This window comes from Chenopodium album, chromosome 10, assembly GCF_948465745.1.
Source record: "Chenopodium album chromosome 10, dcCheAlbu1.1, whole genome shotgun sequence".
In the NCBI taxonomy this organism is placed as follows: domain Eukaryota; kingdom Viridiplantae; phylum Streptophyta; class Magnoliopsida; order Caryophyllales; family Amaranthaceae; genus Chenopodium; species Chenopodium album.
Genome location: NC_137843.1, coordinates 9,350,692 through 9,413,594, shown reverse-complemented (window position 1 = coordinate 9,413,594; position 62,903 = coordinate 9,350,692). Strand labels below are relative to the sequence as shown.

General features: G+C 34.5%; 4 protein-coding genes, 1 long non-coding RNA gene and 1 pseudogene across 5 annotated transcripts; 3 read left to right on the top strand and 3 right to left on the bottom strand.

Annotated features, from left to right (window-relative positions):
- Positions 1-3,699: 3,699 nt before the first annotated feature.
- On the bottom strand, positions 3,700-8,009 carry LOC145563457 (uncharacterized). Its single transcript, XM_081623905.1, has 6 exons — positions 7,660-8,009; positions 6,273-6,544; positions 5,494-5,691; positions 5,245-5,335; positions 4,624-4,843; positions 3,700-4,515 (listed from the first exon to the last, which is right to left on the bottom strand). Exons 1-6 carry the CDS (start codon positions 7,944-7,946, stop codon positions 4,180-4,182), a joined length of 1,404 nt encoding a protein of 467 aa, XP_081480031.1. The 5' UTR covers positions 7,947-8,009; the 3' UTR covers positions 3,700-4,179.
- Positions 8,010-10,630: 2,621 nt separating this feature from the next.
- LOC145563456 (uncharacterized) lies at positions 10,631-13,588 on the top strand. Its single transcript, XM_081623904.1, has 8 exons — positions 10,631-10,679; positions 10,772-11,056; positions 11,283-11,394; positions 11,519-11,588; positions 12,146-12,262; positions 12,339-12,435; positions 12,616-12,659; positions 12,739-13,588. Exons 3-8 carry the CDS (start codon positions 11,324-11,326, stop codon positions 13,297-13,299), a joined length of 960 nt encoding a protein of 319 aa, XP_081480030.1. The 5' UTR covers positions 10,631-10,679; positions 10,772-11,056; positions 11,283-11,323; the 3' UTR covers positions 13,300-13,588.
- A 2,427-nt stretch (positions 13,589-16,015) lies between these two features.
- On the top strand, positions 16,016-16,736 carry LOC145563455 (uncharacterized). Its single transcript, XM_081623903.1, has one exon. It carries the CDS (start codon positions 16,133-16,135, stop codon positions 16,601-16,603), a length of 471 nt encoding a protein of 156 aa, XP_081480029.1. The 5' UTR covers positions 16,016-16,132; the 3' UTR covers positions 16,604-16,736.
- A 1,612-nt stretch (positions 16,737-18,348) lies between these two features.
- LOC145562182 (wall-associated receptor kinase-like 14) lies at positions 18,349-24,260 on the bottom strand. The gene is made up of 3 exons (XM_081622370.1): positions 23,099-24,260; positions 20,765-20,812; positions 18,349-19,970 (listed from the first exon to the last, which is right to left on the bottom strand). The coding sequence occupies exons 1-3, from the start codon at positions 23,817-23,819 to the stop codon at positions 18,679-18,681; spliced, it is 2,061 nt and encodes a 686-aa protein (XP_081478496.1). The 5' UTR covers positions 23,820-24,260; the 3' UTR covers positions 18,349-18,678.
- A 3,559-nt stretch (positions 24,261-27,819) lies between these two features.
- On the bottom strand, positions 27,820-27,934 carry LOC145565852 (small nucleolar RNA R71; annotated as a pseudogene).
- A 3,395-nt stretch (positions 27,935-31,329) lies between these two features.
- LOC145563454 (uncharacterized) lies at positions 31,330-33,485 on the top strand. The gene is made up of 2 exons (XR_014094542.1): positions 31,330-31,523; positions 32,779-33,485. It is a non-coding gene; the product is annotated as an uncharacterized LOC145563454 (long non-coding RNA).
- The last annotated feature ends 29,418 nt before the right edge of the window (positions 33,486-62,903 follow it).

Genomic DNA, 62,903 nt, shown 5'->3' with positions numbered 1-62,903 from the left:
GCTCTATCAAATCGGTTTATGATTTAATCCTTTGATCCAGAAATCCTACCAACATGGCCTACTACTCAAAATTCAAAAGAATAGTACCCTAAGAAAACCAATGGTATGAAATTGGTGTTGTTGGCAATTCGTATATGATCATAAATAAGATCGTATCTACCCCTGCAAGTGCAACAACCCCCTCTGTGGTAAGACATAAAGAGTTAGGTCGTACAATTGAGTGAGCTGAGTAATGTTTATGTGACATTTTTTTTGCATTTATTTCATTCTTAAATGAGCCGATTGAAACTGCTATGTCCATATTTGAATTCTTCCACTTTTCCCACGGCTATCTTATTTTGTCCAACTTTATTTCATGTCTCTTTCTTTGGTCCACCCTCTCCTTTGCTTATTTATGTTAATGCTTTGCCTTCTACCCACCACAATGTATGATGCTATTCTTTTCATGTAACGTAAATACCAAGTACTGTACTTTATTTATTTTTTTTTTTTTTAATACTTATACCAAGTTTTATGTATTTATAATAATACATTTATCCGTTCAAAATACTAACTAAGCTTGCTTGGTGAAAACTTTGTGGTCACGAGTTTAAACCCGAGTGTGACTTAACTTGGCTGACAAACTCGTGTAAGGTGTTGACACAGAATATATATATATATATATATATATATATATAATTGAAAAATATTTTTTACAATGTGACTCGGCTCTATATATATTGCAAAAATGAAGTAGAATAAATGATCAAACTCTATGTATCAATACTAAGTGAATAAAGCCCCGTTCACTTCACCTTATTTTTGCTGAACTGAAATTATTTTTACTGGAACAAACTTATATTTGTTGAACTTAAATTATTTTTACTGAACTAAAATTATTATTGCTAAACTGAAATTATTTTTATTGGTATTTTATTATAATTCTTCTTTAAGAAAACTGAATTTTATTAAACTGAACTTATTTTTACTGAACTGAAATTAATTTTACTGAACTGAAATTATTTTTACTTAATATTATTTTTTTAAGGTGAAGTGAACAGGGCCTAAAAGGTACAAGTATTATACATGGGTGTTTAAATTCAAACAATAAGGTAAAAGGGTAAATATAGGTTGAATTAGGCTCATGGAGTGATTTCTAAAATCCGAAATCAAGTTCTATTCACGTCTATGGTTGCTAACCAATTAACCATACATAAAAAATAGTGATACTAGTAAAATACAATGTGGGGTAGAAAATCTCAATCATATCATATATATCAATATATGTACTGATTATGTACATCTGATACCTAAAATCTTAATTGCACTGGTCTTGTTTTAGGAGCATTAATGCATTATATTGTTAGCACGAAAATAAAATAAAATAATAAAATAAAATAAAAAATAAAAAAAAAATCATATTAATTACTAATAACAGAACCCTAAACTAAACTATACTGCCGTAATGCCTAATCCTATTCCTATATATTGGTGAAAAAGGAATATGTTGTTGATTGTTTGGTAGCACAAAGAAATCATCAAAGACTAACAATATAGAAAAATTAAACTTGAATATTTGAGGACAATAAGCTTAGTTATTCACCTAATCATTGGACAAAGTGCAAAAGCCAATTAGGTAGAAAACAGATTAATTAGAATCCAAAACTTTCATTAGTTAATTGTTGGTCAATTAACTTGAGGTCTCAGGTCTATGACTATTAGATCATACACTCGTGAACTTTGATCAGTTACAAGTTGACATTATTTTTAACCCTTTAACCAATAATTTTATCCATAAATTTAAGTCACTAATCTAACCTGTCATGCATTACTCACGGAGGATTAAAAATATTACTCATCTTTAAGGCAAATCTCTATCTCTAATAAATATTGTATTGTGCAAAGAATCTCTGGAATATATAGCTTATGTTTTTGTAATTTTATGAAAAATATTCACTTGGATATTATTGACTTTTGTTGTCTTTACCGTTAGATAGTAATGCCTTTTTTTAATAAATAAAAATAATGTAATTTATTGAAATTTTAATTAACCTGATTTTTACCTATCTGAACTTATTAAATCTTATTAAAACTTATTTTAGTTGTAATGTGAAATTAGGCAACCTTTATCAAAACTTATTTTTCCTCAAATGAACTTATTTGAACTTATTATACCTGAAATAAGTGAAAATAAGGTGAACAAAACATTGTTCATCTTATTTTCAATTACTTTAGGCTATATAAATGCGAAAAGTTAATACAAGGTTAATAAGCTTAGACAAAGAAGTTCTAGATAATTAAGTTATTTCCTCTGTTCTTTTTTACTTGACCCGCTTTGACTTTTACACTATTCACCACCTCTCCTTTGACCGTCTTTTGTGAAAAATAGGTAAGGAAAAACATATTCATGTTGGATATTTTTGAATTCGTTTCAATAAATACTATCATAATATATAGCTTTTATATTTTTAATTATAGAAAATTAAAGTTATTGATCGTTAAAGTTTTGCATTGGCAAGCGTGATAAAAGAAACAGATCAAGTAAAAAAAACAGAGGAAGTATGATTCTGGTGATTATCAAGAATTTCATTTTGCAACTAAAATAAGCTCTAAAGTATTCGAAGTTTATATATATGGTAATTTAGTATATAGAACACAAATTTAATAAGGACCAGCTGGATCCATCCTCCTAAAATGATGTAGGCCGGATCCATCCTCCTAAAATGATGTACCAAGTATGAAGCACTAGACAGTTGAACATTTTATTTCTACTAGTTCTTGGTTGAACAAATGTACATATACTGAAGATAAGATGACTTTTCTAAGCAACAATTTTGGAGTTGAATAAATAGAAATAAATATATACGAAGTAAATAAAAGAAATAAGGAGAGTTCCAATTAGAATAAACCTCGTTATCACGAGTATTTGTCAAGATCATCGAGACAAAAGAAAGAATTAGTATATAGGAAAGTGATCCAATTTTATTTAAGATTTCAATATCAATGGAGATTTTTAAGATAAGATTTCTTAATTAGTGGCAAATGGAATTCGCTTTTGAGTAGGATGCCTCACTGTAATTATCAAATAGTGGAGCCACTTACAGTGTAATAAGAACAAAATTCGACATACCTCAACATTTATTTCCTATTATTTTATGGTATTAGACAAAAGTAGTCAAAATTCGTTTAATTATTGCCTATTGAGTTATTGTACTTGACAATATGATTTGATGATTCATTTTTTTTTTCAGGATGTCCATCCGATTCACCGGAGCTTAACTCCGACTATATCCGGATCCGACTCGGGTATCACACCTGGTTTATGGTGGGTGAGTCTCCCAACAAGAGTTTCTACATATGGTGAGACTTGAACCCGAAATCTTCTTTAAGCGACATCAAGTTGCTCACCACTTAAGCCAACACTTGTTGGTGATTTGAAGATTCAATGCATTGATTTGATTTTATTTCACTGTTATACACCTTTGTCCCACTTCCTTGCAATCTACATTCACATATTTGTAATTCTTTAGATAAATGTAATTTTCAACATAAATGTTACATTTTGAGGTCTACGCTTGATAAAGTATTATTTTGTCATCTAATCAAATATGGGTAAAGATTATTACGAGTAAAAAAATGACATTTAAAAGACATGTATTAAGGCTAATTTACATAATCACAATTGCTATAGTTTAGACATTTCACATTGCTAATTGTTGAGGTTAATAAATTGGTGCAAATGCTATAGACCATCATCCACTGATATAGATATAGTGATATCAAGTTACGAGAAAAGAAAAAGGCCATGACAGAAGAATAAGAAGATCTATAGGCCATAATTTGAGAAGACCAGGCCGGCCTACTAGACAACATACGATGTATGAATCTAAGATAGGTCTAATTTGATTATGAAAATAGTCAACCATGATCACAACTCTACAAGAGACGGTGTCTATCAATAAGAGGAAGCAGGATGAACCATGGACAAGCGCCCCAGCAGGCTTCTACAGCATACATAACCAGCACTCAGAAGGATATCGTTTTGAGGAATCAAAGCCAGACTAATACTTGGTACAATCCAAGTCATACATGCATAAAATAGTACAAGAAGAATAAAGGAGGAATATTATGCCACTCAATCAGAATCTAAATGCTCAGAAATGTCTCACATCCGGTTGTTAGAATTTCTGATATTCTTCTTCAAGCAGCACTGCTATCAGCTGTATCAGGTTTAGGATCAATGGCAGGTCTTTTACTGGAGTCTGATTCCACATTCACAGAATTCATGTTCACACGCTTTACTCCCCTGCCCACAACACCAAGATGTGTGACTCCGCTGGCAGCTCCATTAGTGTGAGCACTGGATACAGTGGAGGAATCAAATTCTCCATTGCTTGTGGCAACACCAACACGTGAAGAACTTGCTGGTGCAGATGCAGAAGCCTGCTCATTGGCCCTTGCTTTGGCAGCTGCCAATCCCAGGATATCAGATAGGATAGAGGTCGGGTTGGATACCAGTTGCTGCAGATCTTCAAGCTGGTGACAGATGCACAGTTAGCCTAGCAGTCCCAGAGCAGGAAAAGGTAATCATAGGAAGGTTGGGGAAGGGGAGGTACAAAAAGAGAGCGATAGCGGGAGACTTGCCTTTTTCTCCAGGTCACTGGAGAGACTCTTCAATGTTCCAATCTCTGCTTTTTTTGCTTGTTTATCAGCGGCAGCATCCTCAGAAGCATCTGGTGTCCTCGTCAATTCATCCAATAAACGCTGCATCCTTGATTTACATACAGATATTGCCTTCTCACAATACGGAATAGCTTCTTGGGACCTGGAGCCAACCTCTAGACAAAGGCAGATGCGGAAGTTTCTGACATATACTGTGAAGGTTACAAATGAGCAAAGCAATGAAATAGATAATGATTTTTAACGACGGCAAGCCTGGAACCAATAACTCAAGAAGCATTCTATTAACATAGAATCAACACTTGGAATAAGAAGCTACCAAGAAGACTAATAACTAGAACCTTGTCCAAAGAATATAGAATGATCCATATAACCATGACTATTGCAGCCTGTATGTAAATTATGAATGTTCTAGTTAAGCTATGCATGGATTAGCTTACGAAGCAATCATAAAACATATAAAGAAATGTCTAGCATGCACTATGCAAGGGAAGTCAACTCAAGAGTCAACAAACATAGTCCCAATCCTGGGGGAAACTTGATACCACCTAAGATTTTCAGAATACAGCAAAGCTTGAAGGATACAATTCAGCGATATAGCGATTATCAGGTTCAACCAAACTCTCCAAGATGGCAAGTGCTTTCTGATAATCACTGAGAGATGTCTCGATATCCTCTGCAAAGAAGCAATCAAAACATCAAACATGATTTAGAGAAAATGAGTACCAGCATGATATATTAGGCCAGCAAGAAAACTTGAACAGGCAGTCAATAATTGGGGTAATGATCAACAGACTGATTCATAGCCAATTAAAAGAAATTATTATATGATACCTCTTTCAAGGGAAACTTCAGCAAGAGCCGACAAGATATCAACCATGTCCATTGTCTCCTTGGACTGCTTTTCTGAAATTGCTCTAGCAAGATCAAGCATTTTCCACGCCAGATCTAAGTCAGACTCATCCTCCTCAGCTTCATTAACTTCATCTGTATCACTTTCCTCATCTTCATCTCCCTCATCCTTGCTTGGAACTATCTCGAAAGAAAGTAAACGATCAAAGTAAGAAATGCGAGGAAATCAAACACAGTACATAATGTTTCTGAAGAAAAATTTGGATTGAACTTCTGGCCATTGCAACTGTCTACTGTTTTGCCAGACTAACAAACATGGGCTTAGGCCAAGCACAAATCTGAGATGTTTATGATTTATCTATTCAATGGTGTTAAAACATAATATACCAACATCCAATTGAAACTCCTACCTCCATCTTGACCATCTATCACTAGTTGCATCATATTTATTTTTTACACAATTCCTATACTAACTTTGACCACATTCCCAAAATGATTTGGGGCCAGCTAACATGCCTAACATGCATTGTCATAAGGAACCGTCCGCAAACTAATTTTTTTAAATTGTTGTTGAGTTAATTTCATTATATACTTTCAAAATAAGATTATCTATAAAAGCATAATGAAAGATAATACTTTGTAACAATCAAAGTACTATGTTGGCACACATGTCTAGTCAGAATGATGCAACTATAAAGAAACAGAGGTGGTAGTCTTTACGCGTCTTTAAACATCAAACACAGACATGCTAATAGAGTTACCATCATCAGCGCCTTGCTGCTGACTTGAACTCGCAGGTTGACTTGAACTTGCACATTGCTCAGCATTACTTGAAACGGAAGCTAGGGATGATTCATGCTCAACAGGTTTCTTTGAAGATTCAATCTTAGCAGAACCTTCCTGGGATTCAGCATCTTTCTTTGGCATAGATCCCAAGGGATCAGCCTCCTCCTGTGCCTTGTACAACAATGCAAGGCCGAATTTATAGTATGATTTAATGCATTCAGGTGCAAGCTCACCATAATGAGCAACCCTGCAAAACAACACAAGATGGCCATACTAAGATTGCTAACCATTTATATAATTATATAGATGTACAGCAATTTTATATTTTATAAGCAAATACATAAATTCAGAGCACCCCAAGTAATGCAGCTAAGTAAATGCTACACCATATAAGTACAAGAATATCACTACAACTGGAGACAAACACATTCTTAAGCAAGTTAAACCATTGCCTGTTGTAGTAAAAGAAAAGGCAACCCAATGTCAAGGTATATAATCATCAAAAAACAAACATACAAGACGATAAGGCTTCTAAACTATTTATTTTAAAAGAGTTACAGTTCATTTAAAGGCTTCTCCATAGACCAAAATGAAAACAGCAAACATCTATCACATTGTTTACAGGGTCTAGGAGGCTAGCACATATGCAATCTTCAATTATTTGGTACTACAAAGAGATTTTGTTCCACCTATACGGCATATCCGGAAATTTAAATGTTGTTTTTGAATGAATTTTAGAGGTAAATACTACCAAAAACATGAAGGATATCCCAGGTTTATTTTCAAGTTTCAATCATAAGAAAGAGATCATAGGAGAGGGAGGATTCACCATTGGGTATGCTTCGTTTCATAATTTCGATAACCCCCTCCAACACCCCCCCCCCCCAACAAACCCCGGCATTGCCTAACAACTATATTTCCATGAGAAATCCTAATGCAGATACTAAAGCAGTGAATCATCATTATAAACCAAACACATTGAAGGTTTATAACTAATCTGAGCTTCTTATCCTAATAAGTTGCTTAATCTGCAAATTCTGCATCAAAAGGGGCATAACCTCAAAATCAAATGCACATATTTTTCTGGAATTACATTTGTAACAAAAGGGCAATGGGGCAGCCTTTTACAAACATTAAACCCCCAATTATTGTCCAAAATCATCAGTCATTTTCTACTTGCTTCAATCCAGAATAAATCCCCTAAATTCGCTAAAACCCTAAATTCGAAGCATTCAATTTCATCACTATAATCAGATATCTAAAGCACAATAATTTCAAGCAACATCTTGATAAAGAACAATCACCAATCACATTCCAATTTAAATTAATTAAATTAAAAAAAGAGAGAATTAAAACCCTAACCTGATTTCTAGGGCACGACTAAAGAGTTCAGCAGCATCAGGGAAGTCACCTTCTTTAAAAGTCAAGCTTCCTTTCTCCATTAACTCATCGGCAAACTCCAGACTCTTCTCGTGGTCATTTACAGCAGAGATTTCAGAAGATTCAAGGTTTTTGAGAGATGATTCAGAGTGTTCCCCTTGCGCATTCGACTGAATTGTTCCCTCGTTTGTAGTTACAGACTGATTAGGCGTTGGTTCATCTTCCGCCATTTTTGATGTAGAAGTTATGGTTGAAGCTTCATCTGCCATGGAAATTGGCAAGAAATTTAGGAGAGAGAAGGAAAGAAAAAATTAGGGGGAAAATGCAAAACCCTTTGGTTTGTGTTGTGGCGGAAAAACTGTACGGAAAATTATTTCAATCAGCGCATATTTCTTTTTCTTTTTCTTTTTCTTTTTTTCTTTTTGGATAAATGGACTGTTTTGTATGAATTGGTTTCTAAATTGTTGGGCTGTTCTGTATGAAATGGTTTCTAAATTGCTGGGCTGGTTTAGTCTGGCTAAGATACGAACTAGGCTATTTCTCAGTTTGACATACCAATTACTCAATCAGTATGCTATGGACCTGCGTCTAAGAAGCAAAATATTCATTAGGTTCAAAACAACGCATGGTTTATTAACAATGAGTTGTTGACTTGTTGCCTACATCCACAGACAAGAGAGAAGATCTTATAATGTTCTCCTTATTATGAGTTACTTTCTCTGTTCTTTTTTACTTGATTTGTTTTGTTTTTTACACTATTTACTACTCTTTCTTTGACCGTCTTTTGTGAATTATTGATGAGGAAAAACATGCTCATGTGGGATCTTGTTAGAATCGTCTAAATAAATATTATCTCAATATATAACTTTTATAATTAATACTTATAGAGAGTAAAAGTTATTGATGGCTAAAGTTGCGCATCGACAAGCGTGATAAAGGAAACAAGTCCAAGTAAAAAAAACGGAGGAAGTATTTCATAAGGATTTTTTTTAATAAGGTCAAACAAGCTCAAATAAGGATAATATTGAAGTTTATTTTAGCATTGGGCAAGGTCTTACAATATTATTTTGATCATAAATTAACCTTATATTAAGGAAGTGTTATGATCTAGTCTAGTTTCTAAAAAAAGGGAAGTGTTATGATCAAATTTTATAATCTTAGACCTTTTTTATTTCAGACATGGGCGAAGCCAGGGGTGGGCTGGCAAGGCCCCGACCCCCCTACGATCCAAAAATTTCATTGGAGATTACAAAGACTAGGTATGAGTATAGTGGATTATATAATGATACATACAAGAAAGTAATAACCCCAGCCCCAATTATTTTTTAATACTAGCTTAGTCATATTTCCAAATTGATGAAAATCAAGTAAACAAAATGAATTTCAATGAAAAGTAAATTTTAATAAAGTATTTAGATAACTTTAACAAGATTTCATATGGCTATATAACGAAATAAAATTAAAGTGGTGTATGTGACTCGTGCACACGGACCACACGTAATAATATGTTAGGGAGTAAAAGTTAATAAATAAATACTGTAAATAAATAAACTCGAACATTCCCTTCCCCAATTTTCCCGCGATCTTATATATAGCCCAATTCACCATTTTTCCTGTACAGTGTACACTCTCCTTCAACTTCAAACTTCCCTTCCCCTTTCTTTCTAATCTTGCAGTGCAAGTTTCTCTCTCCAAGCTCACAAACATGGCGGTTCATCTCCCATTCTCTCTCCAAAAATCCTCATTCATACTCGTTACTTCTCTGTTTTCGGATCATTCTTACACCTCTAAGTTCAATTCTCTGCTTCTCCTTTCGTTTCAGGTTGTCGCACAGCTGGTGAAGGAAGAGGAATTGGCTCAGAAACAATCTGCTCTTCTGGTAAATTTCTTTCAAATTGAAAATTTAATTGTCAGTTTCTTAGCTTAATCGTAGATGAAATTTGCTATCGTTTGTTCGATGATTGAATTTCCGTTGATTTTGAGCTTCTTTACTTCATCGCTTGAATTTCTACTTAGCTTAGGGTTTAATTTTGTATTATTACAATGTGATCATCAAAGTCTATCTTCATCCTTGATTCCTTGTGTTAAACGTGTTGCCGATTGAATTTCCGTTGATTTTGAGCTTCTGATAATTCGTTGCTTGAATTTCTACTTAGCTTATGGTTTAACTTTGTATTATTATTACAATGTGATCATCAAAATCTATCTTCGTCCTTGTGTTGATTGTGTTGTCAATTGAATTTCTGTTGGTTTTGAACTTCTGATAATTCGTCGCGTGAATTTCTACTTAGCTTAGGGTTTAATTTTGTATTATTAAAATGTTATCATCAAAATCAATCTTCATCCTTGTGTGAATTGCGTCATCGATTGAATTTCCGTTGTTTGTGAGCTTCTGATTATTCGTTGCTTGAATTAGGGTTTAATTTTGTATTATTACTTAGTGATCATCAAATTCTACCTCCATTCTTGTGTTAATTGTTTCATCGGCTAATATCACTGTTATTGTTGAGTTTGTGAGCTGTGGTTTATGCGAAGTGTTTCCAAAAATGTCTGAGAAAGTAGTTGTAATTGAATGTTAATTGATAGATTTGTGAGCATAAAGTTTAATTTCAGTTGTAATTTGATTTTGTATCTATCATATGGATTTATTGTTTGCGATGAGCATTTGTGCTGAATATTTGGAGATCATACTTCGTATTTTAGTGGAAGTTGAACTACTGAATTCTGGAGAATTAATTATACATTGATAAAATGTGAGCTTAATATCTTATTTTCAAACCTCTTTAATTTCAATCTTCTGCTAGTTTAATTGTTCTACGAGAATTATGTTTTAATCAAATGATCAATTGATGACGTCGATTAGGTGGACATTTGGAGGTGTAACCAGTATTTGGCTATTTGCTGATTAAAGATACTTTTATTTCAGATTATGAATTTGCTTCATTACATAGGATGCCAATTTCCAGAGAAATCTTTCAATGATAAGAATGTTCCTGCTTCAGGTATCTTATGTTGGTTTCATTTTTTGTGTCTAAAGATGATAACCTGGCATTGTAACATAATCTTTGTTTTGAAAATTCGTGTTAATCAACAGACATGAAGATAAAGATGCTGATACCAGAGGATGCTGAGACAGCTGAGTCCCATCGACTGATAGATTGGACGGAGAAAGGAGAGTACACTCTGATTTTAACATATAACTTATTTAACTGCTATGTTTTGTTATGAATTGGCTATATTACTACTTGCGTACCGGTAGCTAATAAACTTGGTTGTGTTGTCTCTGCAGGCTTATATGAAGCACTGCAGAAGTACCTATGGACATTATTGTTAAGCATATGCGAGGCTACTAATGATCTGACAGTTGAGGAAAATGCAAGTAAGATCCTTCAGCAACTCTAAAAAAGTAACTAACATATAGCTGCATTTTTTGGAGTCAATCAGAGAGTCAATTACATTGACATTGTCATTTTACTCATTATAATGCCACCCATAAACATGTTTACATTTCAATTATGATGTTAAGGAACTCATTGATGCTACTCATACTAGACTACAATGTCTAGCTATGCAAATCAATTGTTGATATATGATACATGTTGCAGTTTCTTTTAGCTACCCAAATGCTCAGAGTACCAAAGTCTGCATGATTTTCAATTGCATCGGAAACAAAAGGCAGGGAGGAACTTTCAAAAGCAACTCTACTAATGAAATGAAGTAATTCCTACTATTATAAACTTGTGTTTATTGATATTCTTCCTTTTGATTAAATGCACAGAGTAGTTCACTTACTTTGATGTTGACATGGACTTATTAGTTTCATGTATTATAAATATTGTAGGAGTTCAATCTGCCAAATGATTCATACTTCAGTTCAGCTGGTGAGAACTCTTGACAAAATGCCAGAAAAGGTAAAAAAATAAAAATAAAAAAATAGCAAAGTAGTGGTATACTAGTATGAAATTTGGTATGCTTATACTTTTTTATTATATTCTCTCTCATTAAAGTGCACAATTGTGATGAAGCTTCTGTACTTTGATCATGTGATATGTTTGCATGTATGATCTATTGTATTTGTGCTTGTCATTATGCATACTGAGTATGTAGTAATTTAAGTTATTTTAGAGGAAATCCTTAAGCTCATAAGATGATACGAGTATATTTTTTTAAAAGTTGACAAGATCCATAACCTTATGCAGTAACATTTTAGTTTTAGAAGTTCACAACTATTGGAGTCACACATCTGCAAACTAACTACATTCTTCGGGTGACATTATTGAATCTTGCAATAACATATCAAGAACAAAAGTAATAACATGTAAAATAATTGATTCTTAGTTTTACTGTGGTAACAAGAGCTTTGATATGTATGCATTTTTGTTGTCCCTGCTCCAACATGCCTTTCCTATGTTTAAGATTATTCATGGCATATATCTTCATTTTGAAAGTCCACGAACTTAAATTGCAGCTAACAGATCTTGAATCACCATTCATCAGAGGACCCACAAACAAGGTTGGAAACATGAGTAGTAAGCATTTTGTATTACAACACGAAGGTGTGCTGGATCCAAAGTTCCCTAAGATGGTAATTATCTTGACTTAGGAGAAAGAAAGCCACTTCCATGTTAGGTTGTACTGCTAATTAAAACCACTTGCTGCAGACTAGGAAGTTGCTTTGTTACACTAAATTCAATGCTTGCAACGTGAGAAGCCTACTTTTGGAGACTTTTTTCAATGTTAAGAAAGTTCTTACTAGAGGTAATTTTCTTGTTGAGTTCACTTAAGTGTCTGAAGACAAAATTCTGTTATTAGCACAACTAATAAGTATATGTATGTTTTGGATGCTGAGTCCTTTTGACTTATAAAATGGATGGAGAGAGGCAGTAAACTTTTGATTGTTTCAAAATCTACTTGTTTAGCTGATGTACTGTATTTCAGGAGTGCATGATGCATTGCGAAAGAAGAATCTGCTGCAAAAAGAGGTAGATTTGTTAATTATGATATGGTTGGATTAGAAATGTACAGTTGTAAGAGCCTTCCTTTTGATCGTGATCTTTGCAGGTCAAGAAGAGTGTGCTGAGTCCTTGTTCTGTTGACAATGAAGAAAAAGACCTGATGGAAGGCAGTGACATGCTAGTCGACTCAAGCTCATCGGATAATGATTCTGGAATTGGGGACTTTCTAAGTAAGGCTGATGAGTATGATCCTGCAGGAGTGTGGACAGCTGATAATGATGGCGGGTGTTTGCTGAATGAATATGAACGTGACTTCTTTTACATTGCACCTCTAGATGTGGCCTTCAAAACAATTGGTATCTTTGTTGAGATTCCATCGGGAATTTCAAGCAGTGTGGGAACATCTGATGAATTTGAGTATTATTGGATTGCTGAAACCACTAAACAAGACTGCTTACATTCAGGAAGTATCTTAAACCTCAAAGCACATATTCGGCGTATTGTTGATAGTGTGGGCAGCTCCCTTGTGCCAGAGACATATGGTATGACTTTACAGCGCAAAATTCCACCAAACACTACCTATGTGACGATTCCCATAAAATTTGATCAGATTGTTAAGGTGATAGATCGAATAGTGATACATCACGAGACTAACAACTATCTGTGAGACGGACTACCCTCCTAAGTTCAGAATCCTACATGATGGTAGACTGAGTATCTTTTACCTCAAGGTACAAAATTGACTTTTAGAAATGCAATTGCTAGGAATAAATTTTTGGGACTTCTTATAGAATTTCAGCATTATATGTACGTACATGATTGTGATTTTGTGAACTGTCCTATGTCATGAGAAGTGGGTTCGTTTTTGATGAATAAATTTGTAACATCAAGTGACGTACTAGTTGAAATTTTTTTGCCTTGAAAATAATGGCACGGGAAAGACATTTCTAGTTTTTTTTTTTTTTTTTTTTTTTTTTTTTTTGCCAATATAATTTAGACTTCAAATTGGACTTTTAAGAGTTGAAATGACTCCAAAACCTTATCCGGACAATTTTTTTGGCTTGAAAATAAAAAATTATACATTGAAAACATCAAGTGCCTCCCACACGTCAGTCAACATCGGATTCCGGTGATCAACTCCCACTTTCCGACCATAAGGTCTCTTCTTACAAAAAAATTGCTTATAAAGTTCTTTCATGTCACTTTTAACATAAGATTCTTTCTCACAAGTGAACTTAAAAATTCTTTTTTGACAAAATTTTCATCTATTAATGTTGGTTACATACATCCATTAGAGCATCAACATTTATGGATAATTTTCTCTTCTCACCTAGTGCATGATTAGTGGGTTTTGGCATCCAATTGTGCAAATTAATCTCCCAAAATATATTCTTATTAAATGAGAAAGTAGTAACATTGGTGAGAAGGTCCGATTCTCATTTTTTGTCCAATGACTAAGTGAGGATCCTATTCCAACCATAATATATTCCACCCCTACCATGAAGAAGTAACAATAGGTCAATAGCAAAACTCACCCACCCCAACATACTTGGGACAGTTTTCAAATGGCCACGATAAAATTGTGGCCATTATATTAAATCAAATCACAACCATTTAATTATAATGACTAATGTGAACCGTTGATATGATTTATTTTTATTTTATTATTTTTTTAAAAAATTGGCCCAAAAAAAAAAAACTACTCGTTCTTATCAGTTATGCTTCAGTTTCTTCTTTATTTACTCAAAAAATTTCTCCATCACTTCTCTTCAATCTGTATTCATGATCCATGTATAGTGATTATAACGTACGATTGACCCCAAGTTCAACCATTATTGTCAACTTGTCTTCTTCACTGTAATTTTTCTTGAATCCACTTTTTTGCTTTAATTTACTCAGTATTATTTCCCCACTACACTAGCGAAATGGCCACTAAGTGCTATGGATCCTTCGGTGTGAGAATTAAATTAATTAAGTGGAAATCATTGACAATAAGTTTAACGATAGGAATAATAGGACCGTATCTATTTTCGAATTTTGTGCACAGTACTATTGTATGGTATTTGATATTTTGATCGACTCTATGTTAGCCTCTGAATCTGGCATTCAAATAGAGTTGATTGAATTAAAGAGCGCTACTGTACAAATTATTCTTGATTACAAGTATTAAATATCACAGGAGTTACTCTTTAATACTTTTAAATTAACCGCTAGTATTTCTTATTGTTTGGTCAAATTTTTTTTTTTTTTTTTAGAAAAAGAGCATATCAATGGTTCACACTAGTCAATAAAAATAAACGGCTAAGATTTGATCTAATACAATGGCCACAATTTTATTGTGGCTATTCATTGTAGATTTAGAAACAAGAAACAATAATTCATACTCCGTAAAGAGTTTGATTACGATATGTACCAAATGTTTCCTCCAAAAAAATACTTCAAATATAATAGGATCAACATAATAAACTGACAGAGAGTACGATAATTGAACATGAAAAATAACAACCATTTGCATTCATGTATATGAGATCGATTAGAGGATTGTAAGAACTGGCGTAGGCCAGTATTGGAGCTCAAGCTTTGGCGTAGGCCAGCAGGATGACTCTAAAAAACTCGGAAGCAATGTACCCAAAGACTTCAAGCACTTTGACCCCATATCGCACAAAAGCACCTCATCCTCACCAGTTACCAAATAAAGCAAACACTTATTACTTGGGTGCATCCCTATCACACGACTTGACGACCTCTACATCTATAATGGCACTGCACGTATATTGGGTTGGAAGAAGAATATCGAGAATTTTGGCTTGGCGTAAATTTATTGTTTTGTAAGTATTTATAGATGCAGATCAAAAGAAAAGTATGGTTTTCTTCCCTTTTTTTTTTTTTTTTTTTACTCAAGTAAGGTAAGGTTCTTCACCCAAAAAAAAAATCTTTAAAAAAAAATAAGGTAAGTTTAATGGGAAAGATTCTGGGAAGATAAAATTGTTTAATTTTATTTTGGAAATTTTGAAAAAAAAAAAAAATTCAAAAAATCACCTAATAAAATTGAGTTTTATGAAATTTTTAAAGTAACGCCTTTTAAGAGATAGTATAGATATAGATTTTTCATGATAAAGAGTTTTGTACTACGACCCTGGTCACTTCACCTTAAAAAAATATTTAGTAAAAATAAGTTCATTTCAGTAATTAAAAATAATTTCAATTCAGTAAAATTCATTATCTTAAAAGCAGAAATATAATAGAAAATCAGTAAAAAATAATTTATTAATTTTAATTTAGTAAAAATAATTTAATTTTAGCAAAAATAATTTCAATTCAGCAAAAAAATAAAGTGAAGTGAACGGAACCAACGAGTAGTAGACTAGTAGACATGGGCAAATGATATCCTCAACTTGAGGCAACTCAATACACACTTTTAAACCACAAAAATTATTAGCCATTTCACTTTCCTTTCCACCAACACAACACCACCAGAAGAAAATAAGGCAGGGAAAACTATGGCGTCCACAGCCTCATTCGTTCATCCCCATCAGCTAGTCCGCAACTCTCTCACCTCCACCACCACCACCACCACCCCACCACGCGCAACGGCGCATATACCATCAGCTACCCGTAGAGGCTGCCTCATCTTCACAGCAACAACGGTGCTGACAGCAGTTAACTTACCATCAGCCAATGCCAAGGACATTCCATTGTTCGGGCTGCGAAAGAAGCTGGAGCAGGCAGAGGAGATAGTCAAGGAAGGCTTCGAAACAGTCGAGAAAGGGATCGACACTGTCGAGTCAGGTATCGAATCAGCTGAGAAGGGAGTTGTTGCTGCAGAGAAAGGGATTGAAAGTGCAGCTGAGAGTGTGAGTTTTAGTGGGTTAGCTCAAGCTGGAGTAGTTGCTGGAGCTGAATTTTTAGGGGTACTAATTGCTACTTCTATTGTTAATAGCATTTTGGGTTCTCAGCCTCAAAAAACCTGATTTTTGTCAGTGTTGGTAAAATTATGTACAGTAATACTTACTGTATGAGAGTTGTAATGTTACTGCCAACATATTACAAACGGTATATCATAAACTTATTTCAGCTACTTAAGTGGTTGAATTTATTTTTGTATTTATTTGGATTCCAATTGATTTACTTTGATCATATTCGCTTGTAGTTGATAATGTGACAGATACCAAACATCCCCATCAGATTAGCTGATTTGATTAAAGATTTTTTTTCAAACTGAAACTTCAAGATTTCTTGTATATTCTGTATGAATTATGAAATATTTTGCTGACACTTTACAAGCTGTTATGAGCTTAACTAAGTTTAGCCGGCCTGTTAAAACAGACCAAACCGACCAGAAACTTGGTTTCACGACTAAAAGCCGGCTAAAGGATATAGCTGACCCAAACAATAACAAAAACTAGACCAAAGGTTGACAATTTTGGTATATGATCTTATAATCCGAAAGTAATTTGCAACAGACCTAATAACTACCTTATTGGCAGGCATAGATTGCCCTGAGTTCCAAAAGTTTATGATTCAAGCCCTGCACCTGCGCTTAGATCTTAGCATTGTAAAATTGGCTTTGTTTAGTAGAGACTTTTAACTAATGCCCCAGATAAATAGTCCCCTGTTCTGCAGTATTGTAAGAGTTTTCACCCTTTAGAAAGAATCAGATATGGAAATCATTTATCCCATCATTAAAACACAACTCGGGAACTTAAATTCCATAAAAAAGAGAGTTAAGCATACATGAAGGATCTAAAGTTTTTGGTTTTTCACCATTAAGGACCTCATAATTTTTTTTTCACCTTTAAAGACATCATTAGTCAAAAGTTAACTACACTAGTTAGATTAGTGAATTCTTTAGTTTAAAAAATAATTATAAGAAAGAACAAAAGGTAAACTTCTATAATTTTTAGTTATAAGGACTTAACCATTTAAGTTTCATAGTACATCGATTTCTTGGATGAATAAACTAAAGGGGTTGGTATTTTTTGAATTAAAAAAGATACGGAGTAATGGTCAAGAGTTCTTTTGTTATTACTTCATACACTATGGATAAAAGCAAAAAAATTTCATGGAGATATATAACTTGCTACTCCGTATTAAGTATTGAGTATTCGTACAAATATTGATTTTAAATTTATAAGAGTCCATTTTAACATTGATACAAGTGTTAGGTTGATTTTAAAATTGTATGCTAAAATATATTTTTATCAATCTCAAAAAGCCCCCCTTTCTCTAACTTCCTTTATTGAAATAGTGAGTTAAAATTAATTATTAATCGATGTAATTATATAATTAAAGAAGTTTTAAAATTTTATTATATATACTTCAATAAATAAGTCAAATTATTTAACTAGAAATATATTTAATTACCAATAATTCAAGAGGGGCTCCTTATTAGAATAACATAATAATTTGTCAAAAAAAAAAAAATGCAAGAGATAGAGTACATTTGTAGGTAATTTATATTTTTTTTCTTTTAAGTAAAATAGCTAAATTATTAATATTATAATAGCTTAAAATTATACTTCGATGCAATATTTACTTTTGAATTTAATGTGTTTTCTTTTTCCTTTTCTTAATAAAAAAAAAATTACAAATATTACTATACATTAACATTTGAAAAGTCAACCCATGGTTAAAGGTGAGTTAAGTGACCAAAAACATTAACTCGGGTCCTTAAAGGTGAAAAAAAAAAAAACATAAGGTCCTTAAAGGTGAAAAATGCAAAAATTTAGGTCCTTTTTATTAGCTTAACTCATAAAAAAGATAACTTTAGGGCCAAAAATTGTGGTAGGATCATAAGAGTGTGAGGGGACATAGTCGCACATAAATGATTCCTTGACATATACAGCACTAACAGCAGACATCCTAAACTATAATGTGTACACTTTGTTTCAATTGCTTCACAGTTCTACATATGTACCACCGCCTTGTGTGGACTGTGGACAATATAAGAAGGAAAACAACAAGGGCTATTAATATAAGCAACAAAATTTACTAGTTTATGCACATTGTACGACGACAGAGTCAAGATTACTTATTTTAGTCAGGCTTACTGAATTACATTACCCAACAAACTGTTTGTTGAAGGTGAGCTTTGTTCACTAAACCAACCATCATGAACCGATACTGGTGAACTATCTTTTCCCTCCTCCAATGAAGCCAGATGATCAATCCCTTTATGTGGAACGACAAGTCTCTGGCTTCCTACTACCCTCTTCATTGATAAACCACCAAATGATCTCTCACTCCCATTAAATGGCGAGGAGCAAGAAGATGCAACCGATGATGCCATGCACACATTTTCCTCCATAGAGGCCCACCCACTTTGCCTAATTTGCTCTAGTTCATGAGCAACTTCCATCATTGTTGGTCTCATGTCTCTGTGATAGGCTAAACATCTAAATGCAAGCTCTGCCACCTTGTGAACAGATGCAAGAGTCCAAGCATCCCTGTGCAGCTCAAGATATGGATCAATTATCTCATCAATGCGTCCTTTTCCTATCCTATCAACAGCAAGGGCAGCCAAATTGATCTCAGTATGAGGCCGACTAAAATCCACCACTTTCATTGCAGTTATAATCTCCACTAAAACTACCCCAAAACTGTAAACATCACTTTTGTCAGAAAGATGGTAGTTCTGATGGTATTGAGGATCAACATATCCTGGAGTCCCTTGAGGAGCAGTTGAAATATGTGATAATTCCATCATCCCCAGTCTAGAAAGACCAAAATCTGCGACCTTTGATTGATACTTGAAATCTAGGAGTATGTTGCTTGATTTTATGTCTCTGTGGTATATCGGAGGATGAATGGCAGAGTGAAGATAGGAAATTGCCTGGGCAGTTTCTGAAGCAATGGTTAGGCGTACTGTCCAAGGAAGGGCCTTTCCACTTTCTCTCTCTCTCTGCAAATGCTCAGAAAGAGTTCCATTGGGCATATATTCATACACAAGTATCTGTTCGCCGCCCTCTATGCAACAACCAAGAAGACGGACAAGGTTTGGATGACTGACAGAGGATAGGAGTTTAATCTCATTCATGACTTGCTCTATACTATCAGGGTCCCGATGTTTGATCTTTTTGATAGCCACATAGTCATTGTCATGAAGTCTTCCAGCATAAACTGTACCATATGCACCAGTGCCTAACCTTTGCTTTTCAGAAAAGCCATTTGTGGCTCTCTCAATCTCCTTGTAAGGGTACAGAGGAACAGGAGTGTTGCCAGCAGCATCTGAAAGAAGATGCCTTGCACTCATCCGACTTTTCTGATGAGCAGAACGATGACGACAAAGGTAGCAAATACCAGCCAAGATTGCCATGGAAGCAGCACCAGCAGCAATGCCTTTTCAACATTGAAAAGATGCAACAAAATCAGGAATTCAGTTGTACATGATATATTTCATTGACACAAAAAAAAAAAAAAAAAAAAAAAAAAAAAATGCTATCACTTTGTATGCCACTTTAAAGTGAATATGGAGAGACATTACATGGACACAATGTAATCACTATTACTATACTACCGCTGTAGACTACAAGAATTCAGACCTGTAAAAGGTTTCCCAGAGAACAATACCTCCAAAGTAAACCAGATCCCCATAGCATTAGTTGGTTTCTTATTTACTATAGATGAACATTGTTCAAGACGTTGAAATCAGCAGTAGCTTTCAAAACATGAACAACCCCTTTACTACTCCCACCCACTTCTTATGAAAAGATCAGAATGAATGTAAACAAGCTCAATAAGAACTACAAATAAACTGACAAATCAAGAGTTTTCCAACAGGTAGAGGTGTGTTTATGTGTATAACACTGTATTGTGTATTATGCCAAAGATATGTTGTAGTAAAGCCACACTGTGAATACGAAGTCCACAAAGTGACCAATAGTATAATTTGTCTAAAGATTTTCTCTGATTAAGCTAAAAGACATACTAGTGCCGTAGTACTTAAGCCTAAAGAGTATGTACTATGTAGATATTGGCAAAAAGTACAAATATGTCTGTACAAGAAAGATCAAGATTGTAGCAGATGCCCACAAATTTAACTATTCACCGTCAATGAAGCTGGAAAGATAGAAAGAAAGAGGGAAAAACATGATAACATAGACTATGTAAATGCCAATGTGTAGATGGAATACCTCCAATAAGAACAGGAATTTTAATTCCATCTTTGTGAAGGACTGAATCTGTTCAGAGGCCAAAGAAAAGAAGGTCAGATAACAACCAATTGAACGCACACATAATAAGACGTAACACACACAGACATAAAAGATATAAACCCAGCATCAACAATCTCAAGTCCAACTAATTATAGACATAAAATTTCCCCTTCGGACAAGATAGAGTTTGATTTTACAAATGAATTACAAGTAAGAAAATGCCATGAATAAGAACAATGGCAGCATGTATTTAATTTTTTTTTTTTTTTTTTTTTTAAATTTCCATAAATTAGAATCGCCCGGGTCCGGGGAAGTGTCCTCCAAATTAAACCACTTTTCAATCCAGGAGCCACTCCATCCTGATGAGGTTGAGGTTTCAGAAGCATTCATCGAATCCAATAATGACAGCATGGATGTAGTGGGAAAAAAGATACATTATAAGTATCTTGTTATTCACTAGGAATCCCATACAGCAACAAATTTGTTCACGGTATCTTGCTGCTCAAGTCCCCATGAGTTAAATAACAAAACTTATTCTATTCAAACTGGATTGAGTTTTCTATTCCTTTTTCCTTGCCAATATCCATAAGACCAGCCCCCTGCACTATCCTATGTTCACATGAAAAAAACTTTGTCTCTCAGATAAAATGGGTGTGCATTTTTTGTTTCCTTATTTCTCCACTATCTCAATAAATATTTTTACTTGAACAAGAAAGAGCCAGTCTAAAAGACAAGCTGCAAAGTGCTAACAGCTAATACAACCGAAAACGGTTGGAGCAATTGCAACAATTTTTCTAGAATTACAAACATGGACTATCTCATTTAGTTACAAATGGTTGAAGGAACAAAATTGCGTGTGTAGTTTTATCTGCCATGTCCCATTTGAATGTCTGACGCATTTTATATCTCATGTACTTTTTTTCCATCATGGCTAATTACATAGGTTGGTTTAATTGAACATGGAAGTCAAGGAAAGAAAACACGTGCATTACTGATGCATTATTCTATACACCAACAGTTTCAGGCATTCTATGTAAATTACATACGAATGAATAATTCTACCTTATATATGATCTTGTTCTAGTCATAAGTGACACAGTTACAAAATAACTCTACATTACCCCTCAGTAACTAGATTCCGAAGTTTAGCTTTAAATGTTGTAAGCTAAATTTAAGGAGCCATTATCAGCTCAAGTGATATTAACCAGAGTCCACAGTCAAACCCAAATAAATCTCTTATCCAATGATATTGAATTTTGGCATTTTCCTCACTAAATAGTCCAAAAAATAACCCCTAAAAATTTGAAGGTAACATATAAGAAATCTCTTGGGTCCCTAGTCCAAACAAATATGCCATGGACCTTTATTTGATTGCACCAGGGCTTTTATTGCCACTACAAGACAACACAATTAAAAGTAAACAGAAATTTGCACAAAGACTTCATGAGCTAGTATACATTGTTTAAAGTTCAAAACCCATCCTCTTCATCCTAAACAAACCAAACTGGCACTTAATTCATTTTCTATTATCCTATCTCATTTTTTTCTCTTAGATATGGGTGGAATACATTACACATCCGATGAAAAGTCAATAGAGGTTTCGAAGTAGCCCACGGAACATAACTATAATAATAAGTAATAACGATATCAAAATGTTTTCATACCTTAGGTTATAGTCAATGATAAAAGTACATGAATGAATCCCCACAATTTTGAACACTCAAGGCTCTCTTTGACTATTCAAAATAAATCATTTGCTAATGTCAATCCCCAACAATATATTACAACGTATTAATCAATTAATTAAACAACTAGACACCAAACACGGTCCATGTGCTTTTAGTAACCCATCAACTTCGTAGAAATCTCCATCAAAGAAACTTTTCAATGGTTTCATTTTACAACAATATCTTATGCATCCACTAGTACTAATTATCATATCCTATTAGGCGGTCGACGCAAAATCTTCATTTTATTAATCTAACCTAATCTTCATTTTATTAATCTAACCTTAGTCAATTTTGTCCAATCCCTTCCTATGACTATAGCAACTTAGCTGCTCATTACTACTCAAAAAACACCAAATCTCATCAACTCGCAACACATAAAACAAAAGCAATGGATAACCGAATTATACTTTCTCCCGTTCTTAATACTCGCAAAACTTCAACAACTACTCTTCACGCTTGTCAATACATAATCTCAATCATTAACATCAAAACAGATCATACGAAAAACAATATAAATAACAATATTTAACAATAACCATGAAATGCAAATATAATATAAAGTTTAATAATATAACCCACTAACCATTGCGGCAACCATCGCCGTTGACAAACCCATCACCGGAAAAACCAGGATTACACTGGCACCGGTAACCGGAAGCTCCAACAGTACTACAATTAGCGTTCTGATCACATTGGCACGTGCCGGTAAGCCACCAACTGACCTGAACAGCTTGAAACTCCAGAAAAGCATCGGCATTACTATCTCCGGCGACAGAATTTTCGATAACAATCGACGAAAACAACGATTGACAACCAGTATTACTAACATCCTCGTACCTTAAAATCCCACCTCCTCCAATCGGATGTTCAGCAGCATAACAACTCATATTCTCTCTCCTCTTTTCACACTGATTAAATCTACCCTCAATCAAACTCGCCGGAATTACACACCCATTTAACGGCGTACTACAGTTTTGTAAAAGCAGCCCATTTTGAGCAGTTAAAGCGTAGTTTCTTCCAAATAATTTCTGGGTTTCATTCATCGGACGACTGCAATTTGGAGAGAGATTAAGTAGAATAGAATTCCATGTTAAATTTCTGATATCAAAACCCTTGAACTCCATTTTTCCGTCGGATTTACAATCCAATTGAAACTCGCAATCATGGGAGAATCCAAATGGGTAATTTACTGCTTTACCATGGCATGATCTGCTGCAATTTGACGAATTTTCGATCGATTTTGCAAAATGAAAACAAAAACCCAGAAAAATTAACAGTCTATAAAGCAACAACATCATCTTCATCTTTGTCTTCAACTCTATATTGTTCAAATTTTGGGTTCTTCAGAGAAATTTGGAATGATAAATATTCGATTCTTTCGAGTGACGGAGGAGTAAAAGCGCATGTAAGAAGCCGTTGAGAAGATCAACTACAACATTAAATTCAGCTCCGTAGAAATTTCTGTGAGTGTATTTAATGGAAAGAGGGAATTAAAAGCAATTGAATCAATGGCTGCAACTACCAATTTTTTGCAGAGTAAGAATCAACGAAGTTGTAGAAGTGAGAATATTGTTTTATTAAAGTATTAAATAAAATTATAACTGGGATTTTTCAGTAATTTGTGGATGATTATTGGGGGAAACTGGAAACGATATTGATGATAGAAAGGAAAAGAGAAAGAGAAAGAGAAAGAGAAAGAGAAAGAAAAAGAGGAGAGAGAAGAAAAGTAAGACCGTCTGTTTGACGCAGAGTGGGGACGCGGGATTAAGGGTGATTGTCATTGGGTACGTAATAAAGGAATAGAGAAATCAGAAATGTGGTTTTGGTTGGCTATGTCTTCATTTACAATTTTGCCCCTATAACATTTTTTTTCAAATAAATTCAAAGATATTTTTATAAGGTTATTTTGACTTTTACCACAAAAAAATCAAAAAAATGTTTTTTACCATCAAAACTTCTAAAACTTTTATTTTACCACCAAATAAAAAATTAAAAATTGTTTTTTACCACCTGTCGTCAAAAACCTAACGGAATTTTTAAAATATTTCGAATTTCATGTCAAGCACATGCTCTTTAAAGGTTTTGGGGGATATTTTGGACCTATGGAACCAATTTGAAGTCAGAATTGACAAAAAATGATCGAAAATGCCTCGTTTTGCGTGTTTAAAAATACCTCGATTTGCGTGAATATGCAAAACGAGGCATTTGCGATCATTTTTTGTCAATTTTGACCTCAAATTGGCTCCGTAGAACCAAAATGCCCTCTAAACCTATGAAGAGCATGTTTTGCGCACAAAATTCGAAGAATTTTTTTTTAAACCGTTAGATTTAACGGTTTTCTTGACGTTAGGTGGTAAAAAACAATTTTTTGAATTTTTTTTTGGTGATAAAATAAAAGTTTTAGAAGTTTTGGTGGTAAAAAATATTTTTTTGATTTTTTTTGGTGGTAAAAGTCAAAATTTTCTTTTTGTAAATTACTACCAGTAATTACTCCATCCATTTTGCATTAGTTGCAAGACTTGACTCATAATTTTAAAAAAATATTATAGACTACGCTTATAGGGATATAATATAAAGTATTGTTCGTAAGAGATAAAAATAATAATAAAAAAAAATAGTATGGGTGGAGTTGGTAGGAAAGAAAAATAATAAAATGTTTGTGAAAGTGGGGTTAATGAGAGAGAGAAATTATAAAATAATGGTGGGTCTTTTCCAAATATAGTAGTGTTGCAACTTATATGAAACAGCCGAAAATGGAAAGTGTTGCAACTAATGCAAAACCAAAAGGAGTACCTATAGAATCACCTTAAGGGTCTGTTTTGATTGATTGAAAATAGCTAAATTGAAATGATTGGAATTGAACTGATAGGGGTTGAACCGAACTGAACTGATGAAGTGATTGGAACTGAAATGAATTGTTTATGAGATAAGGAAACTAGGAACTGAACTGAACTGAACTGAACTAAAATTAAGATGAACATAATAGGCCCTAATTTGAATTTACCACCCATTTTTTTTTAAATTAAAAAAATACCATCTCTTTAAGTCAAAACCAGTAGATATCACCACCTTACTCTTATTCTGGCCAGTTTTCCGACTTAAGAGGCCTACATAATGTTCTGAATTAAAAATAAAAAAACCCAAACCTATCTTTGCCATCTCCAATAGGCGGCAACCTGATATGTCTATTTTATATAGTGTTTTACCCCGTCTCTTGGTCATATTTAGGAGTATTTTGGCTCTATGAAGCCACTTTTATTACTAATATGTGTTTTCTAGTGTCTTCGTAGTTTTGGTATTATTTTATTGGGAATTGCGGATTTGGAGCATTTTTACGGACTTATTGGAGCCACTACGACATTAGAGTAGGATCGCATGCATATGCCCATATTCTGTAGCCCAAGGCCGAGTTGGAGCAATCAAATTGGTGATTAAGGACTCGGTGAAGAAGAAGAGTTCGAGGCGTTGGATCGAGTTATAAAGACCCAAGGAGGAAATCCAGATTTGGCCCAAGAAATTAGCCCAATCGAAGTGACCTTAATGCCCGAGAGCTCGCCCGACTCGGGAAGCCCTCGCCCTGAGGCGCGTCCGACCGGGCAAGGCAGATAAGAGAAGAAGTGCTCTCCACCCGGAGGCGGGCCCGATCGGGAACGAATTGAGGACTCCTCCAATCGAAGGCGGGCTCGACCGGACGAGATAGCGCCCGACCGAACGCGTGTTTTTAAGGAGTGTTTTGCGATTTAAACTTTGTTTTAATTTAGGATTTTCTAGCTTAAGTATAAATACGTTTTTCTAAGCGAGATACAATTACGTCTTTCATTAGTTGATTTTCCAGATTTTAGTTTTAAGCTTTTGGTTAATACTCTTGTTCTCTCAGCACCTTTGGTTTATGCAATTCATTATTTTCGTTTATTTTGGTAACGATTTCTTTCCCTTTTATTTTCAGTAATTTAATTGCTTTGATTAATCATGCCTTGTTTATTTGTTTTGCTTAGCTTAGATTTAAATATGTGTGAGTAGTTTTATTTCTAGGGTTCGTGGGGATCCATAAATAATATGAAGGGGTAATTTATTATTGTTAATTGTCAATGCTTGATTGATCTCCTATTGATTAATTTAATGCTATGCAATTTGATTTGGCCAGTTTTAATTGTATGAGTTATGCAATATTGATTTGAGATTCGAGAGATGAGGATTGATGTTTAGGCTCACTATCAATAAGCTGGTTAATTTATAAATGGTTAAGTCAAAATTCGAGAGATGCGATTTAATACCTGCAGATTTATTTTATGATTGTAATACGTAGCGAAAGCCCTTTATGATCTGATTAATTGATGCATTGATGATTGATAATTGTTTTTTACCCTGAAATATTATTTATTAGTGAACATATACCCTAGGCTTTGATTTATTGATTTCTCCATAGTTTAATTTGTTTTTGTTTATTTATTCTCCTTAGTTTAATTCCCCTAAAAATAGTTACTTAATAGTTTAGATTTTATTAATTATTTAGAAATAGAAAGACTTGTTTTCCTGTGGATTCGACCCTACTTCCCTATTTACTTTAGTTAGAGGAGTTAGATAATTCTTTTTATTAGGATATACGACTTTATCATGTCAAAATTTGACGTCGTTGCCGGGGAAACGGTATTATTTTATTTTCTAATTGTATTTGTAGTCTAGATTATTTTCCTTCGTCTCAGAGAACGTAAGTTCTTTGGGACAGTTCTCATATTTGTTGTTTAGTTTTTTGTTTATGCCCAGGTGTTCTAGATCAGGTTACATCCTATTCGATTATGAGATCAAGCACTCTTTTCATAGACAAAAGAATCTTTACTAGCAAATATTGGTAGGTTCCGGGAGCAATACTCCTAGGGACCCTCCATCTGATTTTAGCGTCACAAAAGTTTCTTTAGACTCAGAATCAGACATGGCGCATCCACCACCACCTCCACCTCGCAAGCTCAGCGATCATTCGCAGCCCACCCTGGATGATTTTCCACACCTTGCTCCTACACCAATTTTCAAGGGAGTACAATTCGAGATTAAACCCCAGTTTATTACTATGATCGAAAGGAAGCAATTCAGTGGAGCTAAGGGTGAGGATCCAATCCTTCATATTTTAGATTTTTGCCAATATTGCAACACTATTAGACAAGTTGGGGTCACGCAGAACTAAATTAAGGAGATTCTTTTTCCCTTTTTTACGTGGTAAAGCTAAATTGTGGTATAATGAATTGAATAGGACCGCCCTTGGTAACACTGACTGGAATACTCTTGCTTTGAATTTTTATAATAAATATTACCCTACAGAGAGGACAATTTTGTTAAGGAGTTCGATCCAAAATTTTGATGAAAGTTTATATGAAGCTTGGGAAAGATTTAAGGATTTGCAGAGAGAATGTCCCCATCATGGATTAGCACAGTGGCAGATAATCGAAGCCTTCTACAATGGGCTTGGAAATTCATCCAGATCAATCCTAGATTCAACAGCTAATGGAAGATTTATGAATGTTTAAGAAGATGTAGCAGGAACAGTTATTGAAGAGATGACAATTCACAATTCCCAATATGGGAATCTTAGAGGTTTTGCAAACAAAGGGAAATATAATGTCAATTCTGTATCCTTTGCGCAAGCTCAATTAACCTTTATTTGTCAGAAATAAGATAATATTAGTACTGCTATTCCTTCTTCCGTAACTAGTATTTATGCTGTTAATAATAATACTAATGATGCTATTTGTGAAAATTGCGGAATTGTAGGTCATTAGGCACAAGATTGTAGGAGTTTCATGGAGCAAATTAATGTCTTCCAAGCTAATAAGCAAAATAACCCATACTCCAGCACTTATAATCCTGGTCTTCGGAACCACCTATACATTTCCTATCGAAGTACCAATGTGTAAAATCCTTCACCTCCACAACAACCACGATAACAAGCACCACAGCAAACACATCAAAAATATTACCAAACCTCCTAACCAAAGGACCTAACCAAAAACTCCACCTCCATCTACAGACCCTGCCTTATCAGAAATTAAAACGATTTATCTAGTATGAAAAAGCAGATGCTGAGTAGGGATGCACAAATTGATTCAATCTTAGCACATAATAAAATCATTGAGAAGGGTTTCTAGAGAAAGGGGTATAAATATTAAACACTTGGGCAAATTAAACTTTGCATAGAGTGGAGAAAACCCAAGGTAAACTTTCTCTCCCTTCTCCTTTATTTTTTTCTCTTTTTCTTTCTTTTCCCCCTTCCCCTTTTCGGTTCACCACCGCCGGCCACCACCACCCACGGTGGGCCGCCGGCCACCACCACCCACGGTGGGCCGCCGGCCACCACCAGCACCAGCCTGCAGCGACGGCGACCACCAGCAGGCTGGCAGCAGCTGGCAGTGGCGCCATCTGCTGTCCGGCCACCCCTATTCTTGAAAAAAAAACAAAATTTAACCTTTTGTTTTTATTTTTGTTTAAAACTTAGATCTAATTATAAATTATGGGTTTTATGTTAATTTTATGATGATTGATATTAAGTATGGTGCTAGTTAATTTTCAGATTTTAATTCTAATTAAAAAGCCCTAATTTTGAAACCCTGTATTCATAAATAATTGATTATTGAAGGATTATGATTTAGGGTGGTTTAAACCTTTAATTTAAGGGTTTTTAAAGCATAATTACAGCAAGTTTTTATTAATATATATTGCTGGAATTTTTAGTAGTATGCTAAAAATCAAGTTTCTTTAAAGGATTTTAATTACCCATTAATTGGGATTAAAGTATGAGGTTTTAAATAAAATTTTAGCTTGTTTTAATTAAATTATGAGTATTTTAATAAGAGTATATATTGCTGGAAATTTGTGTAGAGTGGATTTTAATGCTCTATTATGATTTTGATTTGTAGGAGATTTTGAAGTGAGTGATTTCTATTAGTCGTGGCGATATTAAGATTGTATATAAGCTAGGTACGTTTGCGTACTTAGCATATTTTTGATGATATAGTGGCATGCTAGAGGTGATTAATTAATTCCAAGTAGTGTCATGCTAGATTATGATTGGAAATTGTGGTTTGGTTGTTATTGGTGATTGGATTATGAAGCATGATTTATTTGTGATGGATTATTGATTTGGAAATAATCGTTTGGCATATTGAATATGAACCATGCTTTTATTTATGGCGTGATAAAAGGCATGTTTAATTAAACTAAATGTTTAATTTGGTTTGGAATATTAAAAGAGAATTTTATTATGGTTCATATAATTTTTATTAATGATATACTCATGGGAAAGGAGCTATGTAAGTGTATATGTACACGAGGAATAAATTGTATGTTGGTGCCTTAGTGCACTTAAGGTGTTTTTAACACCGATGGATAGGATTTTTAGCGCATTAAGCGTTTAAGTTGTCTTTGACACTGAGGTAGATTTAAAAAGGGTTCAACATTAGATATTATGTGGTCACTAATTATTCAAGAATTAAATTGGAGTGATTAATTGTTTGAATAATTATTATGATTGTATGATTATGGTTTGAGAGTCATCACCAAGTTTAGTAATATGTAAATAACGTAAAGTGAAAGAGATTACGCACCAAAACTCTTGGAACGTATATACCTTGAGTATGAACATATGGGGGGAGTTATGGGGTTTTATATTTAATTATAACTTCTACTGGGAGTACAGGACGCTGTATTTTCCTTTTATTATTATGCGTAGGAATCGCCACTTACGAATGGTTCTTTTATACTGGCACGGTTAGCTCCCGTGTTAGTACCCCTTTATTGGGGCAGGTTAGGGGGGGAACCCGTTCGATGCGTAATCAAAACTAAATAAATTATTTAGTTACTTAGTTGAGAACTTTTGATGTATGTTGTGTGCTTGAAAACAGGTGCAACAAGGTAAGTTGTGTATTGATAGGTAAAAGCATGTTAATGTGTTTAACTACGCTTATGTACTCAGCTTTGCTGATTGTGTGTTTGTCGGCCTTGTCTTTACCTTGGCCCTATGATGACCCTATTTTAATGGAGAGTGGTGGAAACAAGTAGAGAGAAGCTTTTCAGGTGATGAAGCATATTCATGATGGGCATGAGTAAAGAGCGAATCATGCTAGTTTCCATAAGTTTATGATGTGTTATTGCTTTAATTATTTTATGATGTTATTGTTTGCGAGACTAACGCAAAGGTTTTGAATTTGGTTTGGTTTTTTTAAGGGCCTTCAATGGTTCCAAGTTGTTAGTTTGACCTTGTTTTACTTTGGTTGACTTTACTTTCGTTGGTTGACTTTTTAAGTTGAGTCGTTTTAAATATTTTAAAGGAGAGTCTTCCGCTGTGTGTCTTTGATAGTTGCCTTAGCCGTTTTCACGGTGGCGGTAATGTCTTATATTTTCCTATTCTATGTTTTAAACAGGGCAATACAGGTATTTTAAAAGAAAGGAATTTCTAGGGTGTTACAAAGTAGTATCCGGGAGCTTTGGTTGAGACACTAGTAGAAAAAATGCTATCTGTAACGCCCTATTAGTAACTGGCGTTAAAAACGCTAGTTACTAAAACACCACTAGTAACTGGCTAAGATAATGTCAGTTACAAATAATATGACATTAGTAACTGGCCTTGTAGACGAAGGTTACTAATTTGAAATTTGTCAAGGTTGGAAATTCTATTAGTAACCGACCCAATAAATGTTGGTTACAAATATTGAGTCAAATAAAATTTGACCAAATATTTAGTAACTGGCTTACAAACGCAAGTTAGTACTTTGTGTCAAAATAATTTTAATTTATTTATTTTCTAACAAACCTAAGTACAGAGTAGCTTTTTTTCATCTTTCTACTTGCGTTTTCGAATTCATGAGTATTCCTATATACTCATTTCTCTTACAATAACTTCGATCTCCTTTTTCCTTGATAAAAATAAACGGTTATAGAAATTTTCAATTAAAAATTGCTTCTTGTTCATGAAGAATGATCTGAAATTCAGCAAAAGAGGGCTATATGGAGGTTAAAAAGAGGTATGTAAAATTTGGAATTAGGGTTCATGAATTAGGGTTGATGTAATGAACTGAATTACCTCTTATATTGAATAAAAACCCTAATTAGTTATGGATTATATCTCTTTTAATTTTTCGTTCTATCTGCTCTATGTTACTTTGGGTCTTGCTTAGTTGCCATATGCTCAATTATGTCTTGATGATTTACCAACCATTGGTGATTGATTACAGTAGTTCCGGCTAAATTGTTTACTCTTTTGCTCTTAGATTCGTTCATTTCCCGAGTGAAGCCTAACATCTCCCTATTTTTTCACAAATTCATCCATATTCTGCTTCTTTTCTACCATTTTTGCTGAAATCAGCTTGTAAAGTTCACATTTTTTGAGCTTGGAACCTTCAATTTCAACTTCTGGATAACTGGATTTGGGTAACTTTCATAATCCCTTCATCTTTTATTTTTCCGTGTCTTTTTTTAACAAAAAAATTCAAATTTTAGCTTCTAGGTACCTCGGTTTTGTAGTTTCTAATTTGTTTTGAGTTGTTTCTTTTAAGTTTATGCTTAAAATGTGGCAATTTGCTGTTTCCATTTTCTGTAGATTTTGGGTTATTTCATATGTTTTGATTTAGTAGTTTTCTTTTATTAATATTTGCTGCTTTTTGTGGATTTAATTTTGTGGGATTTCTAATATGTATATGCAAGTTTAAAGGGTTGTTTGAAAATTGTTAGTTGCATGTGTACCTCCCCTTTTCAATTAGTACAAATTGGTTCAGTTAGGTTTCTTATTTATTTGTTGCTATGAACATGAATGATTCTTTGTATTGCTTAGGATTTGGGTGTTAGTTGACCTTTTTTTTTATTATCTTGGCTTTATTAGTTGTTGATTCCTTTAGGAATTCTATCATCTTGACATCCATTTTTAGTATATGGGGGAAATTTTAGTGGTACGGAGGAGTAATTAAGCTAGTGTGTAGAGAATGTTAGAGTCCATTGTTGCTTGAAATGTTGGTTTTATCTATAAAGGGTGAATATTGTTGTAGTTAGAGGTATATTCGCACAATCGGTTTCTGTATCTTAGACTGTTTTCAACCAAGTTGATGTTAGTTTCCCATTGAAATCCTTCTTTCAAGGGTTTTCTTGAGATAAAGTTATGTAGAATGAGTAGGGTGTTTTGTGTAGCTTCCTGACTGTTTGATAGCTGTATTCAGTTGAGTAATTGTGTTTCATTTCTGAAAAGAAGGTTTAACCTTGTTTGGTTTTTGTCTACCCTGTTGCTAGGTGCTATTGTTTCCTGCCTGCAACATCGATGATTGACGCGTAGAACTCCGCTTTCAGCATAACTTCAAGTTTCGGATTTAGCTGTTTCCTCTTGTTAAGTAGTGGTTTGTTAGATTGAAGATGGGGACATTTTGCTCAAACTACCCCATTATACCTGAAGGAAACAGAAGCAGATCTGTCCCGCACTTTTCATGGTTTCACCCGGGAAATTATCTAACTGCGACAAGAAATGGATTTTGATTTGTTTAATCCAATTCCGTTTGCTCAAAGGATGTGGATTCGACGAATTATCATGTCAATAGGAAGAAAGGAAGGGGTTTTTTCTCACTGAGGTTGAGTTGTCACTGTCCATGTTTAATTCGGGCTGGCTTCATTCTACAAGTTTGATTGCCAATTGTGATTTAACATGCTCTAAAAACTTGGTTTGGTTGCTTGTCACCTTATGATTAGCTGCCGATCATGTTGCCACAAGTAGTTCCAGTGATGCTATATAAGAAAGTTCTTGTCCCTGCACATGTTTTCTTATTGTTTATAAACTAATATTTTTGAGGATATGTTACTTTTAGAAGTAGAAATCATTTTCGAATGGTGGCAGTTGATAATTGATGTCATTGACTTGCTTTAGGGACCCTAAGTATTTGTTAATCATGGTAGTGGAATTTGTAATCAATTTCTATCAATTTCTTACTGTGATTTTTCTTTGAACATGGGAATTACTTTAATTTCTTCGACCATGTGTATTGAAGACACTAATTATTTGAATATGAATTTGCATTTTTTTGTAGTTATTTATTTTGTTTCTTGGCTATATTTAGGTTAGGACAGGTAGATGTTGCTAGGAAACACCTATTGTGGGAAGGAGATGCTGCGATTGCGGCTGGAGCTGACTATTCTCCTCAGATGAACTTTTTTTTAATTGTCAGTAGGTTGCTGGAATATAGTATACTTTCTATTTTCGGAGAAGTCCATAAATTTCTATTTGGTACTCAAGCTAAGTGATTCAATGAATGTCCAGCTTTTCTTTTGTAGAGCAGAATCCCTTTTAAAGCTCCAGCAACTAGATGACATAGATAGCATTCTTTCACACATACCGAAAGTTGAACCATCTCCGAATTGCTGCTCACAGAGTAAGTTTTTTGGGATGTTTTCTGAGGCTTACCTCTTTTATGTCCAAGCCCAGATCGAGATGGCATTTGGAAGGTGAGTAGAGGAAGTCTTAATTATCAGAAGCGAGAAAAGTTTAGAAGCTTTGTAGGGAAAGTGAGAACATATGATGGATATCTTGCAAGTTGGAGAATGCAGTTACCTGTGCTGAGAAAGCTGGGAAGATTGATCCTAAAAATATTAAAGTTGCGAAACTGCTAAACAATGTGAGGCTAGTGGCAAGAGCTCGTGCACGTGGAAATGATCTCTTCAAATCAGAGAGATTCACAGAAGCTTGAGCAGCTTATGGAGAAGGCTTGAAGCTTGACCCTTCCAACTCAGTTCTTTTTTGCAACCGAGCTGCCTGCTGGTATAAACTTGGGATATGGGAGAAGTCAATTGAAGATTGCAACTCTGCTTTTCGCATTCACCCTAATTACACCAAGGCACTTCTTCGAAGGGCTGCCTCAAACAACAAGGTACGACACTTCTAATATATTTTATGGTAGCATGCTATCTAGTCAATAATCTTTTGAACACAACATGATTCAGAGTTCAGACAAACTTTTTTCAGTAGCCTGATCGATGCAGTCTGATAGGAACATGTTTGAGGCTGACACAGAGCATTCTGAAGTTATACAGACTGCATTATGTCACAAAATGTCATATGTAGCATGTAAAATCGCATCTGGAGATTAGCTCATTAGGAATATAGACTGTAAGGCTGGTTCATCTTTGCTTAGTCTTATAGTAGACTTGCAAGACTTGATGCGACAGGTGTATGCATGAAAATTGAGACTGTTAGATGACTGCGAAATCAATTCAGAATAGACAGTGCAAAATGCAACTCACGTGGTGCAGAGCTTCCTCAAAGTCACACATTATTTACGTACTAGTGCAGGCTCATTATTTGCTTCAAATGACTGTAGGCTCATTTGATTTTTGCAATGGTCCGGGCTCAGATATTACTTGTAATGATGCAGGCTCATCAGGTATGCAATTTAAAAAGCTCACTAATCTTGGATATTTCTACAACTATAAGTGGGTGAAACTGCTAGTTCAGGCACCTAAGAAATTGAAATTTGAGCTACTTCAGGTACCTCCCAGCTTGTGTATGTAATAGATTGTGCTAGTTCAGACACCTAAGAAACTGAAAATTGAGCTAGGTCATGCACCAAGCATCTGCTACCTTATGTTTTTGTTGTATTTTATATTTGGGGTTTTGATTTCTGTATTGAATTTATTTGTGACTAGTTTAGTCTAATAAGTGAAATTACTGGTTTTGATTTCTGTATTGAATTTATTTGTGACTAGTTTTGTCTATTAAGTGGTTGAATTTTTTCTTGTGAGTTTTGATGCTTATATTCTTTTATATCCCCTCAGTTTGATGCATTGACCATGTTGGAAGAGTTCACTTGGTGACTGTCTGAAACAATCGTTTTTTAATTTTGGCTTTTTTATGTTTATATTTCTTTCCCATGCAGAATTCTGTTGCAATATCAAGTGCTCGGTGTGAACTGCTGCTATCCCATACAGAATAGTCAAATTTGTAAAACAAACAGAGATAAAATCGTTAAAATTTGAAGGTTACAAAAAGTCAATTTCGCCAGTTACAAATAGAATTTTTTCTACTAGTGAGATTTTATTACCATTAAAGCCAAAAATGTGTTTTAAAGTGTTTTAATTTGAAACTTGGCCAAGTACTTATTTATTTGTGAATTTTTAAAGAGAGTTATTTTATTTAATTTTATTTTGAGAAGATCAAATATTTTATTTGATTAAATTAAAACCCGAATTTTTTTTATTTTTATTTTGCAAGTGTTCGAAATTTTTTTTTAGGGGGGGAGGGGGGGGGCTAAAATTTTCTTGGTCCTTTTCCTATTATTTTCGAAAATTTTAATTAAGAGGAGTCAAAAATATATATATATTTAGTTTGTTCATTTTGCAGGAAAGCAAGGATTGAGGTAAGTATTATGTGTTAAAAGCTTTTAAAGCATGTTGGTGAGATTGGGTAGGAAAGAAATTGGGCACATAAGTTAGAAATAATCATGTTCTTGTATGCATTAATATTTAGGTTTTGAATGTTTAATCATGTGAATGAATTGCTTGTGAGCATGTAATTATGTGATTAGAAATAAGAAAAATTGTTTTATTGAACATTGAACCTAATTCATGCAAGAACTGTATTATTTTGTTTTCTTTGGGAAAGGGAATTCTTTTCTAAGTCTTTTCCTTTACAGGATGCCGATTCTACCTAGCAAATTAACCCAATTGGGCACTCTCATTAAGAAAAACAATGAACATCCCTACGATTATGTAGAAAAGATTTGTTATTTCTGTTCCTACATGAGCAATGTCTTAGGGGACAGGGTTTATGATAATCCTGATCGTATTTCAGATATGATTGTTCATTGCCTTCCGGATGAGCCTCCTTATCTCGCAGTCAAAGCAAAATTTTCTGATTTTTATCTTCAAAGGGACATCCCAAACTACCACAAGCATAAGGATTACTTTGGACAGTGGTACCCAGACTACAAATTTTTCATCACTTACCTCATTAGGGTTGAGAAAGCCCATTTTCAACGTTTGCATGTTCCATACCCTGATTATTATTTTGACAATCCAGTAGGAATAATCCCCCTTCTCCTAGTCACCAGTCGGAAGTTCTTCTTCTTCTTCTTCTCAGGGCGAACAAGTAGAAAATGGAGAGCAAGGGGAGGGAGATAGTTCCCTCATGGAGATTTCTAACCCAAATCCACCTCTAGCTCCAATTATAATAGATATTTCTTCTGATGAGGAGGAAAAGGGAGAGTTTGTGCAAGTAGAGCCTGAACCAGAGTCACCTGAACCCATAAAGGAAACATATGATCCTGAGTTCGATCCTAGCAGCTACAAACAGTCCGCAGACAAGAGAGACAACGTTCGAAAGGATTAGACTCTATGGTTTCTTTTCCTTAAGGATTCTTAGTTTTAATTTCAGTTTATCATTTCTTTCAGTTTTCAAAGTAATAAGTGGCATGACCACAGTGAGTCAGTGAGCTTATATAATGCATAAGTTTTTAGAACTCAGTTTTATTTCAGTAATTCTATTTAATGTCCTTATAATTAATAAAAAAAATTCTATTTATTTCCTTGTCAATTAATTTATATCATTGACAAATAATTCATTTCACTTCCTTAAAATTATTCATTTCATATCACTATTCCAATGAGCCAAACTTCAAAAAAAAGCATTCCAATAAATTATTTCTATACTATGGGAATTTATGGAAATTATTTTTATTTATCTATGTGATGCTTTATTAAATGTATGGTTGGTTAGCAATCAATAATTGATTGACAAAGCTACAAATTTAGGGAATTTTAGCTTTTGCTATCCCAATTTGTTAGCTTCAAATTTTCTACAAATGTTTCAAGGGTGTTAATTAATGAATGAGTGTATGCCTTGAGAGCTAGCCAAGACCATATCTAATATAGACCCTTGTTCTTAATTCAGGAGAAGAAAGATGGCAGGGGGAAGTAATACCAATAATGATGGGGGTGATCTGAGTGAAGTTATGAGGCAATTGGCAGTTGTGGCCCAACAGTTGGCAAGGAATTCAACTAATAATGGGGATTCAAATTTTGAAAAGACGTGAAGAATGCAACTTGGTTTTAAATTGGGAGAAGTGTCACTTTATAGTGACAGAGGGAGTAGTCCTTGGTCATATTGTATCTGATAAGGGTATACAAGTAGATAAGGCTAAGATTTCTGTGATTGAGCAATTGTCTCCTCCAGTCAATGTTAAGGGGGTTAGAAGTTTCTTAGGTCATGCGGGGTTTTATCGTCGCTTTATCAAAGGTTTTTCTAAAATTGCTAAACCACTAACTGATCTTTTACTCAAGGATGCCCCATTTGATTTTACTGATGAGTGTCTTGAGACTTTTAACAGGATTAAGCAGGCTTTGATATCGGCACCCATCATATGTGCACCCGATTGGAATCTTCCTTTCGAGATTATGTGTGATGCAAGTGATATTGCATTAGGAGCCGTGCTAGGACAAAAAAAGAACAAAGTTTTGCATGCTATTTATTATGCAAGTAAAACTTTGGATGAAGCCCAAGTCAACTATGCCACTACGGAGAAGGAGTTTCTTGCTGTGATTTATGCTTTAGGAAAATTTAGATCATATCTAGTTGGTTCTAAAGTTATTGTTTTTACTGACCATGCAGCTTTGAAGTACTTAATAGCCAAGGCGGAATCAAAGCCTAGGCTCCTCCGTTGGGTTCTCTTGCTCTAAGACTTTGATGTGGAGATTAAGGATAAGAAAGGTGCATAGAACGTTGTGGTAGACCACTTGTCACGTATTAGGTATGATGAGGGTAAGGATTCTCTTCCTATAGATGATTCTTTTCCTGATGACCACTTGTATGCAGTTGTAAAGCAACACCCTTGGTATGCTGATTATGCTAATTATTTGGTGGGTGGTACTCTACCTCCTAACTTGTCTTACCAACTGAAAAAGAAGTTCCTTTATGATGTTAAACATTATTTTTGGGATGATCCTTTTTTGTTTTGTGAGTGTGCAGATGGGTTATTTTGCAGGTGTGTTCCCGAATGGGAAATTCACGACATTCTCACTAGTTGCCACAACTCACCTTATGGAGGACATCATGGTCCCACCAAAACGGTGACCAAGATTAATGAGTCGGGTTTTTATTGGCCCACTATGTTTAAGGATGCTTACACTTTTGTGCAGGCTTGTGACTCTTGCCAGAGGACTGGCAACATCTCGCGGCGGCATAAGATGCCTCAAACTGGAATATTGGAAGTTGAAATTTTTTATGTTTGTGGTGTTGATTACATGGGACCGTTCCCTTCTTTAAGAGGGAATCGTTATATACTTGTCGCCGTTGATTATGTATCTAAGTGGGTTGAAGCCATCGCCACTCCTACCAATGATGCCAAAGTGGTCCATAGGCTTTTTAAGAAAACCATCTTTCCAAGATTTGGAGTGCCTAGAGCTATAATCAGTGATGGAGGATCTCACTTTCATGAGCGGAAGTTAGACACCCTCCTCAAAAAGTATGGTATATACCATAGGACAGGTTTAGCCTACCATCCCCAAACGAGTGGCCAACTTGAAGTTTTCAACCGTGAGATCAAGGCCATTCTAGAGAAGGTACTAGTAAAATCAAGGAAAGATTGGAGTGATAAGTTGGATGACACCCTTTGGGCGTACAGAAGTGCATTTAAGACTCCGATTGGTACTACTCTCTATAGACTTGTGTATGGAAAAGCATGTCACCTCCCAGTGGAATTGGAGTACAAGGCATATTGGGCTATTAAGGAGCTTAATTTGGATGCTAAGCTAGCGGGAGAAAAGAGGCTACTTTAACTTAATCAATTAGATGAGTTTAGGTTGACAGCCTATGATAGTGCACGTGTCTACAAGGAGAAGACCAAGAGATGGCACAATAAGATGATCCTTTCGAGAGAATTCAAATAGGGTGACAAGGTTTTGTTGTTCAACTCTAGACTTAAACTTTTCCCAGGAAAGTTAAAGTCAAGGTGGTCGGGTCCTTTCACTGTTAAAAGGGCAAATAAGTTTGGTTCTGTGGATTTAATCGATGAACATGGTAGCGAGTTCAAGGTAAATGGCCAAAGACTTAAGATACACCATGAAGGGGATACGATTGGTGCGGTTGAATTACTTCACCAAATCAATTCCAGTTCATCTTGAGTGACATGTGGTAAGAGGGTCGTGCGGAACCCAGATAAACCAGCACTTTGCGGGAGGCAACCCGTATTTTCTTGCTTTTCAGTTTAGGTTTCTTTCTTTCTTTTTCTTGTGAGAGGAGAGAGGAGGGAATTTAATGAGTTTTATGAGTTTTTGTACAGGTTTGGAGGAAAAGTGTTAGCCAAATTTGGAGAAAAGTAAAGAAAAAAAAAATCGTACTCCTAGTGCTGTAGCGCGCCCGACTGGGCGAAGCTCCACCCGACCGAGCGCTAGAAGTGGAATTTTTTAAAGGGTTGGCTCACCTGATCGGGCGAGCTGGCGCCCGACCGGGCGCAAGAGCGGCAAAATCACATATTCAAATCGCCCAACCGGGCGCGAGCTACCCGTCCTCCTTTCTCCTTCTACTTTCTTCTTCTTTCTTCTTTCTTTCCTCCTTATTTCTCTTTCCTCCATTCTTTCTCTCTCTAAGACCATAAAAACCTCTACCTTCTCTCTACGGTCTCTTCTCCAATTCTCACCTAAATCCAAATTTTTTTACATATTCCTTCTCTTCTCTTCATCCTCTACATTTCTACACCAATTTCATTGAATTTTAATCAAACTTTTTCCAAACCCATATTCAAAAATGGCGTCAAAAAGGTCACGAACACAAGGGGGGCGTGGTTCAAGCTCAAGCCAAGGTTATGACCCGGATTTGCAACTCCCTCAATGGCCAAGCATCCAAATCACAACGGAAACCCAACGGGAACGGCTCATCAAGCTCTATGAGCGTGAGGTAATCCCTTCTCAGTGGTTACACCGCCCTACTCTTGAGTCTTTGGGATTGTATGATCATGTTAGAAGTCCTCTTTAAATGTTGTGAATAGTAAAAATGGTACTAATTTGTATTTTAGGTTGAACAATAGAAATATTAGTTTAACTTATATCGAATTTTGTAAATTGTTTGTTTTGGAATCTAAACACCCCCACCATTGACATAAAGAATATAAAATGGAAGACATATATCGTGTTCTAACTGGTTTGCCGGCACCAAACTCCCAACATGCTAGTGCCCGGCCTATTCACAATCCCGTCCCTAAAATCTGGCAAAAATTTTCGGGCGCATGTTTTTTAAGTAGGTATGAGCCCCATAATGCCCAAACCAACGAACTAGCAATTATAGGACACTATGTGTTTGGGTACGGTAAATTGAACATAGGTAGATATATTATCCACCACTTGAGTAGACATGCCACCGCTAGTACCACCACTAGGAACCTTATCCATTTATGAGGCCTTATTACTAGAATAGCGGTTAAGAAAGCCGGGTTTAGTAAGGCTAGGTCTCAAGGTTTCACAAACTGTGGGGGGACACCTATTTTACCAGTAGGCACCTTCAGAGTTTGGATTGGATAAGAGTTGGATTGCCAACAAATTCCCCATTGGTGTGTTAGGGCAGGAACGGAGCCTCCTTTATGTGTCTTTCCCCTCCCTAACCCAAAGTTGACTGCCTTTCCCCCTGGGCAAGAGCCTTATACCTATGATGTCTTAGTTTCCCATGCCCAGGGGCGAGCACCACCACCACCACCACCCCAGCCTAAGCCCGTGGTGGTGCCATCACCACTCCACATGCCTACACCTCCCCCTAGGAAAGATTCCGAGATCGTTTGGGATTTACAGAGTAAAGGACAGGCCATAGGCCGTATTGAGGGGTCTTATGGGGAGCTTAGGCAGATGGTTGGTTTTATAGACCAACGGTTAGGGTACATTGAGAGAAACCAGGGTAGAGCTTTATACCCCATGTTTGATGACTATGCTCGTCAGGGTGCTATTCCCGACGATGCTCTCTACCTCGACTGGTTTCAGGCACCACCTCAGGGATACGTCGATCCCACCTCCCATGGCATTTACACGGACTATTCTGCCTTTCATGGATATGGCCAAGACATTCCTTTTGGGGGGCCTACGGAGGGACTTATAACCCTAACTATTTTGGTGGTAGTTCATCTGGTGGTGCAAGTGGTAGCGACGGAGAATTTGGCTCCATGGATGAGGATGCTGCAAATTAGCCATGCTGGGCTAGTTCCCGAGCCAATGAGGACATTTGAGTATTGGTTTGCAACTTTGAGTAATGTTTGTATGACTCATTATTATGCACATTGAGGAGGACGAAAAAATATAAAAAAATTAAAAAATCAAAAAAATAAAAAAATACGTTCCAATGAATTGTAAATCATGCTTCCCTATGCCCCATACTTAAAAATTATTTTGATTCTTGGTATATGATGATGAACATTGTGGATAGGTTAGCCATGATTTGATATTTGATTGCTTGGATGCCTTAACATGCATCAATTTTGCCCAACTACTTGTGAATATAGTGCTTGACTAGTTGATTTGGTAAGGAATATGTTTTAGTTCCTGGTATGTCAATGAATTTGAGTATTGGTTTGCAACTTTGAGTAATGTTTGTATGACTCATTATTATGCACATTGAGGAGGACGAAGGCGTCCATTCTATTAGGTGGCCTTCAAATGATATTAAATACATTTGTTCCCTTCTTGCTACCCATGTTGTTGCCTTGACTATTTGTTGTTTATTAGCCACATTACAAGCCGATTTTTCCCCATTGGTTACTAGTCCCAAGCTTGCCTTGGGGGAGCTATTAGTGAGTGAGGTAAGGGAGTTTGTAGAGTGCTTGTTATTTGCACAATGTGGGTGGGTGTTGAGAAGTTGTTTTGTTCTTGATTGTGTTTTGTTTTTGATGGTTTTGAAAGTTAAAATTCTTGAAAAAAATAAAGCATGATAGTGTAGGGAATATTTCAAGCCATCCCACACTTGAGCCCCACTGTAATTATACACTTAAGTATGGTGGCGTCCAAAGGGAAGGAAGCTAGAGTAAAAGAGTCGCCAACAAGTTTTAGGAACTTGTAAACCGTTCACAGGGTGAAGGTTACACCCCTTAACGATCCAGGAGATCGTTAACTCCAATAGGTCTGGAACCATGACTGGAAGTTCGGGGATGAAGGTACAAATCCAACCTAAGAGAGATTGAACTTGCCCTAAAAATAGGCCTCTACTTTATCCTTCTCATATTCATGTGCGCTTTCTGACTAACATGCAATCAATAGGTTAACCCTAAACCTGTTTAATCTACGTTGGTTGAATTTAATGCACAAACAAAACTATTATTGGCGATCACTTGAATTATAATCATATTAAACCTAAACAAGATTATTAATTATCTTATTAAGCGTGATTACAAGTACAAATTCCCTTTAAACATGCATAAAAGGCGTGACCAAGCAACAACAATGACAATATATATAATAAGCAACATAATAACAATCATCATCATCATAATAATAATATTCTCAATCTCAAAGCATAATAATATTAGCATGATCCTAGGCATGATACTAATGAGATTAATAACAAACCCTAGCATGTCACTAAATATTAAAGATCAAAGCTTTGACACTAACATGATATTAGGAAAGAAATAGGAAGCATCATACTAATATACATGATATTAGAAATATTAGTTAACCCTAAACATGATACTAGGAATCATAAAGACATCCTAACATGATACTAGGAATCAAAATAACAATCTAAGCATGATTTCTTTATGAAAAAAATAATTAAAGTAATTAAAGTACTTACTTGGATGCCTCGTATCTCTTTCTAATAACAAAATACACGCGTTAGTAACTTCAAGGAAAATAATTAATCAACCAATTAAATTAAATAATTGAAATAGGGATTTGGGACCAAACCCTCAGAAATTATAAACCTTTCACGTCTAGGGTGAATGCAACTTCGAACTTGGCTAGGTGTGTCTAGAACCAATGTATGAGGAATTTTGTAAGAGGGAAGGTTTAGAAAAAAAATAGAGAGAGAGAAAGCTTCTAGCTTTTAGAGAGAGAAAGAGAGAGATGATGGTTGTGAATGATTGTTTTAAAACAGGGAGATACGACCCCTATTTATAAGAAAAATAGCACGGGATCAAAGAAAATCATATTCAGAATAAAACTCCTCCTGTCGCAAACAACAGGAGCCAGCGCCAAATGACGAGCTTCGTCGTCACGTGACGAAGGCCAACGCCAGGCGACGAAGGTCAGCGCCTGGCGACGACGCCGTCGTCTCGCGCTGGTCCAAAAGTCAACGCGCTTTTCCACGCGTAATTACCTTCAACACCGGTTGCAGGTAATTAAGCTTCCGAGCCGTTTTCGAAATCAGATTTAATATATTTATTCTAAATAAAACATCCTTTTTTAAGATAATAGTTAATAGGCCCTCCTCTAGATCATCGGGCCACCTTTGAAAATCATTGGGCCTAATCTAATTTAATCCATAACTTCCTCATAAGTCATCGGAATTGGGCCTATAATATATCATTGGAAAGCTCTTCTCGAGCCTAATCCAACTACACTATTATTGGACCTTTATTATGAACCAAACCAAATTGGACTGGATATTTTTCATAAAATAGGAGTAAGAAAAAAAATATTTTTAGAAAACAAAAAAGAGAAATATTTTAATAAAAACATCCTCATCATTAGACTTTCCACACCTTCACCTTGTTCGATACTCAGATGACGCGAAAGGTTTTTTTTCATCACTAGGTTTGGTTTTGGGGAGACTTATTTGGGTGTCTACAGATAGTGAAAATAAAATTAAGTTCAAGAAAAAAAAATGTGAAAAATAAGTGAACTTCAAAAGAAAAAAAGAAAAAGAAAAAATGAGTTTCAATGAAAAAATCAAGTTTGAAAGTTAAAGTTTGTTTATTCACTCAAGTTCTACATTGTTATATTTTTATGAGTGAAATTGTAAGTGTTGGGAATGTTTGATATGATTGGATTATTGTTTGGTGAATTTTTGGTGGAGTTAAGTATGTTGGAGATGTTTGGTCATTATTTATTTTTGACCCTGGGATTTATTAGGATTTTGGCTCCCTTAAGCATGGCTTTACTTTCACATTTTCTCAAGTTTATCCTACCTTTTACCCTAGCCTTACATTACAAGCTTTAAAGACCTTTCAACCTTTGTGCATAGAGTTGTGTGAATGTGAAATTAGTTATTTATCAATGCAAAGAATGATTTGACATATTTCGAGTCGACTATTTAGGTTGATTGCATGTCTTTTAAACACGAGTGTTGTGAGTTGGGAGGGCATTGTTCACATATAAAGGGGTTGGGATGGAGAGCTCTACTTGACAATTGTCAGGGAGGATGAGTGATTGGATGGATGAGATTGGTTGATGTTGAAGCATGTTTGTTAGATTTGCCTTGAATTGGTTGTTCTTGATTTTGATTATTTGGGGTGAGGCATGTCATTGATGAGATCTTTTCTTAGGGACAAGCAAAGGTTTGGCTTTGGGAGTTTGATATGTCTATATTATATAGTGATTTACCCCCGTCCCTTGGTCATAATTAGTAGTGCTTTTGGCTTTTTAAAGCCACTTTTATTACTAATTTGTGTTTCCTAATGTTTTCGAAGTTTTGGTTGAGTTTTGTAGGAAATTGCATACTTGGAGCATTTTCCCGGGATTATTTGGAGCAACTACGAGCATTGGAAGAGCACGACCATCTTTCGTAGCCCAAGGCCGGTTAGAGTCATCAAACCGGTGATTAAGGGCTCGACTCTGAAGAAGCCGAGGCTTTTGGGTTAGGTTAAGTATCACGGCCCAATCATTAGTCCATTTGAAGCCCAAGGCATTCGCCCGTCCGGATAGGGCCTCGCCCGAAAGCGCGCCCGACCGGGCGGGGTGGAAGAGGAAGAAGGGCATGCTTCGCCCTATCTCGTGCCCGATCGGCCGCGATAGATGCACACTTGATTAAAAAGGCGGGCCCGATCGGGCAAGCTGGCGCCCTACCGGGCGCGTGTTTCTGGAGAGAGATTAGGCGTCGTTTTACTTTGTTTTAACTTAGGATTTTCTAGTTTAGTATAAGTACGCTTTTGTTAAGTGAGTTTAGCACTACTTCTTACTCTCTTTCTCTCTCTAACTTTTCTCTCTCTTCCCTTAATTAAACTCTTAGTATTATTTTCTCTCTTGTTTCTCTCTCTACAACTTTTGGTTTAATTCAATCCTTTATTTCCGTTAACTTAGGTAACGATTTCTTCTTTATTATTTTCAGTATTTTAATTTCTTTTAATTCATCATGTCTTGTTTATTTGCTTGGATTATTTTAGATTTAATTATGTGTGAGTAGTTTTCTTTCTAGGGTTTGTGGGGATCCATAAATAATATGAAGGGGTAATTTATTATTGTTGATTGTCAATGCTTGATTAATTTCCTATTGATTGTTTTAATGCTATGCAATTAGATTTGCGCAGATTTAATTTGTATGAGTTTAGCAATATTAATTCGAGATTTGAGAGATGAGAATTGATGTTAAGGCTTAGTTTCAATAGGCAGGTTAATTTATAAATGGTTAAGTCAAGATTCGAGAGATGCAATTTAATACCGGTAAATTAATTCTGTGATTGTAATACGTAGCGAAAGCTCTTTATAATCTGATTAATTGATGCATTGATGATTGATTGTTATGTTTTACCCTGGAATATTATTTATTGGTGAACCTATACCCTAGGCCTCTTTTTCATTGATTCTCCCTATTCTTAATCTTAGTAGTTTAGTTCCCTTTTAATAATAATAATAATTTGGTTACTAATAATTTAGATTGCTTTGATTAATTAGGAATAAATCAACTTGTTTCCCTGTGGTTCGACCCTTCTTCCCTATCTGCATAGTTAGAGGACTTAGGTAATTCTTTTTATTAGGAGATACGACTTTATCCTGTCATCCAACAACAAATTATCAAGAACTAAGGAGATTCAAGTAGCATGCAAATACCAAATAAAATCAAAAATTAAGTAGAAGAAGGTGGAAGAAATTACTAATTGAAGATTCAAATGTTGATTACAAAGTGCCAAACCTTGAGAATATCTCTTGAAATTCACTATTACAATGATTGAATTGATGAAAACTAAGCTAAATTATCAAAGAGGAATGTTTCAAACTAAGAGGAACTTCTAAAAATTAGGCTACTGTTGTTCACCTTACAAAAGAGCTCAAGGGGAAGTATTTATACTCCCCGAAATACATAGGTAAATCCGTCAAAATAAAACAAATTCCTAGCGAGGAGCGCCCGCTCCTAAAAGTTGCGCGCCCGTTCCATCTTGCCTCAGAATAAGTCAGAATTCAAATAATCGGGGAGGAGCGCCCGCTCCAAAGGCACTACACGCCCTTTCCCCTGTTCTCAGCATATGGCAGATTCTATCTTCAAGAGGAGGAGCGCTCGCTCCAAGGTGGGTGCACGCCCGCTCCTTCCTGTTTCACCTTAAGGCAGAAAGACTCGAAGAAGCTAGGAGCGCCCGCTCCAGCTAGGGCACACGCCCGCTCCTCACTGGATCTGACTTGGGCAGAATGTGGTTCATGATGAAGGAGCGCCCGCTTCTCCAGGAGTGGGCTATCCTTTCTCTATTTCCTTGCCTTGAACGCATTCCACGCTTTGAATGCTTGTCAAATTGAGCCATAAAACCTGCAAAACCTGGACAAACACAAACAAAGGGGGAGGCATGGCCGAGACACAACTTTTATATACAAAAATGGGTTACAAAGAGGGGAAAGGATAGCAAAACCAGGTTAAAATCACCACAATAAGTGGTTAAATAAACCGTTTATCACCTTCCAAAGTCAAAGAGTGGAAATGACACCATTTGGGTAGTGGTAGACAGACTTACAAAATCTGCAGTGTTCATACTAATGAAGGTGTAATACCCCGTATTTTTTAAACGTATTTTCTAATTAGTATTATCTTAAAAAGGGTATTTTAGTAATTTATTTTACTATTTGAATTTTGGAGCCAAAATGATATTTGAATTTTGGTGCCAAAAGTATTTTAAAACTCCATTATTATTTTTGGATTTTGATAAGATTTATTATCCATTTATTTTATTTTAAAAACCAGATTATTTATATATATTTCGGATATTTTAATTAAATAAAATTATATTTTATTATTTATTTAAAAGGTCCGAAAATTCCTAAATTATTGACTATGATTTTCGGATTTTCTATGTATAGAAAATCTGATTTTCTTAGTTAATTTATTTAGTGAATAATTGGAATTTTAATAATTAATTATTTTATATAATAAATACAATTATTTTTAATTCCTTAAAACTATAAAAGTAATTCCCTAAATATCTAAAGCCACCATGATGGATTTTTGGGTGACTTATTTTGGTAAATTATATTTTTAATTATCTCCTTAAAATCTCTTATTTTCCTTAATTCTATTTCTCCATCTTTTTAATATCTAATCATCATATTTTCTTGCCATTCATTCTTCTTAATTATTCCCCAAGTAATTCCAATGTCCTTATTATTTTTCATGACATACATACATTTCATATTCAACTATACACAATCACCTTAATATCCAAACTTTCTTTAATTCTTTTACTCACTTCTCCAAGTAATCTCTTAAACCCTACTTACCATAATTCTTCCCACATTCTCTGGCTATAATTCTTGCATGAGCTAGCCTATAAATACCCCTTCATACCTCTCATATTCTTCACACCAAAACTCAATTCTCTTCTTCTCTCTTATTCTTCTTTTCCCTAAACCTTTTCATACTTTTCTTCTCCTCTTTTCATACAAATATTATCCCGTATACCTTTGAAGCCAGTTTTCGGGCACTTCTGGTCAGTTTTTGGGGTATTGATGTTTCACAGAAGATTGTTCCTCTCGAAAAATAATTGAGTTTAGGCTCAAGAATCACCCAATTCGGAGTTATATTGAAGGAGTTATGACCTCTGCAAAATCTGCCTATTCTTTCCAACGAAAATTCAATTCTCTTTAATCTTATTCTTTTATTTTCTTCATGCTTAGTTTTCTAAAATACAAATACCTATTTCAAAGCTATAAATTTATATTAAAGTATTATATTAAAAGAGTTTTATAGTCCATGCACATTAGATTTGAGTTTATGTTGTGATTGATATTCGGAATCAAGGTTCTTGAGGTTCTTTTTGTGTGGTTTTTCTAGCAAGGATCAAGGTACGTTTAGGTGGCTAGATACCTATGAAAGTGATTGGTTTGAATAACATGTTTTACATGATTTGATTGGTGATTGAATTAAATTGATTTGAATTATGATTTTGAAATAAATTATGTTTGAAGGTATTGATTTTAATAAAAGAATTTTGAATGATTGATTTTTAAATCATGTTTTGAATGGTTTGAATTACTTATGGTGTTTAAATAAAGGAATTGATTTTAAAAGGTTTGTTAAATTAAATAAAAGGTTTTTCAAGGAAGAGTTATTAATTTTGAAAAGTATGTGGAATTATTAAAAAGGATTTTGAATTATATGGGAACTATTGGATATTAAAAGAATTTATTGAACCATTGAATTATTATTATTAATGCTTTATAAGCATGTTGGTAATCCCACTATGCGGATTTGGTTTATTGATAAGGCCTTGGACTTTGTATGACCGGGTCTTTCCTCAAGAATAGCCTTGTAATATAAGGAAACTAGCTTGGGGGGTGTGCACACTTGGGTGAGGAATTGGATTAAAAGAAATTGGTTCTTAATAAAGGAATTGGTTTTATTAACTATTATTTTGAATATTGAATCATTGGAATCGGTTTTGGAATAATGAGTTTGAAATTATTGGATTAATTATTGGAATTGGTTTTGAAAGCATGTTTGCAAATAAATTGAGTTTACATTATCTTGCACTTATCGTACTTAGCATATTTTGCTAATCCGTATTTCTTATTTGTTTTGGTTCGCCCTGTTTACCGTAATGGTAAGCAGTGTTGACTATTTTCAGGTGGAGTCAATAATTGAGCATATGGAGTCTTGGGAATGGTTTCACCTAGATTAGGAAGTGTTGGTCTTGTGTCTTTATTTTGAGTACTCATAACAATGTTACTATTTTTATAAGTACTAATAAAAGAAAGTTGAGTTTCCGCTGCAAGTTTTGTTATTGAGTTAAGTATTTTGAGTAGCCTTGCGTAATCACGCGGCGGTAATACGCCCAAGTCTATCTCTACGGTATAATTATATGTATTATATTGGTATTTCCGTAGAGGGAGATTTGGGGGTGTTACAGAAGGAGACTTGGAAGATGGAGCAACTTGCAAAAGCTTACATCAAGAATGCTGTGAGGTTACATGGAGTTCCAAAGGATATTGTGTCTGATAGAGATTCCAGGTTTCTTTCAAAATTCTGGAAAAGTGTACAGGAAAACTTTGGTACAACACTCAGATGAATACATCGTTTCACCCTGCCACAGATGGACAAACTGAGAGAACCATTCAAACCTTGGAGGACATGTTGAGAGCTTGTGTTATAGATTTCCAAGGAGGATGGGAAGATAGCTTGGATTTGATTGAATTTTCCTATAATAATAATTATCATGCGAGCATAAGAATGGCTCCATTTGAGGCATTATATGGGAGAAAGTGTCGTAGTCCAATTTGTTGGAACGACATAAGTGAAATAATGATTCTAGGGCCTCAAATGATTGAGAATACAGTGAAGCAAGTAAAGAAAATTCAAGCTAAAATTCAAGCAGCTCAAGATCGCCAAAAGAGCTACGCAGATCTAAAGCGTAGAGAAGAAGAGTTTGAAATTGGTGATAAGATGTTAAAGGTGTCACCAATGAAGGGAGTGATGAGGTTTGGAAAGAAGGGAAAGCTTAGTCCGAAACATATTGGTCCATACGAGATACTTCAAAAGATAGGCAAAGTAGCCTACAGGTTAGCCTTACCTATGGAGCTAAGCAAAGTGCATGATGTATTTCATGTGTCTCAATTGAGAAGATATATACCTGATAAGTCTCATGTGTTACAACCTAAAACCATTGAGTTAGACCAAAGTTTAACCTATGAAGAGAGACCTGTCAAGATTTTTTACAATAAAGTGTGTAGTACACGCAATAAGAATGTTAAGATTGTGAAAGTGCTATGGTCTAACCAAGAATATGAGGAAGCCACTTGGGAAGCAGAGGATGAAATGAAAAAGAAATACCCAGAGTCGTTTCAGGTATGTTGAGTTACGGGGACGTAACTCAATTTCTTTAAGGGGGGTAGAATGCGGTAGAATTTCGCGCTTTTTCCCTATATTTTTAGTTATTTTTGTGCCTTTTGCACAATTTTAACAAGTATTTGAGTAATTGTGTTCTCAAAGAGACACAAAAAGGTAAAGGTGTGACAAAAAGTACAGCAATATTATACAAAGTGAGAAAAAAGTTTGAATTTTGTTTACCAAAGTTTCGGGACGAAACTTCTTTTAAGAGGGGTAGACTGTAATACCCCGTATTTTCATACGTATTTTATTTAAAATAAGTATTTTGTGGGGTATATAAATAATTTAAAATGAATTATTTATGATATTTTAATTATTTATTTTAAACAAGTTTGGAAATATTTTATAAAAGGAAAGTTTTATTTAATTAATTATTTTATTAAGATGGAATTTAATTTAGGAAAGTTTTGTTTTAGTGAAGTTTAATTAGGAAAGGGATTAGGAAAGATAAAAAGGGAAAGTTTAGATAAGAAGGGTTTCTAGAGAAAGGGGTATAAATATTCAACACTTGGGTAAATTAAACTTTGCCCATAGTGGAGAAAACCCAAGGTAAACTTTCTCTCCCTTCTTTATTTTTTTCTCTTTTTCTTTCTTTTTGCCCTTCCCCTTTTCAGTTCACCACCGTCGGCCACCACCAGTAGCACCAACCGGCAGCGGTGGCGACCACCAACAGGCTGGCAGCAGCCGGTAGTGGCGCCACCTGCTGTCCGACCACCCCTATTCTCGAAAAAAAAAAATTTAACCTTTTTTTTTTTTAATTTTTGTTTAAACCTTAAATATAATTATAAATTATGAGTTTTGTGTTAATTTTATGATGATTGATATTAAATATGGTGCAAATTAATTTTCATATTTTAATTAAAAAGCCCCAATTTTGAAACCCTAGATTCATAAATAATTAATTATTGAAGGATTATGATTTAGGGTGGTTTAAACCTTTAATTTAAGGGTTTTAAAGCATAATTATAGCAAGTTTTTATTAATATATATTGCTGGAATTTTTGGTAGTATGCTAAAAATCAAGTTTCTTTAAAGGATTTTAATTACCCATTAATTGGGATTAAAGTATGAGGTTTTAAATAAAATTTCAGCTTTTTTTAATGATGAGTGGTTTAATAAGAGTATATATTGCTGGAAATTTGTGTATAGTGGATTTTAATGCTCTATTATGATTTTGATTTGTAGAAGACTTTGAAGTGAGTGATTTCTATTAGTCGTGGTGATATTAAGATCGTATTCAAGGTACGTTCGCGTACTTAGCATATTTTTGATGATATATTGGCATGCTAGAGGTGATTAATTAATTCCAAGTAGTATCATGCTAGATTATGATTAGAAATTGTGGTTTGGTTGTTATTGGTGATTGAATTATGAAGCATGATTTATTTGTGATGGATTATTGATTTGAAAATAATCGTTTGGCATGTTGAATATGAACCACACTTTTATTTATGGCGTGATAAAAAACATGTTTAATTAAACTAAATGTTTAATTTGGTTTGGAATATTAAAAGGGAATTTTATTATGGTTCATATAATTTTTATTAATGATATACGCATGGGAAAGGAGCTATGTAAGTGTATATGTACACGAGGAATAAATTGTATGTTGGTGCCTTAGTGCACTTAAGGTGTTTTTAACACCGATGGATAGGATTTTTAGCGCATTAAGCGTTTAAGTTGTCTTTGACACTGAGGTAGATTTAAAAAGGGTTCAACATTAGATATTATGTGGTCACTAATTATTCAAGAATTAAATTGGAGTGATTAATTATTTGAATAATTATTATGATTGTATGATTATGGTTTGAGAGTCATCACCAAGTTTAGTAATATGTAAATAACGTAAAGTGAAAGAGATTACGCACCAAAACTCTTGGAACGTATATACCTTGAGTATGAACATATGGGGGGAGTTATGGGGTTTTATATTTAACCATAACTTCAACTGGGAGTACAGGACGCTGTATTTTCCTTTTATTATTATGCGTAGGAATCGCCACTTACGAATGGTTCTTTTATACTGGCACGGTTAGCTCCCGTGTTAGTACCCCTTTATTGGGGCAGGTTAGGGGGGGAACCCGTTCGATGCGTAATCAAAACTAAATAAATTATTTAGTTACTTAGTTGAGAACTTTTGATGTATATTGTGTGCTTGAAAACAGGTGCAATAAGGTAAGTTGTGTATTGATAGGTAAAAGCATGTTAGTGTGTTTAACTATGCTTATGTACTCTTTGCTGATTGTGTGTTTGTGTGTTTGTGGGTTTTTTCTTTACCTTGGCCCTATGATGACCCATTTTTAATGGAGAGTAGTGGAAACAAGTAGAAAGAAGCTTTTCAGGTGATGAAGCATATTTATGATGGGCATGAGTGAAGAGCGAATCATGCTAGTTTCCATAAGTTTATGATGTGTTATTGCTTTAATTATTTTATGATGTTATTGTTTGCGAGACTAACGCAAAGGTTTTGAATTTGGTTTGGTTTTGTTAAGGGCCTACAATGGTTCCAAGTTGTAGGTTTGACCTTGTTTTACTTTGGTTGACTTTACTTTCGTTGGTTGACTTTTTAAGTTAAGTCGTTTAAAATATTTTAAAGGAGAGTCTTTCGTTTTGTGTCTTTGATAGTTGCTTAGTCGTTTTCACGGTGGCGGTAATGTCTTAGATTTTCCTATTCTAAGTTTAAACAGGACAAAACAGGTATTTTAAAAGAAAGGAATTTCTAGGGTGTTACGGATGGGCCCTCTATGCCCAAAGATGATGAACCCGTTATAACAAAAATTGTTAATCCTGATTCTGTTATACCAAATACTGTTATTACTAGCCATGCAGGGCTCTAGGGTAAAACTAACTCTTCTGATAATTCTTTGCAGGATAAACCTCAGGTTAAGAGTGGAGATGTGCAGGGTCCAGTTATCAAACTTTCATTCCCTAATAGACATTTAAAGAGTAAGTTGGATAAACAATTTGGTAAGTTTTTGGAGGTTGTGAAGAATTTGCAGGTAACAGTTCCTTTCACAAAACTAATTACACAAGTTCTTGTATATGCTAAATTTATAGAAGATATTTTAACTAGGAAAAGAGCCTTTAATGAGGTAGAAACTGTAGCTTTTACAGAGGAATGTAGTGCTTTATTGCAAAATAAATCTCTACCAAAATTAAAGGATCCCGATAGTTTTTCTATACCTTGTCATACTCGTAATGTCTTCATTGATTAAGCATTATATGATTTGGGTGCTAGTGTTAATGTAATGTCATTGTTTATGTGTTCAAAACTTAGTATGGGTGATTTAAAAGTTACTAACATTACTTTGTAAATGGCAGACCGTTTTGTTAAATACCCCTCAGGTATTCTAGAGGATGTTCCTATTAGAGTTGGTAAATTTTTTATCCCTATTGATTTTGTTGTTTTAGACATGGCTGAGGATACACAAATTCCAATAATATTAGGTAGACCATTCCTCCACACTGCAGGAGCCATTATAGATGTTAAAAATGGAAAATTAACTCTCTCTGTTGGGGATGATAATATTACCTTTAATCTAAGGAAAGTTTTGAAATGTCCTATGTTAGAGGAAAATTGTTGTAGTATTGATGTGATTGACATTATTTGTGAAGATATCTTACCATAGGTTCTTGCAAGGAATCCCTTTGAGGAAGTACTTTGGGGTGATTTTACTGCAAGTGATGCGGGTATTTGGAGCAATAAGGTGGATGCTATTGAGAAAGTTGTTGCACTTGAACAACTTGACCCTAAGGAGAGCAAGAATGCAGTAAAATTAGTTCAAGAATCGAAACCTGAACTAAAACCTCTCCCTTCTCATTTAAAAGTTATATTTCTTGATGAACAGAAATTACACCCTGTGATCATTAGTACTGCATTTGATGATCCCTAAACTTCCCAACTTTTAGAGGTTCTTCGAACCCACTAAAGGGCAATTAGGTACGGTACTGATGATCTCAAGGGTATTAGCCCTGACTTTTGTATGCACAACATACACTTAGAGGACAATTACAAGCCATGTATTCAACACTAGAGGAGGTTGAATCCTAACATGTAGAAAGTAGTCAAGAAAGAGGTTATGAAATTACTTGATACAGGTATTATCTATCCTATTTCTGACTCAAAGTGAATGAGTCCTGTACAGGTAGTTCCTAAAAAGCGTGGGATGATGTGATTAAAAATGATAAAAGTGAATTAATTTCCAATAGAACAGTAATTAGGTGGCGTATGTGCATTGATTATTGTAGATTAAATATTGCCACCAAGAAAGATCACTTCCCTCTCCCTATTATTGATCACAGCCTTGCCACGTTCGGCGCCCCCTTTCTTCCCTGTCTCCGTTCCTGGCACCCCTTCCTTTCACGTCCCTGTTTCTAGCCCCCCTCCCTTCCCCCTCAATGATTCCCCTTTAAGACAAGATACTTGATGAAGGTGAGCCATCGGCCGTGATTTATTCCAGTGTAAATCGACAAAAAATAAACAATTCAGATGATTCTAGGGGGAAGAGTGGTGATGAATTAGCACCTAGTGTTGCGAATTTTATGACACCTAAAAATCTAGGGTTTTCAAGAGAGAGAAAGGGGGAACATCAGGGACAAAATTGAAGAGGGCTTGGTGACCGGGGTTTCGCGAGCAGAGGTGGGGCTTGGTGGGGTTCGCTGGCAGGGGGTAGTGGCTGGAGGTGGCTAGTTTGGGTGGGGCGTGGTCTGCCAGATGGCTGGTTTAGATGGGTGGCAGGAGAAGAGGGTGGCTGCCAGGGGTTGGGTTAGGGGTTTTACATTTGTTGATTTTTATTTTAATTTTTAAAAAAAAATTAGTAATTTTTTACCATTCACGTGAAAACACGTGCACCCTAAGTTGGAAAAATGGTTGAAATAGGAAAAGGCTTGTGATATCTATTTATTTTGACTTTAAGGGGTGGTATATTTTAAATTCGAATAAAAACGGGTGGTAAGTTCAACAAAGAGTGATTTGATATAATACCCATGATTTTATTTTATTTCTCTATACATTTTCAGCATTGTATTAGTTCAAAGGAAAAAATAAAAAAAAAATAAAAAATAAAAATAACTTTAAAAAATTTACTCACTAAAATTTCAATTAATAAGTGTTAGTTATTGAATACCCTTTTATTTGTTTGATAGACCAGCCGAAATTTGAGCTTACAAAATCACTGGATTTAGTAATTTATTGGATTTTTACAGATTTCTATTGACATGGGAGATAATGATGCGTTCTTATGCAAACTGAATTCCACCGTTATAGGTCGTACCAAAACGCATATTTGTGCATTGTTCTTCAGCTTATTATATAAATATCCAATTAACAATAGAATTTTACCCTATACGAATAACCACGTAATTATAATTATATATAAATATGGTCATGTATCGTTAAGGAAAAATTGCCCCCATTAATCCCAACTTTTCCTTGTCCGTCAATAAGAATCCTTACTTTCGATTATTCACTATCACTCCCAACTTTGTATGGGATTAATTTCTATTGCACCCAAATGACTTGGAACCGGTTGAAGAGGTAAATTTTGCTGACTTGTGATTAGTTGCACACGTGTCACATCATGATAGGTTAAAATTAAAAAAAAAAAAAATTTAAAGATATAAAAAATAAAAAAAAAACCAAAACCAAAACCAGCCAATGACAGCGACAGCCCCCACCCACCCACCCACGGCCAGCCAACACCTTCTCCCGGAGCACCGACCACCACCCAGACCCCCTTTCCTGTCCTGGTGTCGGCGCCACGGCCACCACCCACCCTCCCCTGCTCTTTCACTCTCCCTGACCACAACCACAGCCCCATCATCTCTCCTCTCGTGCACCAACACCGAGGAAAGGAAATCGGGGAATGGAAAGGAGCAAAATTCGACGGGAAAAGGGATGGGTAGGTGGAATCCGGCAGGGAAGGGGCGGAAACGGCGGTAAAGGGGGCGAAAACGGCGGAGGAACTGGGGAAGTGAGATGTGGTGGCTAGTTTTTGTGGTAGTCCGTGGCCGGTGCGCAGTGGTTGCCGAGGTGTTGCGGGGCTAAAGGGGGCGAAAACGGCCGGCTGTTTTCGGTGGTTTAGGGGGGTTGGTCGCCCAGTTTTCGGCGAGTTTGGGGGCTGGGGTTAGGGTTCCGGGGGGTTAGGAGGTAGGGGGAGAGGGTGGCTGGAATTTTGGTTTTAGTTTTTTTTTTTTTTGTTATATTTTTGTAATTTTGTTTTTTTTTTATAATTTTGTTATTTTTTATTTTTTTTTAATTTTGTTTGGACCTATCACGTGTGGACACGTGTCTAGGTAACCTGCTACACCAAGTTAGATGACCGGTTGGGTGCAATAGAAATTAATAAGGTACAAAGTTGGGAGTGATAATGAATAATTGAAAGTAGGAATTATTATTGGCGGACGAGGCAAAGTTGGGATTAATGGAGGCAATTTTTCCTACATCAATTTATTTTAGTCTACCATTGATTTACCATTAAACCTTTTGAATCATTTATTTTTTATAATTGGTTGTAATATTTTTCTGTATGTTTGTGATTTGTTATTGAAATTAAAATAGAAAAAAACTTCTAAAAATTAGGAAATAACATAAACGGTACAATACAGGAAATCTTGAAGTAAATTCTTAGAACTTTACAGGTTTACAAAGCATGGCCCAATTAAGCCAATAATATAATCGGTTGATTTTACGTGTTAAAAAAATAATTACTTTTAACTTTTTATTTATTTTTTATTTTTTTTAACCGACGCACTCTTCTTTTCACAAAATTATACTCCTATTATTTTAGTGTCCCATTGAAATTCAGCACATATGTCGACATAGAACTTTGATAAACAATATCTTACTTATATATTCTTTTATGTATTTAATTCACAAACATTGGTCATAGTAGATCAAGTGAATATAGTGCAACTTACAAAAATAAAAAATAATAACAAACATGAAAAAAGAATAATAGCTAGTGTTTATACTCTCTTTTTGTATCTAACATTTAAAAAATATATAATAATAATAATAATAATAATTATTATTATTATTATTATTATTATTATTATTATTGTTATTATTATAATTATTTATAGTTATAATTATATACAAAACATGTCCACAAATAAATAAACTCTTTAAAATAGGTATTCGGGGCAACGTCCGAGGCACTTACACTCGTACTAGTTATTATTTAATTTTGTTTAAATTTGCAACTAAAATGGCCAAATGTTTAATTTTGATTTTGTTAAATTTTGGTACATATGATTTGGACTTGGTTCTAGAGTCCCTGGCCCACGTAGCTGCATAGCAATCTACAATAGCACCTTCTGGCCCAATAAAGACGGTCCATATATTCCTTGCAACCAGGCCCATTACAAACAACCAGCATTATCCAAGTTATTTTCACCACAAAAGGTCCACATTTCCACAACTCCACAAGCTAGCCGGGTTGCTTTCTAATTTACTTAAATCTTTTAGTTAGATGAGCAATTTTGATTACTCCCTCTGTCTTTTAATATTTATTATACTTTAATAGACACATTTTCCGAAATATAACTTTAACCATATTTTTAGTTGCTATTTAGTTGAAATGGTAGACATTGTAACTAATTCAATGATATATTTTATCCGTTCCACAAATATTGTAATAATTACTCACCATTTTAGGAACTTTCACAAATATTGCAATATACTCATGTTTCACATATTTTGTTCTCTTCTCTCCTCATCATATGTCTCCCTACCATTACGGACCTGTTTTGTTCACCTTATTTTCACTTACTTCAGATACAGTAATAAGTTTTTCAGATAAATTTAGTTCAGGAAAAATAAGCCCTGATAAATGTTAAGGACAAATTACAACTAAAGTAAGTTTTAATAGGTTTAATAAGTTCAAATAATTTTAGGTAAATCCAGATAAGACAAGATAAGTTCAATTAAGTGAAAATCGAGTAAATAGAACACACCATACTTTTATCTATCTCTCATCTTCTTAAATTTCATGTGTTTATCCCCAAGTTGCAATATATATAGGGAATGGAGGAAGTATTGCATAAATGCATAATAGTATTTATTCATTATTATAGTAAAATAAAACTATGTCAAATAGAGAATGTAAATAGTGAAAAAGTCAAAGTGACACAAATATTAAAAAGCGGGGAGAGGAAGGAATACAAAAATTTTAATAGATCTAGTTCACATTAAATTTATTGTAAATCACTATTATTAAAGACATTACGGTCTTTATATTATTATATACTTATCTATTAAAAAGTGTTCTTATAAACGTTTATGTGCCACGTGGCACATAAACGTTTTTAGGAACGCTAAAAAAGGTCACTATGTTAAAATAAATGTTATTATGTTTTAATTAAAGTCATTGTGTTAGTACAAAAATCATAAGAGAATAAACTTTTTTTTAAAATGAATGTGTTTTATACTAGTCAATATGAATAATAAATGTCACTATGTTAAAATTAAGGTCATTATGTTATTGACTTGTCATTTCTCCCATTTTACGAAAAAAATAAAAATAAAACTTAACTATATGTTTTTTTTTTGACAAATTATCAGTATATGGTTTACGAATTTGTATATGCTAATCAAACTAGGCACATACAAATATTTTAGATAATTTTTTCTAATTATATATACATTACCAAAAAAAAAATGTCAAAGTTAAAATACGAATATTGAAAAGTCAAATGTATCAATTTTTCGGAAACATAGAGGGATATCAAAGAGGAAATTTAGTAAGGAGAAGGTGGTTCGGGGTGAAGGAGAGGGGCGACAGGGGTATGGGAAGGGCGACGAAGAGGTGGCTTGGTGATTCGGTAGTGGTGTGGTGGTGGCTAAGTAAAGAGAATGAAAAACCCGACCCAGTGGAGGCGGGAAATCTACTTGGAAGACTTTGGAAGAATAGGAGGGGTGGTAAAGAAAATGTTAAAAAAAAATTTAAAAAAAAAAAACAGAAAAAGAAATAAGAGCAATTTGATTCCCTTACCCTTTAATGAATATCTCCAACCAAACGGCCCCTTATTATATGCATTAGCAAATTTAGGAAGGGAAATATTATTGCATAATATTAAATAATTTTTTAAGAAGCTTTGGTAAAAAGAAAAAAAAAAGAAAACTATTATTTTTGGCGGGAAGATTATTAACGAGGAGATGACGTACATTAATCATTCCTAGTTTCGCCTTTAATATATAGCTAACTAAAGTCAATTTGATGCAATATAATATAAAGATGTTTTCTATTTTAAACTATGAATTAAATCCATTTGATTGCAATATATTAGGGGGAAAAAAAATCATTTTTAGCAAATAATATTAACATTAGTATTAAACTACGTAAGGAGTATGTTAATATTTGTAAAAATATGAAAAATAGTGTAAATAAAACAAGTATTAAAATACAGAGGAGTAAGTTTATTTGTAAAAATATGCAAATCACAAAGTTTTATATGTGGCTGGCCACACCGTGTGGCCGAGGTTACTTGGTCAGGGTTTATTCGGTCGGTCAGAGGGTACTAGATCAGGGGTAACTAGGTTAAGAGCGATTACTCGATTGGCCAGGGTTGAAAACTCAGCCGGTGAGAAATCAGTCAGTCAGGGGTTACTCGGTCAGTCAAAGGTTACTCGATCACTCAAGAGTTACTCAGTCGATTTAGGAATTACTCGGTCAATGTTTTGATGTGTGTCAACCAAGCCACTCAGAAAACTCGCTAATTATATATACTAGGTTAGCTCCCGTGCCATGCTCAATAACTTTTAATAATTATTGTTTAATTATTTATAAAAAAATTAAATTTGGATAAGTTATTGATTTAATTTGTAAAATGAATTTTGTATAGGATAGCTCCCGTTGAGCTAACCTATGCTCCCAGCATCATTTGAGAGGTGCGCACTCGTGCTAGTCCAACCCAAGGCCAGGGAAAACCTCTCAAGGGCTCAGCTTCATGGCTGACCCAGCAGGCTCCAGCTTGGAGCCAAGATCGATCTCTCAAGGGCTCAGCTTCATGATTGACCCCAGCAGGCTTCAGCCTGCATCACCAAAAATAGTACAACCATAAATAGCAACCCAAATACAACGAAAAAGGGGTTATACACATTCATTTCATCACTTATTCATTATTATTCACCCTGAACCTTACTAACTTAAGCATCGGAGGGGGTTCCTCGAAGCCATCCCCGAGGGCATAACCACCGTCTATTGTGCAGATAATCCCACCCAAAACAAGATCTAGCCACAAGCTAGGCTCCGGAACTACACCCGGAACAAATTTATTATGACAAATATTTAGAACCACTTTTAGGACTTTTACACCCAAAACAAATTTAGTATGACAAATATTTAGAACCACGTTTAGGACATTTTAATTTATTACTCTGTGTGACAAGGACGTTTTCATTTATTACTCTGTATGAAAAATATGTAGAACAACTTTTTTTATTGTTTTGGAAAGAAATCAATTCAGTAATAAATCGACATAAATATTTAGAACCACTTTTAGGACATTTATTTTGGGGTTGTGTTATCTAGGTAAGTAGGAATTCCACATATAATCAATAACATAATACTAAAACAGATATCAGGGATGACACATGTCAATTTATGGTGTAGTTTTTTCCCTTCAAAAAACCCTTCCCTTTTTTTCTAAAATCTTCGTTGAGAAGTTTGGTATAATATAACTATCATAATATTATTTCAAATATTTTATACGTAGCTTTTATACGGAGTAGTAAATATATTCCTTTTAGTTATTAGTTCGGTTTCCATAAATGTTGCTCTGTATGACAAATCTTTAATACATCATAATTTTTTTCATTCAATTGATTCATATAATTTAAAATGATGAATATATAAAACAAAAGATTTGTATTACACAAATTATTATTAAATTGGAATTTTGATTTTTTTTTTAATACTTTAATTGGTTTTTGCTTAATTATAATACGAAAAGCCTAATAAAAATATGAAGGGAGTTTAGCAACATAGCATAACATTATAAATACTTAATCTATACATGTAATCATGTAAGATATTTTGATTAAATTCTTTGTATTTGTATCTCCAACACAAATACAAAATCCAATCCTTTATCTCCAATACTTTCACATATATAGTATCTTAATTTAGGGAAAAAATTGACTAAATATCAAAACGGGGTTATTATTTCTGCCCATTAAGTGTAATACACAATTTTAAATATTTATTTGATTAATAAAAAGAAAATTTTATACTAATTTATCATTGAATTTTTAAAACACTCATATGGTCTAACATGTAGATGTAGTTTTAATATACTCATTTCTCTAAGTGACTCTTTCGTTATATTTCATGTTTCATTTCATTATATACGCAAAATAATAAGATAATAAATATGTTATAGATGTATTTTATCTATGCTATTCTTTTATTGATTAAATTTAGTGAAATAATCGTGCATGGCACGGGACCTAATCTAGTTGGACTAAAATCTCGCATAGAATGTGGCTCAATTGGAAATTATGTCCACAACTTTTTTTTTTTTTTTTTTTGGAAAGAAATCAATTCAGTAATAAAATGACATTTAAAAATTAAATCTAAATGAACCACTTTTATAACAAATATTTAGAACCACTTTTAGGACATTTATTTTGGGGTTAGGTTATGTAGGTAGGTAGGAATTCGATGTATATTTGGACTAAAATCTCGCATAGAATGTGGCTCAATTGGATATTATGTCCACAACATTTTTTATTCTTTTTGGAAAGAAATCAATTCAGTAATAAAACAACATTTAAAAATTAAACTAAATGAACAAGTACCTAAAACTAAATCAACAAATAAGGTTTTCTATATCAAAGTTATGAATCTTATGCTCGTTAAATCTTGCATTGTGGTACATCTTTCGCACACATCATTAAAATATACACCCTTTTCGAAGAGACGATTTAATGATTTGTTGTAGACGTAAGGATGATTTTCATCTAATTTACTTGAACATATTTGAAAACTTGACATTCGTTGCAATTTCGAACAAATCTTTACCAACGAATTGATTAAAGGGTAAAAAATGATTATCTTTTTTATAAACCCTAACACACACACACAAAAAAAAAAAAAAAATAAATAAATAAATAAATATGTTTTCATATTTAACATCCAGTAAAAAGCCCAAAAATTACCAATAA

Coding starts and splice junctions, on each gene's coding strand:
- LOC145563457 (XM_081623905.1), bottom strand. CDS start 7,946: ATGGCAGATGAAGCTTCAACCATAACTTCTACATCAAAAATGGCGGAA. Junction 6,545..7,659: donor AGTCGTGCCCTAGAAATCAG/GTTAGGGTTTTA, acceptor GTTGTTTTGCAG/GGTTGCTCATTATGGTGAGC. Junction 5,336..5,493: donor TGAAGTTTCCCTTGAAAGAG/GTATCATATAAT, acceptor GCTTCTTTGCAG/AGGATATCGAGACATCTCTC.
- LOC145563456 (XM_081623904.1), top strand. CDS start 11,324: ATGATTTTCAATTGCATCGGAAACAAAAGGCAGGGAGGAACTTTCAAA. Junction 11,589..12,145: donor TTGACAAAATGCCAGAAAAG/GTAAAAAAATAA, acceptor CTTAAATTGCAG/CTAACAGATCTTGAATCACC. Junction 12,263..12,338: donor ATCCAAAGTTCCCTAAGATG/GTAATTATCTTG, acceptor CACTTGCTGCAG/ACTAGGAAGTTGCTTTGTTA.
- LOC145563455 (XM_081623903.1), top strand. CDS start 16,133: ATGGCGTCCACAGCCTCATTCGTTCATCCCCATCAGCTAGTCCGCAAC.
- LOC145562182 (XM_081622370.1), bottom strand. CDS start 23,819: ATGAAGATGATGTTGTTGCTTTATAGACTGTTAATTTTTCTGGGTTTT. Junction 20,813..23,098: donor CGGCGATGGTTGCCGCAATG/GTTAGTGGGTTA, acceptor GCCTCTGAACAG/ATTCAGTCCTTCACAAAGAT. Junction 19,971..20,764: donor AATTCCTGTTCTTATTGGAG/GTATTCCATCTA, acceptor AATGTTGAAAAG/GCATTGCTGCTGGTGCTGCT.